Source organism: Genypterus blacodes, unplaced genomic scaffold, assembly GCF_046128005.1.
Source record: "Genypterus blacodes isolate CSIRO-AG114 ecotype Tasmania unplaced genomic scaffold, CSIRO-AGI_Gbla_v1 ptg000057l_1, whole genome shotgun sequence".
Taxonomy (NCBI): Eukaryota; Metazoa; Chordata; class Actinopteri; order Ophidiiformes; family Ophidiidae; genus Genypterus; species Genypterus blacodes.
Genome location: NW_027466869.1, coordinates 2,389,984 through 2,462,072, shown reverse-complemented (window position 1 = coordinate 2,462,072; position 72,089 = coordinate 2,389,984). Strand labels below are relative to the sequence as shown.

At 45.2% G+C, this 72,089-nt stretch overlaps 2 protein-coding genes across 3 annotated transcripts; both read right to left on the bottom strand.

The window, feature by feature from the left end:
• Positions 1-28,136: 28,136 nt before the first annotated feature.
• Positions 28,137-57,869, bottom strand: LOC143002539 (forkhead box protein O6-like). The gene is made up of 3 exons (XM_076152693.1): positions 56,925-57,869; positions 30,967-31,552; positions 28,137-30,894 (listed from the first exon to the last, which is right to left on the bottom strand). Exons 1-3 carry the CDS (start codon positions 57,414-57,416, stop codon positions 29,819-29,821), a joined length of 2,154 nt encoding a protein of 717 aa, XP_076008808.1. The 5' UTR covers positions 57,417-57,869; the 3' UTR covers positions 28,137-29,818.
• A 5,996-nt stretch (positions 57,870-63,865) lies between these two features.
• On the bottom strand, positions 63,866-65,878 carry med18 (mediator of RNA polymerase II transcription, subunit 18 homolog (yeast)). Of its 2 annotated transcripts, none has more exons than XM_076152775.1 (3): positions 65,509-65,878; positions 65,279-65,389; positions 63,866-64,856 (listed from the first exon to the last, which is right to left on the bottom strand). In XM_076152775.1, the coding sequence occupies exons 2-3, from the start codon at positions 65,349-65,351 to the stop codon at positions 64,300-64,302; spliced, it is 630 nt and encodes a 209-aa protein (XP_076008890.1). In that variant the 5' UTR covers positions 65,352-65,389; positions 65,509-65,878; the 3' UTR covers positions 63,866-64,299. The 2 variants fall into 2 exon arrangements, with proteins under 2 accessions (XP_076008890.1, XP_076008889.1); XM_076152774.1 differs by having other exon boundaries at positions 65,531-65,877.
• Between the last annotated feature and the right edge of the window lie 6,211 nt (positions 65,879-72,089).

The window sequence follows — 72,089 nt, the reverse complement described above, 5'->3', positions numbered from 1 at the left end:
CATAAGCTTCCTCTGTCAGTCTTTGGTATAGAAAAGAGCACTCGGAGATACACGCTCTCTACAAAAAGGCTCATTCATTGTACAAAACGCTAACGGAAGCCACCCCGGGCTCGCTCCTTTTCTACACCCACCAATACAACTCAGAGAGAAAGAACGTGGCTTGGAAAAAGGAAAGCTCTAGCCTTGGACCTGCTCCTCACCCACTCACTCAGCTCTTGGTGCAGCAAGGTCAACGCTGTAGATAGGACTTTACAGACCTACATTTGACACAGAGAACTACAACTGGAGGGTGTAGGTTGAACTTGGTGCGGTGTGACGTATTGGAAACATGGAAGGATAAAGCAGAAGGAGGCCCGTACAAAGCCGAAGTGTATAAAATGAGGAACGTGCGGACCCTTCTACTTTTATCCCGCTTCTTTGATGTCGTCGTGGGAGCATCTCCTTTAAAGATGCCCATTGGGAAAGCACAGTGACAAGCTACATTGGTAACATATGCACACACAGGCATACACACTCACACATTCACATTCCCCTCTCAGAGCTTGGCGTGCGCCCAGCGTTGCACTCCCCTTTTATGACCCTTGCTTTATGGTTTATTTAAAAAGTAACAGTCCCTTTATAGGTCATTAAAGCAGAAATAAAAGACAGCAGACGGCCTGCAGAGGATAGAGGAGTGAGCAGACGCCAGCCAGATTGGCTTGAAACGCACACACACACATATTCACACTCACACAAGCACACACACACACACAGACACGGAAAGCCGAGCGTGTGCAGAAGTGCATTCGAGGCCAAGGGTTGCGACCCTGACGGTAAGAGTAGGTGGCTGCACATCATTACTTTACACATCATTACCCAGGCTATACGTCGCGCCATGACAACGCATCGGGTCAAACAAGCAGCTGTGCCGCGACGCAGACGCAGAAATACGTCGAAACAAGTGCGCCTTTTTAGACGGATAGGCGTGATCGTACATGCAAATGCGCGGCGAACGCAAATACATGCATAGTCAAGAGGGTCCTCCAAGACATCCTGGGAGGCATACATGATTCACACGTAATTGCATCCGTCTCTCTCTCTCTCTCTCGCTCTCTCTCTCTCTATCCCCTCACACTCACCTCATTCACACACACTTTGACCTGCGCATGATGGCAAAATAGGCATGATTAACTATACAGAAATGTCAGCTGAGAATAATGACGGAAACGTAATTACGGAGCAAATGTGGTGGTCCATGGAGACTAAGATGGGGAGGGGAGAGAGAGAGAGAGAGAGAGAGAGAGAGAGAGAGAGAGAGAGAGAGAGAGAGAGAGAGAGAGAGAGAGAGAGAGAGAGAGAGAGAGAGAGGTGATGATGTGATGAAGACATAATACATCATTGCGTTCATTGAGCGTGCTGTGAGGTGTGTGTGTTTCTGAGTTTAGCTCTGGTTTATGTGCGACACGACATTACAACTACGTGAACATAAATAAAAAGCTGTGTGTGTTTGTGTGCGTGTGTGTGTTTTTCTGTGACCATGCGTTTCTGTGCCGCCGTTGCTTTTTCCGAAAACAAGCGGACACGCTGTACGTTGAGATGACTAACGGCGAAGGAAATCCATACATCCAATCAACGGAATGATTGATTGTGGTGCTGCGATGTCATCAGAGTTGCGTGTGTGTCTTTTGGGCCTCGTTAATCATAATGCATCTCTCCATTGAAATGCATATAGATAAATAGATTTGCTACATTTCTATTGTCATCATGAACTCTGGGATAACGACAAGTGTGAAGACTTGTGCGTTCAATTACACTGTAACCTGTATACCTGCAAGTGGTGTGTATCTGAGATCGGAGATAATTTGTCATCATAAATAAACCGTTTTGCTCATTTAGTTTGATGCTGCAGGATTGAAGCGTGAAGAATATCAGGATTGATTGTGTGTACCTGTGTGTTGTTGTGTTAGATGATTTGATGGGATGTGTGATTGTTTGCAATTTGTGTATTGGGCGGTACGTGTGCCCATGTGAGCCGCTTTAGACTGATTTGCGGTCGGGAGCGAGGCAGCAGTGGTCCTCCTTCCCTCAGCTCAGCTCTCTCATCCATCTGGCCACAGAGAGCGAGCGGCCCGTAGTCTTATTAGTGATAATGAGAGAGAGCCACTCCGCCAATTTACATCCATAATCTGATATTAGCTTTTGCCACCCATGCTAAGAGCACACATTTACACACACACACACACACACACACACACACACACACACACACACACACACACACACACACACACACACACACACACACACACACACACACACACACACACACACACACGCAGGCACTCACCCTCATTTGCAAGCAGACATATATGCACACACACACACGGGCAGATTTGAAATTTGTTTCTCGCAATCCAGGGAAAAAAAAGAGCACAAGCGCTTTTAGGATAAAATGTCAGCTCCCAAATGCCAATTTCAAGGCACTAATAAGAATAACCTGTACACACTTCTTTATGCATCCATTTGCCTTAACTGGAGTTTTGCACGAGTGTGAACTTGAGTAAATCCAGCCTCTGCTCCCATATTGGGATGTTAATGCTTTCAGGTCTCTCAGTTCTTACTCAATCCCACATGTTTCAATTAGATCCAAAGCAGCCAACCGTTAATTGTTGTGTGTGTGTTTGTGTGTGTGTGTGTGTGTGTGGCAGGAGCCAAACACCCACCCGTTGGCTAGAATGAAGGTTTTAGACTATGGGAGTGAGAGAACATTATGCAAGCTGGAGGGGGAACCTTTTAGCAGTGAGATCACTCGTGTTAACATGCTATCATGTGTAGCAGCTCTCGGAAAAAAACATCACTGCACTACAGGCTATGGTTAGACGTCTCCATATCTGCAGCGTTTTAGTGGGACTTTCATGGTTGTTTTGGTAAGAATGGCAGGTGAGGCGAAACTGCACATCATCTAATAACGTTGCAACTTTCTCTTATCTAATTTATGCCTCCTGCAAACTGTGCGATAACCGCAACCTTACGAATTCATTGCATGCGACGCAGTGCGAGACGGGTTTATTAAAGGTAACATGGGTCACACCGATCCATCAAGTCGCTCGGGTGCCGGTGGATCTCAGTACGCAGGTGGAAACACGTCATCGTCTTGTAATCCAACTGTGCTCAGTTTATAGACATGAATCATAGACACCAACACAGTTTTGTCACAGGCTTCTTGGTAGACGACCAAAGATCCAGATTCTCTCGAGACTGTTCGTTTTTTCGTGTGTGACAGCAGGTGTGTGAGCCTTTGGTCAGTCATCAAGCCTTGAAAAACTTTATCCTTCTCTATGGAAACCAACTAAAAATGACTTTGGCCATATTTCTGTTATTCAATGTGTTGATATTAAATGTAGAATTATACGAAACAGCTTTGAGTTTTTAACACAGACTTATTTTCACTATTTTCTTTTGGCCTTCTTCTTTGAATCCAGCATACAGGAGCTCATCAAATACAAGTACTTTACAATAAGCATTTACAATAATTAATTAATTTCCATTTCAAATTCTTCTGATTCCATCTTATTTCTTGTTTTTTTGTTATGGTCCTTATATTATTGACTTTCTCATCATGTTATTGTATGTTCTTCTTGTATATTGATCTTCATTGTATTCATGTTACTGTCCCATGTAAGATACCTATTTTCTTCTTTCATATAATAAATGTTTAAAGTGTTGTTCCTTGATTCTTCTACAAACAAGAACGAGACAATAACCAAACTGATCCAAACTATCAAAGCCTTTTCCTTTGCACATGCACGCCGTGTAGAGTGGGTACTTTCTGGCATATTCTCCCTGAGTGTGTACTATTGTATACTGGCATTTTGGTTTGTTTTCATGGAGAGCGCATGTGAGCCAAAACATGCATTTGTTCCTGTTCCAAATTGACGGGCCAGTGGACTGCGTTTGAATGTTTTCTCATAAAGAAGAGCTGCCATTTTCCGAGTGAAAATGTTTCCCAAACAAAACAGACCTGTACTTTCAACACCTTTTGTAGCATTTTTTAAAAAGTATCACTGTAATTATATCCTTTAAACAAATGTGTACACTGGAAACTCTTAATTTGCAGGGTGCCATTTCGTGGCGTTTGAAGAGAAGCCATCACGATAAAGTTTTTTTTCTGTAAAGCGATGCTGGATCGCCATGGATACGTCTTTATCCCGGTAACTACAGACACGATTCATCCAACGCTAACTTGACTGTTTTTTTTTTTATTCTCAAATCTAGGAAGAGTTCCAATCTATTCCCCCTTTCATCTCACCGTGTTCACTTTGGATCACATCTGAATGAGATAACGAAGAGGAAGATGGCTTCTCCTCTGTATGAACGCTGAGTCAGAGTCTGGTCCTTAAATAAGGCATCCATCACACATGAAAAATGAATCAATTAGATTGAAGACCAATATGCTGTAGGTTTGAAGTGTAATATTATGTTTAAGTGTGCAGATTTGACTGTAAATGAATCTTTCACAGATGACCTGAACATCTCTAATAATCAGACGTCCGTTCTCCCGCTTGCTTTCAGCGTCAGCCGACTTTAAAACGTCTTCACCTCTGACTGATATAGAATGGAAGAAAATACAGTCAGCTCCAGCCTGTGTGTGTGTGTGTGTGTGTGTGTGTGTGTGTGTGTGTGTGTGCGCGCTGTATTATCTGTTTGACTGAGAGTGACTTCCACTTCTCCCTCTCAATATTGCGTGTGCCGTCTCCTCTGCACACTGCCAATGCACTGTGCCACACACCCTTTCTCACCAATTACCTGTCTGTGTGCGTCCGTGTGTGTGTGTGTGTGACTGAGAGGATGAGAATGTAAGGATGCCTTTCTGTGTGTGTGTGTGTATGTGTGCGATTGCAAGGCGCGTGCACGTGAATGTGTGAGCGCGAGTGAACGTGTGCATATGTGTGTGTCCACGTCTCATTCGTCTGCCTCTGTTTCCCCTCCGGATCTCATGTATAATTTATGGCGCTCTCATGAATATGCTAATTAGCCAGCGTGCAGGGAGAGGTGAGAGGGCTTCCCCTGTTCTATTCTTACATCCGTCTGATGAGAGAGGGAAAGAGGGAGTGATGGAAAAGAGAGAGAAGGGGGCGACGGAGAGAGGGAGGAGGAGGAGAGACTGGGAAAGGGTGCACCGCTGTGGGTGCAGATGGAGGAGAGGGGGGAGAAAGGCGAGCGGAGGAGGGAAAACGCTGGAAGTGGAGAGTGTGGAAATACATTTATGAAATCCCTGCCGTTCGACAAATAAGCATTGTGGCAATATAGACTGTGGCGAGCCTGTGTTTGTGCTATATTGTGTTGGAGACAAATGAATCACCCATGCCGGGGGGGCGTGGAGAGGCGAGATTGGAATAGGTAGAGAGAGAAAGAGAGAGAGAGAGAGAGAGAAGTGGGAGTGGGAGAGATGAGAAGGGAAAATAGGAGAGGGAGAAATAGTTGTCATTGTTCCATCAGCGTCTCAGTCGTGTTTTTGAAAGGGTGAGACAGGCAGGCAAATATGACCATTATTCCAGTTTGAATTGCTTCTCCCATAAATAGATCATAGATGCCAACGTTTGTGAAGCAACACCGAAAAACACCCCTTTGAGTCTCTCAGACAAAGGCAAAACAGTGCGACACGCGCCTCACGCTAATCAGATAAATTGGAGTAGAGAGAGAGAGAGAGAGAGAGAGAGAGAGAGAGAGAGAGAGAGAAGAAGGTAGAAAGATCAACCCAACAGCTCAAAACTCCACATCAAAAGCTTCGGCTTCAAAGTTGCGTAACATGAAAAACCCTTAAAACCACATCAAAAACCCTCGCAGACAGCTGAGGGGAAGATCTCACTCTCCTTTCCTCTTTTTTCTCTCTCTCTCTCTCTCTCTCTCTCACTGTCTGTCAGTCTGTCTCTCTTTTGTCTCGCTCGCTCGCTCGCTCTCTCACTGCAGAGACGGCGACTGTCTCCCCCTCCGGAGTTCCGTCATGTGGGTGCTAAATAGTGCATGACACGCAATGTGTGTGTGGGCAAGTGTACATACATGCAGAAACATACACAGAGAATATTTGCACATGTACACTTGCTTGTGTGTGTGTGTGTGTGTGGTTGTGTGTGTGTGAGTGTGTGTGTGTCGGTCTCCTCCTGGCACCCTCTTGGTAGACGAAGTATTCCAGCGGGCAGATGATGATTCAGCATCTGTCGCCCTGCTTATGTAAGAGAGCAGACAGCCTGGATGAGTGAGTGAGTGAGTGAGTGAGTGAGTGAGTGAGTGAGTGAGCTAACTGATGGACAAACAGCGACCTTACAATACTACTAAGTCCACCCCGACCCGACACAGAGCAGAGAGTTTTGAGCAGCTCAACAGAATCCAGACCGTCAGACCCGAACCCGACCTGCAGGCAACCGGAGAAAACTCAACATTCTCACAACAGCGTCAGTTTCCTCCTAATCTGTAAACAAGATCAGTCTACCTCCAGTATTGACGTCTTAGTACTTCAACAGGTTTTTACTACTTTCAGACTGAACAAACCCAGCATGTTGGTTGTCTTCATTGCAAATTAGTTGCATATGTCAGATTTTCCTTTCGACTGCACCTTCGTTCGGATCTTTCCAGATTCGTTCGTTCCTGTTGGTGCTCCGCAAACAAACCTGCACCGCAGCTGCTGCTGCCAGCACAGAGGAGATCACAGCGGTTCAGCATTGAGAAATTGTAGGAGGACAAAACAATTTGGGGCCTAAAGCTCAGCTCACTTTCACTTGCTTGTGCGCATCTGACCGACCCGAATGCTGACTGCCTGACGAGCTGTCGACTTCAATCCTTAAATTATAACGAGGGTCCCCTTGACTCGGATTTCATCAGCTGCTCACGCCGGCAGCTTTCTGCACCTCACAGATTTTGAGACTGCGTGGACGTTTTTTTTTGTTGCACATTAGCACACCGACTGCATACGTCTGCTGTGGAAAGTGATGAAAATGTGCACGGCAGAAGTATCAGCAAGACAGATTGGTAAAGGCCATGGAAGAAGAAGCTGTAGCTGCACACTTTTTTTTTTTACTTTCTAAGCTTCTCTCTCTCGCAAACAGCAAACAAAGGAGCATTTTGAGGGAAGGTTAGGTGTTTTGTTTCAAAATGCACGTGTGGTTTGAGTCCACGCTTGCAGAAAACCTGCACGTCCACTTACTTTACTGACTACCTGGCTTACTTGCCGACAAACTGACTGGCGGGGGGCTGAGGCGGTTGGGGTGGGGGGTTGGAGGGGCTCGAGCCACAGTTCATTACAGTGTAAACTTTAGAGACGCGGCGCTGACAGGTTGAGAGAGAGAGCAGCGACGGGGAGAAATTGAGAGTGACACAAATACTTGGCGCCCCCATGCAAATAGATGCAGTTACCTCGATGGACTGCACCTAATACAGGCACAATAGGAAACAATCACACACACACAATGGAGAGTAGATGCAACACAAAGACACACAGACATATGCAAATACACACACACACACACACACTGCAGGCACATGTGTAGGTGCTGCGTAAGGCTTGTCCAGTGCAGCTGCTAAGGCTGAAGGTCGTCGCTGTCCGGGGGCGAAAAGGGACGGACCATCAAACACTCGGTGGCACTGGGAACATGAAAGGTGGCGGAGGGCACGGCTGTGTGTGTGTGTGAGTGTGTGGAGTGTGTGAGTGACAGGAAAGAAAAACAGAACAAATGATGAAAAGATGAACAGAAAAGGGATGAGAGAGGTACCGGAGGAGAGAGAGAGAGAGAGAGACATTCAGTGTGACCTTCAGTGTTCACCCACAGTCAAACACTGTGGGGAGGATCAACCTCTGTAAGACATGGGGAGTCCTGGCAAAGTCACTCCTTCTCGGGGTACACAGGGCACCAACGGGAAGGGGTCAAGCCACACACACACACAAACACACACACCCACACACACACACACACACACACACACACACACACACACACACACACACCACAGTCTGTAGCCAGCATGCAGTCAACAGACATGAGGTGCAAAAACACCCAAAGTGAGTGGGCTCCTCTCACCTTTTTCAATGCACACACACACACACACACACACAACACCTATACACTCTACACACTCCAATTCACACATCTCCCCTCAGCCGCCACCGACAGAAGGAGGAGGAGGCCTGAAAGAAAGGAATATAAGGAGAGGTTTGTGTGTGAGTGCGTGTGTGTATGTGTGTGACAGCGGGAGTGAGAGAGAAAGAGAGAGGTGTCGCCTCTCCTCGCTGATCCCTTATGCTAAGAGGGATTTGCATACATTTTTAATCAAAGTAAATTAGATCATAACCAAATTAAATCGCGCTTTCCAGCCGCCCCCTTCCCTGTCTGCCTCCTGTTACATCCGCCCACCTATTCCTCATCATTTAATTAGAGTCACTAATAGGTATGGTGAGACAAAAAAAACATATGCACAGATACGGAGCTAATCGACAGAAAAATGATGTGGAATGCATCTTTGTGACTCTTAAATGAAATAAAGCCACAGTGCCCGCGTCCTTCGTCACACACACAGGGAGCGATTAAGGATCAAACGGGGGAAACTTGATTTCGGCGTCGGCAAAACTAATTTTACAGCAGCTGCAGGTTTACATCTGCCTTGGCAGCATTTAGTGGCGTTGCTACTGTAACTGTCAGACATGTACAGACAAATACGTCGCAATATATCAACTTAAAAAAGCCACACACACAAACACGCATGCAAGCAAGTGCACATATTGGCTAACAGTGCAGTCACCCACCACAGAAAACAGTCACCTCCTCCCACATTCCTCTCCACACCCTACGCTGCTAAACAGATTGGTATCGGCCCCCATTGCTCGCTATTGCCCATTACACAATGACTTCCTACTGTTGTCCCATAACTCAATCACAACCCTATTACAGGCAATCATCATGAGGTCCACCTCTTCACTGGCCCAAACACACTTTGTCACAAATACAATTTGTCACAATTCCATCCCTCACGAAAAAAGAAATCCTGTACGGCCTTGTGCAGGCTTACACAAACACAATTGTACGTGCACGTGCCAGTACACACAAACACAAACATGCACAAACGCTGCTCTGTGTGTGTGTGTGTGTGTGTGTGTGTGTGTGTGTGTGTGTGTGTGTGTGTGTGTGTGTGTGTGTGTGTGTGTGTGTGTGTGTGTGTGTGTGTGTGTGTGTGTGTGTGTGTGTGTGTGTGTGTGTCCAAGTACATTCTGTTCCTCTCTATCTCTCATATTCAAACCTACACATGCACATGGGCACACAAAGGTGCCTGCAGGCCTATTTAAGATGCAGACTCTCATGTCCCAGTAAATGATATTAAAAGTCATATCATGAATAAATCAGCAGGCGGGGCCCTCGTGTCTACTGCATGACACATTCACATACAGTGTGGAATAGAGAGAGAGACAGACATACTGGCAGACAGACAGACATGCAGACAAACAGAGAAATGGACGTGGCAGACAGAGGAAGAAGAAGAATGCCATCACATTAAGCATACTGATACACTCATATTGTTACACATGGACAGATACATCCATGCAAACCCACTCACATACACTCACGCACGCACGCAAACACAAAAGAGTCACACTTTTAACATTATGCATGCAAAGTGTAATAGAATGCTGTATGAGGTCGTGATAGCAACATTCTTTAGAATTTTCCCCCTTGAATGTTTTGGGCTGCTATTTCCATTTCAAACCTGAATAAGTTCATTTGTACAGTACGTAAACGCTCTCGTCCTCTGAACAAAGCGGGAGAATTGATATGACACACACTATCTTATGGTGAGGTTTCATTTGAAGTCCAGAGAGAAGTTGCTGTATCTCGACACAGAAAACGTCTAAGCAAAGCTGCAAAATCTAAAAAGTTGTGTTTGTTTCAACCACAATTTTAACAGTTAACGCCTTAATAGAAATGATGTTTTTCAAAAGGAGACCCTGGTACAAAGCCGCACCTAGACAACAGCAGAAAAGGTAGACCAACAACATACAACACAGAGAAAGGTAATCGTGTTTCACCTGCACTCGAGATGGCAGAGTGAAGATTTCTGTGCACGTATTCCAATGGGCACTACTCCAATAGCAAACAAGCCTATTTACATCTAAACTGAGTAAAGCAAGGACGGCTCTTTGTTCAGGCTGCCACACGCTTCTTCATTAACAGGTTGAGATGAAGCAGAATTGAAGGCACTTTTGCTCTAATTTGGTTCTGACCTAAGGGAGAGATATGAGGAAAAATACATCTGGGGCCATAAAAGGTGATTTCCACGGGGATATAAAGGCTGTGTGTGTGTGTGTGTGTGTGTGTGTGTGTGAGTCTGTGTGCGTCTGTGTGTGTTAACTCTAAGCATACAAGCACAGACCCTAGCTGTAGACTTGTGGCTAGCATCCCCCCATGCATTTTCCAACACTTATCCGTCTACAGGTTGTTGCATTCCAACACACACAAGAAACGTGCTTGACTTACTGCCGAGAATATGGACTCAGCCCTCACATTGCTCATGTAAGGACTGGACGGCCGCCATTTTAGTTCAAAGCCTGATACCAGCTTGCTAAAGAACTTGGCAATAGGAACGTTTTACTAAACCCAAGAAACCTACGCAAGTCCACTGATGACCGAGATCACTTCAAAACAATCTAAGGTGCAATTTGTGCGTTTGTTAGTCATGACTTTACACAACAATCCCCTTCCAAGATGTAGTCATCAGTTGTGTGACGTGTATAGTGTTAAATATCCATAGTAACAAAGTAAACAATGACTGCAATGATATCAAAATGTGGTTTTACAACACGTGATGTCTGTACTGTAATGACACAGTGGCGTCCGTCATGTTTTCATTTCTTCCCTCTGCCCACACGTGCCAGGTGGTGTTTTCAACTTGCTGTAACTGTGCACGACCTGCGAGGTAAATGTTCTTATTCCAGTTTTTAATATCAAGTATATCTTATTTTTATTATGTATTACTGTCATAAAGGTGGCTGGCCAATTATCAAGTGACAAGAATGACACATTCTTTGCCAATTTGTGTGTGTAACAGTTACTGAATCTTGCAGCAAATATCTGCAAGGTTTTACAGTGATTTGAGGAAGGAGTGGAGAGGTCCATTGGGAAGTACGTGTACTGTATATGAAGGTGTGTGTGTCCTTGTGTGTGTGTGTGCGCTGCTTAGTGCTGAGAGCAGGGAGCCAGCTGATGGGCAAAGGCATACTGCCTGCAGGTTCAATCTACCCATGAGTCAGGCATCAAACTTTCACATCCACACATCAATTATTCAGCGGCCCGCATTGTCAGTGTGTTAGCACGGCACAGTGGCAGACGACAAACCTGGATGAGGAGAGAGAAAGAAATGGGAGGACAGGAAATGGTGGGAGCGAGACGGGGAGAAAGTGTTGGTTTGAGAGGAGGAGACGGCGATTGAAGTCATACGACAAAAGAAAAGAGAGGCGGGGGGGGGGGCGCAAAGAGGGAGATCCAGAAGTTAGAGAAGTGAAGAGCAAGTGGTGAGGAGTGGAGGATTTTGTGAGCTCATCACGAGTCCCCACAATGTATTTAAGTCATACCAATGCCAGCAACAGAACATACAATTAGTCATTTATTTTGCTGTGATGCATCAGCAGTTTGTCCCTCACTGCTGCTTGACTGTGTTTGGTTTCCTTGGTGAAAAAGCAGAAACTGATTGAAAAATGTTGACAAAAGTCATTTTGAGAATGGCCACCGGGGGCAGCAGATACAGTGAGCCAGTTACACGGAAGCACATTTCAGCAGGTCAAATGATTTGAGTCACACTATGCCAGCAGAACAGACAGATTTGAATGCACTTTCAAGGCAAAATCTGGACAACCACTTATTGCGCACATCACATGTATAGAGTCTGTCATGTCACCTCTTGATTGTTCAAGATCCCTTCTGCGTCTCACCTCACCACTCCTCAAAATGGGCCTGCACACTCGCAGTATTAGGCGAGTGCAGACTACGGTCCTCCTGCTAAGGTTCCGCCCAGAGCCTGTTAGGTTCAAATAGCTGCTGTAAAGTTAACAGCCTGTTTACCTGCATACCATTTGGTGTCAGCTGACTCAAGAATGATACTTTGAAGAAGGAGGGAGAGGAAGAGGGAATATTGGACTTTAAAGTTAGTCTGCTGTGCGCGTGTACATAAAGCATTCACGCACGTTAGTAAATTAATAGAAGAGGGAGGTGAATGGGGCAGAGAGGCGGAGAGAACGAGACAGAGACACAACAAAGAGGAGAAAATAACAGCTAATGGACACTAAGAAGGCACACACACAAAGAGCCTTTATGTGCGCAAAGACTCTTTTGTTCTCTTGCTCCTTTGTCTTTCTTTTGCCGTCTCCTGCTCCCGTGCCCCGACTTTCTCTTTGCTCGTCACATTGATTTTTTTTTTTCATGCTCACCTGTACAGAAAGGTACAGCTGATTTAGACTCTGGCAGATTATAATGTGACACTTGGTGGATAACACATTGCAGATGCTGATAAGGGAGATAATGAGATTTAAAGAGGCTTAACGCTGCTGGGGTGGACCGAAATGGCTTTCCATCGGTCTACAATAGACTGCATGAGTGACCGCAAAGTCAGCTTATGTCACTTATCATCTGCAAAAAGAAAAGGGAAATCTGAACGAAGGTATTTCACCGACACCCCCAATTCACGCACACGCACACACACACACACACACACACAGTGCAATATCCACTATTGTTCCAAAAAAATGACACCAGGCTTTTCAGCTGATCAGGCACAAACACACATGTGCTCCAACACTTGAGTTCATCTGCGCATGAGATCTCTCTCTCACTCACTCACTCACTCACTCACTCACTCACTCACTCACTCACTCACTCACTCACTCACTCACTCACTCACTCACTCACTCACTCACTCACTCACTCACTCACTCACACACACACACACACACACACACACACACACACACACACACACACACACACACACACACACACACACACACACACACACACACACACACACACACACACACACACACACACACACACACACACACACACACACACACACACACACACACACACACACACGCACACACGCACACACGCGCGCTCTCACACACAGACATGATTTCCCACTTGTGTGTGAGGCAGCCATCGGAGAGAACAGGGAGACAACTGACAGCCAAGGCAAAGTGCTGATGGTAAGCAACATTCTCCTGGAATTCTCTCAAGCTGGGACAGGAGGGAATGTATGTATGTATGTGTGTGTGTGTGTGTGTGTGGGGGGGGTAAGTGTGTTTGTGTGAGAGAAAGAGTCACTAGAGCACATCTTTGAATTATTATGGATATTTGACTTTTATATTAGCAGAATTTCTATCACGTGATGTTTTGTCGGTGTATCACTGCATCTGAATTAAACCAAATCAAAAATAATACAACAGGGAAAGACAAGTAAATATGAAGGTAGAGACATCAGAATGTGGGATATAGAAAGAAATAAAGGTTATAATTCCCCAGTGAATGTGGCTGTGGTGGTGGTGGTGGTGGTGGTGGGGGGGGGGGGGGGGGGGAGAGAGAGAGAGCTAGTGACCTTTCCATTCTAAGACTAACCTCCACCCACTCCACAGCACCACTAACTGCAAGGCCAAGTGGCCCCCAGAGGACAAGGTGGCCAATTTGGTCATCCCTTCATCCCTAAATGGGTTTTCAGAATCCACACATGGTGGTGGAGCCCCTCGCTGTCTACGCATCAGCCCTCATCTGGGACATCCCGATATCCATCACACACGCTGTACACGGGATTTTCCGAGCAGCTGAATGAGTTTAACTGTCACTCAGGTGAACACCGAGATTGGAATTACACAGTGTAATGCAAGATATCCTGAAATTTACATTCGGTGGATTCCCGCCCTGTGGCTGGCAGGGATGTGGCCAACTGCGGAATGAAATGTCTTCGCTCCTCATTTGGCTAATCAGGTGTGGGTGGAGTGGAGAGGGACGGGGGATATGCAGCGCTTGGGACATCACGACCAGAATTGGAAATTGCTGCTGTGGATATTATAGAATTTGAAGCATTTGCACAGGCAAAATGGAAGGTGTGCAACCAAAACAAAATGATTCATTTCTCTTCGCCTGCATTGGGAGGCTGTGCTGACTGAACCTGACAACTCTTTTGCTCACAGCTTTGTCTGCCAAAATCCAGTCACCAGAAATTGTTGAAATGTTGTGTGGTTTGGGTGAATTTTAGGTGTGACCCTGGGGCCACTTACAGTACATCTTCTCCACATCTACGCATCTCTTAATCCTCCATCTGGACGAGGTATTATTAAGCAAGCACATCCCAAGCGACGGTGATTAGACTGATTTTTGTCTGAACAACATTATTGAAGATTTGCAACATCTTTGGTTTAGTTTGTTCAATAAATTATAAAAACATTTCTTTGTAATGACTGCATTTCTCTCCACATTGCCCTTCACTCCGTGTCCATATATTTTTGTCATTAGAAAAATACACATGTAACAAACTGACACATTCCTTACACTCATACTTTTGTGTGTGGTTTTATTCCTCATATATGTAACCCCGTGCATTCACCTTTTCTCCCTCACTCTCTCTCTAAACACACACACCGAGTGACCAACCATGTCAATCTGACCATCCCGCATATACCTGGTGTTCAGCAGGCCATGCACATGCCAACACGGCGGCTGCATGCAATCCTGATCTCAAGTCACTCAAGCAGACAGACGGAGGACGCAAGGGATGGCAGAGCGGAGAGAGAGAGAGAGAGAGAGAAAAAGAGGTAAAGGGAGGCCACCACAGAGATCATCTATATTTCATAGACCTCTCAATTAGTGTCGGTGTTCACGGGAGGGAGGTAGGGGAGCATTCCCTGTCTGCTCGACCTGTTCGCCTGCTTGAGCTTGGCCTGTATCTCAGAGCCCCTTACCTTTCCCCTCCTCCCAAGGTCCCAGTGCACAATAGGAGGCCTGACTCAGCTTCATTTTGGGCCTTTCAAATCATAATGAACGACATTCCACAGGGAGTCTTGGCAGCAGCTTGATCTGATATCATTTCCAAAATGTGGTACAGGTGTTTTACTAAATGTAAAAACACGGAGGAGAAATGAAATCCCACAAGATGTCACATCCAAGCCAGAAGGTTGCATTCATCATGCCGCTGAAGTACAGATTATAATTCTGACACTCAAATAATATGAATCATAACAATCCCAGATTAGGGATGAGATCAGATTAGATTAGATGTCATTATCCAATTCAATCCAATTCAGATTGGTTTAAGAGCCCAATTTTGAGTTTTGTTGAAATTAAGAGTCAAAAAGAAAGAGAAGTGAATATTCTTACCTGATGTTGAGTTGATGCACAGTTCCTTATCTTCACACTTCCATTGTCAACATGCCATGATCCTGTCTTTATTTGTGTACATTTCCTGTTTTATTTTGTAATTGTCCCCCATTATGTTTCCTGTCACTTTACTTCCTGGCATTGTGTCTTGATTGTGACTCATTGGTTTCACCTGTTCATGTTTCCCTTGTTTGTCCAAGTATATTTATGCTCCTGCTGCTGTTTTATGTTGTTCCTTGCCAGTTTGTCGTCATCATGTTCATCGTCACTGTCATGTTTCTGTGTCATTCCTCCTGTTCCCTTGTTTCCTTGTGGTAATTCTCTTATGTTTCCTAGTTCTAGTTTGCTTCTGGTGTTTGTCGTTCCTGGTGTCTTCCTCATTTGTTTCTTCTGCTTGTTTCTCCCTATGTAGTTGATTTTTGCCGAGCTCTTTCCTTTTCTACTGGAGTTCCTTTTCTGTGTTATTCGGATTACAGCTTTCTCTTTACTTCTTTCCAGTTTGGCCTGCCCTTCACTCCTCCCCCTATGGTCTCCCCTGGTAATTCATGACACAACCTAAAGGGTTATAACTGCTTCTCATTGGCCCATTCATGGGTTTATCCAATTACACTATAACACTTCTAATTATCCGACTGGGTTTGATTGACAAACACTTGCAGTAGGTGTTGCAGCTTTAGGCAACAGTAGGATGTGAGCAGGTATCACTTGACTGACATTGTTTTGGTGCAATCTGTCCAAAACTTGTCTGCTCAAACTGGGTTCCTTGAATTTGGAGACTCTACAGCAATATGACGAAAATGAATACAACTTTGTGCAAGGTGTTGTTTACCTTGACTATGCATTGCAGGTTTGCTCAAAGATCCTGTCACCTGCAGCTCTTAATGTAATCAGTGGGCTGTGGCTGCATCTTTTGTTGTAATCATAACTCCCTGCAACTAATCTGCTGTCAAAACACAGAAAGACGTGTGCATTTTGATATACAGGGACACATTTTTAGCAACAAGGAGTGTTTCAAGCACATTGCATTTTTACATAATTGCCTGCCATGTTGAGCCAGTCAGTGGTGATGCAGCTTGAGTGAGGGCAGAGACCATGACTGCTTGGTACTGCTCCCAAGTGGCCCTGTAATGTGACGGGTTGGCGTGGTTACCCCCTGCTGCTGCTGGCCACAGTGGGAATGCATGTGGGATCATGGCTTGGCACGCTGCAGCTATTTCCCTTCTCCATCTTAAGCATCAAGTTGCGATACGTGAGAGGTAAAGAAGTGGGGAGGACGGCGAATAAGAAGTAACTGGAGAAGAACGACATAGACGGAGAGAAACAAAAAGATGACTTGTGAGCAGGAGAGAGCAGGAGGGTATATTTTTCCCACAGAGCACACATCTGATTTGGATGATTTGATGGAAGCTCCTCTCTCTCTCTCTCTCTCTCTCTCTCTCAGCGGGAAGCTCCAGCTGCTGGGTTATGGTTTGTCTTTTGCTCCCCTGGGGCTCATTTAACCAGGGAAGGAAGCAGAGGAGAGGAGTGAAGAGGAAGAGGTGGAAGGACAAGGGGAGGGGTTAGGGTGTAAGACAGAATGAAGGAGACAATGAGAGAATGACATTTTCTTTTTCTTTTTCTTTTCCGTCAACTATTTTCCATCTCTTTGGCAATAGAAATGTTTTTACGTGAATTGGGTAAAAAAAAAAGGAAATTGAAATTACATCAGGGAAGATTAATGTAATATCAAATAGCAAACCAATGAGAAGTACAAGCAAGGACAAAAGAGAGAGAGTGATGGAGAGAGAGAGAGAGAGAGAGAGAGAGAGAGAGAGAGAGAGAGAGAGAGAGCGAGGGCAGGTGGTCTCTGAAGTGAGAGGCAAACATTGTGAGAAGAGGAGCTCAGAGGATGCAAGTAAAACGGTCGTACTGTAAAAGAAGGTCTGCTCCGTGGCTCAATCGGTGGCTATCAGGGTCAAAAGTCAAACCTTAAGGCCAACAGTGATTGGTTCCCCTGAGGGTCACAATACTCACATAGCCTTGAGCTCAACCATGCATTTTCTCCCTCAGTCTCTTCTTCCACTCTCTCTCCCTGCACACGCACTGCGCATCGACCTTGAGAATGTCGGCTGAGTTTCTTTGCCCCCCCCCCCCACCCCCCCCCCCCCCCCCCCCCCCACCCCCCTCCCCTCCCCTCCCTCCCTCCACCACCACCACCATTCCTAACTCGCCGAACAATTACTTCCATAGAAATCTCAGAAATAAAGGAATCTCAATTACTGCCAAGGGAGGAAACCATGTGCTCTTGGGTATAAGTGTGTGTGGGATTGTGTGTGTGGGTTTGAGCGTAGGTGGTGGTAAACCTGAGGTCAGGGCCTCGTGCTATATTGTTGATGTTGTAGGTATCTTGCAGTAATGGCTTCAGTAAACGCTTGAGGGGGATGCTCTGGGCTAGGATTACCACAGGCCGGGAGACAGGGAGGAAGACAAAGGTCAAAGGGTGTGTGTATGCTTGCGTGTGTTAAAACACGGCCGAGGTACGCATGAAGTACGTTTGGTCCAAGGAAAGTGGGCGTTACAGACACAGCAATTATTTCATATTCGCAACCACTTTTGTTGTGCGAGATTCGCTTTATCGCCATTTTCTAAACGTTGGCTGCCTGTAATTTTCAGTTTTAAGCTCGGAGGGTTGGATAGTGGGCTTATTGCCGCGGCTCTCTGGTCTGCGTGTCAATATGTCTCATACCTGTAGACATTGTTCATCATAATCACTGCAGGGGAAAATATGTTTTTTGAGGCGAGACGGAGAGCACAAACTGAAGCAGAGGGTGATAAAGAGGAGGTCCAGATAGGTGCCACAACACGCTGCTGCTGACAGTCCTATTTGGGTCTGCCTGGGTCGGATCAGCTACACTTTCCCTCAGGTTCATTCCAGGTGTTTAAAACCTTATGCGTGTCAGTTTGTTGTAGTTTTTCCACTTCCACTTTCCACAGTTTTATGCAGATGTCTCTATGAGCAGCGGGATAGCAGCTTGTGCGATCGTTTGTAACAGTCACAAAACGCTTCGTGGTCATGGTGGAACGCGGCCATTTGACTTTGCTCCACACTAAAGAGAGCTTCAGCTGAATCCCTGTAAAGCCAACTGGACTGACAGAGCAGATAGCCTAACAGTGACTTGTACAAGTGTAAGTGATCTAAGTGTTACACTGCAGCTTATGGCAATGTCACTGTGTAGGCCAACTGTACCGTGAGCAGTGATTTGAAGTGCATACAGGGACGAGCTGCTGCTGCTGCTGCTGCTGCTGCTGCTGCTGCTGCTGCTGCTGCTGCTGCTGCTGCTGCTGCTGCTGCTGCTGCTGCTGCTGCTGCTGCTGCTGCTGTGGCAGCGCTGATCTGAGAACAGTCTCGGAGGCCAGCTGAGGAGAGCTGCAGCTCTGGGCTCTGGTGAGTAGTGGGAAATTAATTAAGAGTGAAACAGCAGCGGGAGGGAAGAGAGGCGGGAGGGAGGCAAGGAGAGAGAGAGAGCGAGAAAGAGAGTGAGAGAGAGCCTGTGGGAGCAGACCTCCTGGAGGATCAAGACTATTATTGCTATTATCATTGTCTAATTTTCCCTTCTTCACTCCCCCATGTCTCTTTGTGTCCCCCTCTCCTTCCTCTCCCCCCCCTTTGCTTCCTCAAATCCAATTTTTCCTTGTCTCTTGCTGCCTCTCTCTCTCACGCTTTCCTCTCCCCACCACCATCTTCCTCGATCCTTGCCCCTCTCTCTCTCCCTCTCTTCCTCGCTCTCCTCGGCCCTCAGAGTGAGGACAGGCTGCTAGCCGGCGGGTGTTGTAGAGGAGAGGAGAGGGAGAGAGAGAGAGAGAGAGAGTGAGAGAGAGAGAGAGAGAGAGCGAGAGAGCGAGAGAGCGAGAGCCTAATGAGATGTCTATCGCCTCCGTCTAGACTGGACTCCTCTTCTCAACAAAGAAGCACCACCGCCACACCACATTGCACTGTACTACACACTGTACCCTGTCTGCCTGCCTACTGCTGCTGCCGCTGCTGAGGGAGAAGAGAGAGGCGAGATATGTGCGTGTGGAGACGAGTGTGTGGGTGTGTGTGTTCATATCTGAGGGGTGTGTGCGTGTGTCGGAGCTGCGTGGAAACAGAATGTGTCTCTGAAATTGTAGGATTGGGCGAGTGTGTGTGGCGTGTGTGTGTGTGTATGTGTGTGTGGCTGAGGGGTACCCTGGCATAGCTGCGTTTTGGGGGAAGTGTGTGTATTGTGCACAAACATTTCTGAGTGACAGTGTGTGCTACTGTCAGTGCTATCTCTGTAATTCGTGTGTGAGAAACTGGCCCTTGGGCAGACAATATTATGATGGATGCCCTCACACACACCCTCCTTCGCCATGATTGCCTGTTTGGGCTCCTCTCTCCCTGGCTGACAGAAGAATCTGCCCTCCAAATCCTACCATCATACACTCTCTCTCACAGATGCCCCCTTATTTCCTGACAGGCAGGCCCACGGTGGAGCTCCACCACAGAGACCTCCGCTGCACCAGGGGGACTTATTTTGTGCTGCAGAGATGCTTTCCACTGGCAAAGTCACCAGCAGAGCTTAGTTACACGCTTTTCCCAGCAGCCATTGCCACTCTTCACAAACCTGATGGCAGCTTTGTCATTACGGTGACCAGCCCTTATAATGGCTAAAGCTACTGCAGGGGCCACTGTTAGTGAGCCAGTCCATTCCATATCACCTGTCAGCTCAGTTCCCTGTGGTGGTGAGTTTGTCTCACCACAAGAGACAATCTCTCTCTCTCTCTCCCTCTTTTTATCTATTTATCTGTCTCTCTCTCTCACACACACACACACACACACACACACACTCACGCTCATTCAGAAGCTCTTGTGAAGCATCCTCTATGGTAATCTGTGTGCATTAATGTGCCACTCTGGGGAGGATAAAGAAAGAGAGAGAGAGGGAGAGAGAAAGAAAGAGAGGGGTGGGAGAGGGGGACTCAGGTGGAGTGAGAAAAAGAGTGAGAGACAGACGGAGACAGTTAGAAAGAGAGAGACGGAACTAGTTAGCGGCCAAGCTGAAAGTCTGCTCCAATTATTTGGTTGAGTGAGAGGTGTCGTCTTTTTTATTATGAAGAAAACACACAAAAAACTCTTCCTCACTGTCTCTGTTTCCCCCCCCCCCCCCCCCTCTCTCTCTCTCTCTCTCGCCCTCCCTCTTAGAGGCCCATTGGTTCCAGGTGACAGGCTTACTGAGGGTCAAGCAAGACTGCACACTGGGTAACTCACCTCACTCACATGAAAACACACACGTTTAGTGCCTCTCCATCTCTCTTCCTCTCCCTTTCTCTCCCCCTCCCTCTCTCTCTCTCTCTCTCTCTCTCTCTCTCTCTCTCTCTCTCTCTCTCTCTCTCTCTCTCTCTCTCACACACACACCGTTCGCACATTGAGCCCTGACTGCAGGCCTCATTAGCTACACTACAGCTGCCCTGTTTTAGAGCCACTCCTCAGCATGCTCTCTCTCTCTATTTCTCTCTATCTCCCTCTTCCATAAGTATACACACACACACACGCACACATGAATAAGTTTCCTCTCTGTCAGAGCTATACACACACACACACACAGTTACCCCCCCCCCTCCAACTCTCTCTACATTCTAACATCAGTGTCTTGTCTCGCCCTTATTGACACAAAACTTCTTCTTCTATATAATTAATCTTGGTTAACACTCATTTTTTAAACTCTTACTGGATAGGATTTGTAGGAGTAAGAAAGTAAGGAGTAGGAGTAAGAAAGTGTATAGGAGAAGCAAAATAGTATCCCAAATACTCTGACTCGCTATCTCCTCTCCCCTCGCTCGCACACTACCAAGTGTTCACTTCACAGACTCCACTTTCTACCAACGTCAGCGTGTTTGAACCCAAAATTCGGCAGCAACGTTTGTCTGCACGTCATATATCCTTCATTAACTAACGTGTGTGTGTGTGTGTGTGTGTGTGTGTGTGTGTGTGTGTGGGTGTAAAATATCTGACGTGGTACACACCGCACTTGTTGGTGGGTGTGTTTTCCTGTATAAGTATGTATGTGATTACGTTGGAGGGCTTTCATGTCTATATTTGCGAGAGTGAACCCGCAAGGATTGAGATATGAGAGCAATCATCTCCACCATATGGGAAATAAAGTGATTGACGGTTTGAGTTATTGTAAATGATGATCCTGATTAAAAGGTTGTGGCATACGTAGAGACGACTTGATTTGATGATGCTGTGTTTCCACATAAAAGGCAGAAATATTTTTATTTGCTGTCCAATATTATGCTGGATGCAGGAGATGATACTTAGACGTTTGCCAAAATTGAGTCTGATCCAATTTTGCACATTCCGTATCTATACTCAGCAGATCTTCCTCATTGCAGACCGGCTTATCACACACAGGTGAATTAAGGATTAACATCAATTCTGGCTGCATTCCCTTTCGGTGAACCCACGGTGCTGAGCGAGCGATGGTGCTACATGCTACCAGAGGTGAACCTGTCCTCGTTTAAGAAAGAAAGAAAGGAAAGGAGATTTAACCAGAATTCACCGCGGCAGTCTCTTAATAATATCAAATGCACCGTGTGTGTGTGTGTGTGTGTGTCTGCGCCGGTCCCATGGGGTCCCGCATGGCGTCGGCACAAACAGCTCTTATCTTCAGCGATCGAGTCTGACGCTCCAAAGCTGCTGCCATCAGCCACAAACTCATTAATTACTCTTTAGTATCAAGCCGTAATTAGAGACACCAATCAGGCCCCTGCTCAGCTACCTCCCCCCAACCCCCCTCCACCCCACACACCCCACACACCCCCAGCCCCTATTAGCGCTCCACACCGTACGCTGTGTGCTACCGAGCTCAGATAGTTTGCCGCGCACTAGCACAACACAGAGATGAGTTCCCCCATGTGTGAGATTAGGCCGAGTGCAGCGAGGAAAAGGCGCTGGAGAGGAGGGAGGTAGCGAGGGGGGGAGGCTTGTTGGGTTGTGAAGACGAGTGCGTGCGTGCGTGCGTGCGTGCGTGCGTGCGTGCGTGCGTGCGTGCGTGCGTGCGTGCGTGCGTGCGTGCGTGTGTGTCTGTCTGTTTGTGTGTGTACGTGTGTGTCGCAGGGGCTGGAGGGAGGAAGAGAGGAGGAAAAGGCAGGGGTGGTGAGGTGATGGTGGGGAGACATTAAGGAGGGAGGTGAGGTGATGTGGGAGCTCAGGAGCATTAATTTGACATTAATTGTGTCATCGGCAATTGAGACCCCTCCCCCCTCCCTGCCATACATACACACAGACACACACACACACACAGACACATGCGCACACCTCTCCTGTTGAGTGGATCAGTGGCAGAGGAAAGGAGAGAAGATCTGATTAGATCTGTCTTGTCTGTCTGCTCATAAAGAGGGTGAAACAGGGACAAGAGGCAGGAAGCAGAGGGGGTGGGGGGGGGAGCAGGAGGGAGGTGGGGACCGGAGTCATTAAGGACAGTGATTGGTTTAATAATGTGGGGAGGACAGCGGCACAAAGGAGGGTGTCCTTGTTAGGTCATTTCATTTTAACCTGGTAGACCTGAATACACCAGGGAGGCGTGTGTTGATTATGTAATCCTCCTTTTCAAATGAAATGACTGCGTATGAAATAAGGAATAATAAAGAAATAACTTAATGAGGACGGTGGCCTTAAAGAGCCTTCATTAATTTTTCTTGCCTACCTTTAAACTGCTTGGGTGTGAACTGTTGATTACATCTAAACTATATAGAATTTGTATGGCTGCACAAGCGTGGCTGCAGATCATGGAGACAAGAACTCTGTGTCTTCATTCAAGATCGTTCTAAATTAAAGGAATTAATAGTATCTAATTAAAACCAAAATGTGTTGCATCTATGTGTATTTCTATTAACATGTGTTGCGTTGATGTGTTTCCTAATTAACTTACCGTCTCCGTAAAGCTGCAGCTGATCCCAATCACAACCTTGGGATCAGGTGAGACGTGAGGATCCACCTGTTCATTTTTCAGTGTTTTCCAATGTGTGTGTGTGTGTGTGTATGTGTGTCTTTTTTCTGTCTTGTCTCTCTTCTGTTCATGTGTGTGTGAGAGAGGAGAGTCTTCTTCTGGGGTCAAACGGCGCCTCAAACCAGTAGCACATACATACATTTCTTCTGCGCACGGTAGTGATGTAGCTTTGTGTACTGTAAAGAATTTGTTGTTCTACTTGTTGTTCACAGAAAATAAGCCAAGGGCACAGAGTTTCAGGTTGACACAAAAAACACAGAGAGATTTATGTAATCATTTTCTATTTAGTTTTCTTTCTTCCTTCGCAGCGGCTTTGCGTCTGATTATTAACTATCTTCGGCGCTATATTTAGTCCATAGCAGTTGATTCATTGCAATTAATGTTGCATTCAAAGAAATGCACAGATCTGTCCACGAGGCCAGTTTCTAAATAAAGGATATTGGCCAATTTTAACAAACGCTGTTGTTCGTTTCAAGAAAGAAAAATCCCTGCAAGTTAATATAAAATAAACTCTTGACTCACCCATTAAGAGAATACAGAGGAACTGAATGGAGCGGCGCTGAGCTACTACATCATGACAGACTTAATAAGCACAGACTTCCAAACAACTGAACATATTGTGAAATAACTGTTGTTGATTCAAATGCTGACCACATCTCACACTCACCAGACGGACGCTTTTCCTGGCAAGTGTGACAAATTTCATATATATTTTACATCCACGTTGTCTCTAGATTGTAATCTCCAGCAGACGTTTATCTGGACTCATATTTGCTGCTGATGGGGACTTTATATTCTGCTGCTGCCTCGCCTGACATCTTTCTCCTGTTCCCTGCGTGTTGCCATGCTCACATTTCTATAAAAGTGATTGAGTTTATCTTGTTTAGTAATTCTATCCTCAGAGATAAATCTCACAGCATTGAAGTCTATATTGTAGATGGACTCTTCATGGAAGAAATCAAGTCTCAGCTGCCTGAAAAATGCAGGATCGTCTCCACACTGTCGCTTAGAATAGTTTCAGTCTGATCATGCAGCGGCTTCTCTCCTGCGAGTGAGTATTGGTTTTGAGTAGCAGCAGATGCAGCAGAATGCTTTTAAATCTAAGCATGGCCTTAAATCCTTTTCCAGTCTGAGATGGAGCGTTAGTCTACGACGGCGTTGCCTCGGCCCCCTGCTGTGGCCCCACGTCAGCCCCATCTTCAGCACCTCAGCCAACACAATCCCCTCCTGGTGGTCCATTATTGTCCACATGGACTCGACTGAATCGGAAGTTCAAAGGCCAGTGACACCTCAGCTTTTTGGTCACCTCACCTTCAATTCTCAGAAAGATTCAGTGCTGGGTTTCATTCTATTTATTCGATTTCTGAGCAAAAATCAGAAAACGAAAAACAGCCTCTCCATAATAGAATTTCACGTTGTTTTTCCTCTCAGAGTATTTTTGACATAGCCAGTCAAATGCAAAAATCCAATATCCATCTGTACAACATGAAAAATTGGGACTATTTCCATAAAAACGGAGGATGCGTGCACACGACGTGTATGTGCTTTTTTTGGTAATTGACAGCAGGGCAAACCGTGCCTACAAGGCCTCTCTCAGCCCTGCAGAGATCTTGTTGTCTTGTTTATGTTGTGATACATCATTTACATTTCAAGGTGATGATGTCGTCCTCATGTATCAGGACATAGTCAGTAGATAGTCCACTGCCAATGATAGTTTAGATCCTGCTACTACCAGCTGACTTCATGGTTTCTAAACAAAAACCGTAAAAAAAAGGAAAAGGTAATTCAGAATAAAAAATATAGAAACTCAAATCCCATTTCAACAACCCACTTTCATATGAGTGCTAAAATTATCTTCAAAAATAACTTGTGAAATCCACTGACAGATTTTTGTTTCAGAATCAGACATCTAATTAACAGCACATGGACCGCACTGACCTGCCTTTCTACTGGAGACTGATTTGAAAATAGAAAATAGAAAATGTGCTGTAAATAAATAAATTGGTCAAATAATTACACAGTTTTTGCGCTGAAAGATTCCATAACCTGACTTAGATCACTGCAGATATCTGAGAACCAGGGTGATACTGTACAATTTACCGTAAAATGTAAATACTTCTCACTTCCCTCTTATCTTATCTTGTCTTATCTTATCTTATCTTACAGAAGGGAATCAGACAATTCAACATAAACAAACACCAGCACAAAATAATGCAGATGGTGGCACAGGACGTCAAATCTACTTCTGATCATGTATTCTTAGAACATCAATATTTTAAGCCTTAATGTGCAAGTTAAGACACTTGTGAAGTCTTATTTCTTTCCATTAAGAAGATATTTCCACAATTAAACGTTTTTATCCTCCACTGGTCTGGAAAACGTGATTAATGTTTTAATCCCTCTTTGTCTAAATTACTGTAACTGATTCTTGCCACAGTCCAAAACCCAAACATCCATACATTTACCTTTATATGCGATTGCGATTTAAATAATCAAGCAAAACAATGACTTAGTCCATCTGATGGTATTTATTATATCATCTTTGACCTCTGTTTGTTATATTCTCCCTCATTTTTGCCGTACATTTCCTTGCTACTCCACTAAAATTCTAAATCCCAAATTTGTTCACTTTATCTGGAGGAACCAGCCTCCCAAAAAAAAGGTGAATTACGGAGGAGTAGCAGCATCGCCACAAAGTGAGAACTGCTGAATCCTACTAAGCACTCAAGGACATGTGCCCCCTGGAGCCATGCCTGGGTGGGTCTGTCTGTTAGCAGCTAGCAGCTAGCAATGTCCCCAGCCAGCCTTTAGCTCCAAGGGCGGTCTCCACGGTGATATCACCAGGCTGAGTTAAGGAAGAAGCTGCTCCCAGATGCTTGAGTGGATGAATAATGGCACTGTAACATGGCTCCCCTCTCTCTCTCTGATAATGAGGAACAGAAGAGCAGACCCTCCCCGAGGCACAGCACCTGGACTGGACTGCCTCTCTCTCTCTCTCTCTCTCTCTCTCTCTCTCTCTCTCTCAGTAGAAACAAGAGAGAGACAGAGAGGAAGAGAGAGAGGGGGATATTGGGCCAATGCCAGACTCTTAGTTTCAATTACACTCAGTCACTCTCAGTTTGGTGTGTTTGTCCATGACCATGTTTGGAATAAATTATTTAATAAGAGCCCAAAGCGTTACATCGTCAAGCCTCTTTTGGTTCTCATGCACTCGGCTCACTCGCCCTCATCCCTCCACACCTTTACATTCCTCTTTCCATCTTTCCAAGTGAAGTCAATTAATTTGTACATCGCACTGAGAAATGTCTGTTTAGTGTGTCTGTGTGTGTGTGTGTGCACACTTATAGATCTATAACTGCTGCGTTGTGTAAACGTGTGATTTTAAACACGCATATGTGTATATGTGTGTGAGTGAGTGTAGAGGCGGGGGCTCCCATGGGACCTGACAGTACGGCGCTCTACTGCTGCACACTCCTCCTGTGACAACGCCTCCGATGGGACTGGGACAGCTGTGGCCGACCTGTACTGATTTGCGCCATAACAAGCCTTACTACACGCACACGCGCATGCACACGCTCAGACACACACTTACACTTACACGCGCACACACGCGCGCACACACACACACACACACACACACACACACACCTATTATTCAAATCTGCCAACACCGTCTGGTTGTCTGGATGCCTGTTTTGTCTGTTTGTCAGCACTATCTCTCTCTCTTTCTCCCTCACACACTCACGCAAGCACGCACACACACATTGACTGTGTGTCTCTTTTCGCTTCCTTATTCAGTCTGGAGCACAAACGACGCTTCCCAACATACAGTATGTGAAGGCATCGTTTTTCCCATTCTTACAACCCACACACCTACTTGATGTCTTGGTCAAACACAACTGCCAACAGTTTGTTTGAATGTGTGAAAGGAGTTCTATGCATCTTGGAACAGAAGCAAACTAGGGAGGGAAGAAATAAACTTAACGTGCAACACATTCATCCATCGTGTCCCTATCAGTGTGTGAGAAAAAACACTTCACAAGCACGTGTAAGCTCAGGAAAATCCGCTTTAGAGTTTCTGTAAGGAAAATGTCACGTCTCGTTTCCATGAGAAACTCATCTTCATGCTCAAAGTCACACACACACCCAGAAACAGACAATCTTTGCTTTTAATTTCTTTTATTTAACAGTCACCAGATGATGAGATACATTCTCTTAAAAAAGAAATTGACAACAAAACTGATATTCTTTTAAGATTTTAAAAACTATTATACAATATTCTTAATATATAGATTTTGTACAAAATAAAAGTCAGTAAAGGGGGGCAAAGGGAGAGTGACATCTTAAAAAACAGAGAAAAAAGATAGGAGGGGAGAGGAGTTGACTCAAACAGCTACCACATTAAGGAGAGACAAAGACCAATCTCTTTCATAAATAAATAGAGGCAAATTAGATATCGTATATAGCTCTGTGTCCAGTATCAAGGCTCTGCTAAATGTGTGTAGCATAGGCTAGAACGTAACTGCGTGAGGCCCATTTGCTGACAAAATTCTGCACATTTTCCACATGGAGATTAACTGGAACCGGCGTGGCTAAAAGCCTTGAAATAAAGGTATTTACCTCAATAATGGGTCTGATAGTCTGTGCCGTGCTTGACCTTTGGCTAGAACAATAACCTACACCCCCACCCTCACCGCCACCCGACCCCCCCCCCGTTTTTTTCCCTTTGTGTCGTACTTGGTACAGACATGAGTCTCCTTGAGGGAGCTGGAGAATAGGGGTGTCTTATTTTTTTGTCTCCCCCAAGGCCAGTGAGAAACGAGCTTCAGACCCCCCCTCTCCCCACAAACACAGACAGGGTGCACATTATTAGAGCAAAGGAAGGCCACACTGCACTACCGACACCTTTTCACCGTAGAATTCCATCTGTATCCTACGCCTGTTTTAGTGCTATCCTTGTTGGTCTTCAGAATTTCAACAATACAACAACAACTACAAGACAACAGAATTAACACACAAAAGTGGATGTGGATTGCCGCGGGGCATTGCAACCCTGTTTGACATAGACGCACGCCACTCAGATTGGCTGATTGTTTTCTCCTTAATTCTCTAATTCTCTTACGCTCAGGGTATAAGCGATGAAAACATGGAAACAAGGTAGCGTGAAATAAAGATAACGCAATGATTTACAACACAAATACACCACCTGTCTTCGGAAACACACACCTAACATTGTGGGAAACTGAGGCGGATGATCTGACCAGAACAACAGAGTTTTGCTCGCTCCTTGTCACCATCTTTTCCATTTGTACCCTATGTGAGCAGTCAAGTGGACAGTGTCATTGGCCTCCTCAGAGCAGGACAGCAGGCAGAGTTACTTGGTGTTAATCACAGCTTTGTCTCACTCTCTTGGCACGTTAAGTTAGAGAGGCAAGTGGCTGCTGGACGGTTGGGGTGAAAGATGGGAGGACAACGCGCTAGATTCTCAATAATGACGCATTGCTACTGCATCACTTTGGAGATTAAAAGCAAGATGCTGAATTTCAATCAAGCCCCATTAATGGCTTTGTGTGAGAAATGGTCACTTTGTCTCCACTGGCAGGCACAGAGGGCGGGAGAGAGAGAGAGAGAAACTGGCACCAGAAGGCCAGGTGAGACAAGGTGATACCGTCTTTTAATTCACCAAATTGCATTCTAGCCACTGAAGGAATCAATTTAATGATGTAGAGGCTATATTCTCTAATCAATGGCAAAAGGGCGTTTAACGTTACAAACAAGGTAAGTCAAAGGTCAAAGTCAGGGTTTGACTAAATGTATGACGCTCAAGGTAAATTTCAGATTAAAGTTCTTTTTCAGATGACTTGATTGGATATACGTTGCGATGTTTGATTTGCTGAGTGATGACACACTGGCCATTCACTGTCTGGGCCAAACAAAATCATCAATTCCAAAAAAAAGGGCAAGGAAATGAGCCCCATTTTAATTTGCCACGATCTGACATTTTCTCTGTGGAGCTTGCAATTTCCCAATTTGTTCCTGTCAAATAGTGCCTCCACTTTACAAAACATGCCAAAGCTCTGCCTGAGTTGCTCTGTGAATGCAATACTGTGAGATGTAACCCACTTGCATTAAAGTGCATTGAGAGTTCAGTTCTCCTGCTTAGATGAGAAGCAATGTTGGACACAAGCGCAGCTGAGAGATTGTCATCACAGTATAGCTGATGTAAGGAAAACAAAACGAATGTGACACAAATTCGATCTCTTGGGGGTAAGGGAATCAAAAGACAGGAATGACAGGGAATTGCCGGGACAACAAGGAGAGATGGGAGTATTGGTCCTATAGTCTCTGTGTCAAGTCAGGAATGTCACAGTGCTTTATGGGCAGTGTAGTTCTTTGTGAGGGTACAATACATTGTCTTAGACCTCAGCCAGGCACCCAGCTCTGGTTGTTGTGGGCTTGCTGTGGACCAGCCAGCCCACTCATTCCCATCCCCATGCCCATGGTCACACCCATGCCCATACCCATTCCAATGCCAACCCCCTGGGCTAGAGAGCAATCGAAGTTAAAGTCCATCTCCTCCCCAGAGTCCATAATATCATGGAGGAGGATCGACTCAACATCACAGTCCAAGCTACCGTGAAACATGTCGATGTCCAGGTCGGCAGGTAGTCTCTCATGGGGGTGAGGTTGGTGATAGCTGTGGTAGTTGCTACCGCCGCTGCCACCCCCCATCCCCTGCCCATGGTGGTATGACCCATTAACCATGACTTGGTGTTGTGGATCAGGGTAATGATTGTGACGGGGATGTGGATGTGGAGCTGCAGCCACGTGGCAGGAATCCTGGGGCATACCTAACATCCCGGCAGGATTGGGGGGTAGGGTGGTAGAAGCAGGGAGGTGTGCGTGCGATGGGGGACTGTACAGGTAGGGAACTTTATGGTTGTAGGGCTGCAGTTGGCTGCTGCTGCCACGAGGAGCGAGAGCTGGATTGCGAGGCGGCGTATGGTTATGGCTCTGTGAGAGGCTATGGCCATTGTGAGCGAGGCTATGGCTATGAGGTGAGCTGTGGTTGCTTACATTGCTGTGATTATGACTTGAAGTATGGCTGTGAGTTCTGTTATGGCTATGAGCTGAGCTATGACTATGAGGTCCACTGTGTCTGTGGCTGTGGCCATTGTGGTGGCCAGCAAGGTGGCTGTGATGGTTGGAGGTTACTCCATTACTAGCCTGGCCCATCATGGGGTGGCTTTCCCGCTCCTGCCCCAGCATCATGTCCTTTGAGCAGTATTGCTGCCCATTTGGCCCTCCTGTTAGCAAACTCTGCAGTGCATTAGTGCTGGAGTATGCCTGCATGCTTCCAGAGAAACTAGCTGGCTTGTTCTCCTGAATGGTCTGCATTGGTGAGTGATGGTGCAGCATCCCTATACCTGTTGATCCATAGGCACCGGTACCATAGGTGTTCTGCCCCTTCACTCCAGAGCTATAATGGTAGACCGGGGCTTGGTGCTTGTGTCTGCCCACAGTAGGATGCTGCTGGCGTTGCTGCTGCTGAGAGTGATGGTGATGATAACCATCCTCCATCAGCTGATCATCGAGACTGATGGCACCTGTCAGGTTAGCCAGCTGAGGCAGCTGCTCCAGGGGAGGACAGCGATTCCCTGCACCCATAGATGGAGAGCGAGCACTGGTTGGTGAGGGGTAGAGGTGAGGGGATGTAGAACAGGATAGTCCTCCCTCCTCTGGTTCCTCTGGTTCACCCTCAGCCAGAATGGGTGACAAACGCCCACTCAGGGTGGAGGCTGAGGAACTAGCCCTGGAGTGGAGGTCTGTCCAGGCATCAAACTCTCCTTCTGTCCCAGACACACCTCCTGCTCTAGGGAGGCCTTTCCGTGTTGGGCTTCCATGGTCCGGGGAGACCTGCAGCCCCACCACAGCAGCCCCAGCTCCTATTCCAGGGCGACCAACCCTCTTGCCCCTGATGCGGCCTTTGCTCTTCAGATATTTGGTGCTATTGTCCATGGAGACTGCTCTTCGGCGTGGGGACTTGCCCATCTTCCCTCCGTCTGGGTTCAGCATCCACCAGGAGCTCTTGCCCGTCCCCTCATTCTGCACCCGGATAAAACGGGTGTGGAGGGACAGGTTGTGTCGGATGGAGTTCTGCAGACACATGAGAGGAAAGACATTATGAGAGAGGTCATTCACACTATCCACTAGTATCATGCATACATACATAGTATAATCGTTATTTTCACAAACAAGCTAAATCTGCATATGATGCATATAAAACTGAATTTTAAAGATTTAACAAGGAGCAATTATGCCAAAGTGGGCTGCTACTGTATCTATTAGTATCCATAGCAAACACGAGGTGGTTCAAATAGACACTCAGCTCTCTGAACCAAAGAGAACCAGTACATTTGGGAGCACATTCAAAAACCCAACATGTTTGAAGAACAGCTGCAGCTGGCATGGAGCAAGAACCTGTCAGCCTCAACCAACCTGCGAAGACCTTGAACTCAGGATCGAGACATTATTCTTATGTACATCATCCCACTTTCTTTTCCATCAATCCATCTGTCCTCCTCTATGTCTTTTTTTCCAGGCAGGCTGATGTAAGTTGGTGTGATTGGGCGTATGTTTGAAGTCAGTGCCAGCCTGGCTTCATGCCAGCCCTGTCTGTTTCTCTCTCCCAGCCTGAATGGGGGGATGCATCGCAAGACTGAGCTGGGAGCAAGAAAGGCTAATGGATGTATCTCACCCTCCTACATCTACCTTCATTGCCTATCTCCCTTCCCTTCCCCTCCCTCTCTCTCTCTTTATCACAATCCCTCCTGTATTTTGTGGGAGTGCTACATATTTCCGACTTGATTTTCAATTTTCACACACTTATTTCACACACTTCTGTGCTCACTCCACTACTGCTTTCTATTTCTATGTCGTCAATTATACAGCGTGTCACCAATTATTTTCCCATTATCCTGCATGCCAGCATGTATAGTGACTGATTCGGTAATTCATAGGATATACTTCTTTGTTCTCATTTACAATTTAAGGGTTTCTGAATGGTGAAGATTCTTGATGTGCAACAGAGTCTGTTTCTGCAATTGTGCTCTTTGTTGCGTGAGGCATTTTGACGCTCAAGCAGGAAAATATCAAATCGAAAGCACCTCCTGCGGTTGAAGAATATACTGGTACAATAGATTGTTTCAGATTGAGGGGTACGAACACTTCCACCATCTCCATTATGTTACAGATTATTTGTATTCACAAAGAATGCACAGCAGGGACACAAATAAATCAAATTGTGGTGGGGAACACATAAATGGGAGGCAAACTGAATTCAGGTGATCTGTGAATGCCTCCTTGGGTTGTCTCGCTGTGACACCTCCGGCACTGGGTAACCATGGCAACCGGGTAAACGTGCACCGGCAGAACTATATCATATTGTGGTGAGAGTCGAGAGAGTGAGCAGAAGAGAAAGAGAGAAAGAGCTCGATGGAGGGAGAGTGGGGGATGGGGGAAGGGATGCAAAAGGAGGCAGTTGTTTGATGCTTCTGTTCCAACACTAAACAGCCTTTAATCTCGACAGTACCTGCTTCCAACGGCCTCCGTACGTGCTGAATGCCTGTATGATGGTGGCTGTATCATTCACTTATCATACAACTCCAAATCCTGCCCTTCAAATCTTGGGCCTGAATAAAGTGTGTAAGCTACTCCACTGTTGACTTGTTGTAAATGGGACATCTATCTAAGAGCCAGACCACTTTATGCTGCAATTCTGTGTGACCTGTCTAATTCAAAACTCAATTTGGGCCAGTGTGAGGGAAGAGCTGGCCCATTCGTCTTGGAGGGATTTGTCATCGTCCCGAACCCTCTTTATCTGATGAATCCTCCTGCTAGAGAGATTTGAGAGATGTTTGATGGTGGCCACCCGTGACATCATTATCACGAGCTGCTGACTTCCTGTTGCGTAGTGTTCCACCAAATGTTTGTCACTGTCATCATGACTGTGTGTGTGTGTATGTGTGTGTGTGGTTTAGAATCTAAGAATAGCTTGGGTTGCAGGTGGCTCCAGTGTGGGTGTGGTTCAGCCCACTTCCCGCTCCCTGAGTCTGAGTCAGGGGCAATTTGGCCAAACTATGGCCCTCACGCCCCCGAAACAGGCAGTCACTGCTAATCCCCCTCAATCCCTAAGTAATCCCAGACAATCCTGGGCTAATCCCAAGTAGATTCAGGGGCACTCCCAGATGGGTGTCTCACACAGGGCCATGTCAGGATACAGCGGGCAGTCCAGATGAGATATGATCCTTTAGTAACAGATTATCAAACAAAAGGGGAATTCAAAATGTGGGAAATGCACATACTGCATAAACCTATGCTGGAGAAATGTTTATGCATGTTGCAATGCAGTACTATATTTGGTTTTGTTAAACTCTTTTTCAAAAAATGTGTTGACGTCACCCATACTTTTTGATGCCTCCATCAAGTCAACTACCTTTCCTCTGTGCTCTGTCCTTGAGGGGCGGCTTTGCCACATTCTATCCCTGCGGGTTGAATAGAATAAAATTGAAAACTTTATTATATATTAAATATTCATAAAATGGAAATTCTCTTTCACCCTCCTGGCTTGCTGAGGCAGCCTACAGAAACATACAGTGACAGAGAGGACCACACACATCACACGCCTGGGTCCAAGAAGCTACTTCCTATTCAAATCATCCCCCTTTAATACAATGGGCCTAGTAGAGACTCTAAATAATGAATGAGCCAGTGGCTGGTCGTATGCAGAGAGATGCACCGCCTGCTTTCACCATGCTAAAGTACAGACAGAATCGTTTTGTATAGTGAGTTATTTGTTTTGTTGTTAGGAAGCCTTATCAACCTGCAAAAACAAAATTAAAAAACACAAAATCAAATTGAAAGAGGTTAATTTCACCTTAGAAAATGGAACTATCAACCCAAAGGTTACTGGAAGGTGGTCATCTTTAGGACAGTGCTCATTAAGGCCTAAAATCCTGATACCTAGCTGATGTTTAGGCAATCAATACCAAGCCATACCATAACCTTCTTTGCCCTTAGATTAAAATCTAAAGCTTTTTTTAGATGGGTTTTTTTCTAGAATACACGGGAGGCCTAGTAACAAAAAGGTCAAGGGAAAATTGAAGTGTTCAACAAAAAAGTACAAACACAGAAATGTGTTGTGTGAACTTGTCTGGAGTTGCAGCTGAGCAGAATCACTTTCCTTCTTTTTGTAAATTATTATTTCTTTCAGAACCATTTGGCCCTTCAGTTAACAATAATCTACTGTTTCTTCTTCCTTCTTCTATGCAAACCCAGTGGGAATTTAATTCACAGGCCGAAGAGACTTATTTCAGTCAGAGAATCAATTAAGTTTAGTGGTTGCTCAGATTTTGCTCAAATCAAGGTCTGACTAGCCGCACAATCTACCTGCATTATGGGACCAATGCTAGTGTTACAGCCACCGTATCCTTATAGCTCACACAGCAGTGCGTCCAAGCCAGAAATGTTGCTTAGTGAGTTAAGTGACATCGTTGCCTTGATGGATTTGGGATTTGGATTCTAACACAACTCTCCGTTGTCACTTGCAACATGTCAGTCAGCCGTTACAACTGGGAATACATGCGGTATGGGGGTAGGGCCCAATGTTCCATCTGGGATATCCTGACTATAGCTGGCATGGGGGCAGTTGGTCTTGGGGTACAGCAGCAGGGCGTGGGGGGCTTGGTTTAGGGGTGGGAATGTAGGAGTAGAGCAAGGGGCCCCTCCAAGCCACACAATGGGGTGCCCTCAAAATGCCCCACATTTACCCCTGCCCCCTCTGAGAGCCCCCTACCAGAACCCCCTCAAGGTTTTCCCGCTCACACACGGAGGGGCAAGGAAACAGGTCAAACAGTTTATAGGGCCCATCTTGTGGTGAATGTGCACTCATTGAAACAGAACTGAGTGAGGAACTAAGGACTGAGTGGGGTCTGGGAACCGGCAAAAAGAAACCACTCACCCGATTCAAACAACCTCAAGGGTGAGGCAGTGTGGTGCGCTTGCCCAGCTAAGAACACAGCAGCTGTTCTTGTAGTGGCACCGGGTAAAGCCGTTTGCCACACTCGACTGGTATTACCAAACCATTTCATGCAGAATGGAGCTATTATGTATTGTCAAAGGGTATTCCGCTATAGTGCTCATTCATTTGATAAGCCCAAATCAAGGGGGAGTAACAGAAGTGCTAACTGTGTTTATTGTGATGCTGCTTTTGCCCGTGCAGGAGGCAGGAGGGATTGGGGGGAGGGGAGCTTACTACACAGTTCTGTTCAGCAAAGGAATGAGTTTTGTCAGCTAAGCCTGTCTCCAGGCTATTGGTGGAAATTAGCGTCGGCTAAATATTCGCTTTCCCTGATTGATGTCATGCCTCGCGTTGTCCCTTTGAAGGGACATAAAGAATTTAGAGATTTGTGGATTAATAGGGACAAGGGTAGGTGCATTCTCTGTGTCTGAAGGGGACTTGAAGAAGGACTAAAGACTAAAGGGCTTAATGGTTGCGCAGATATGGTACAGTTGAAATGAGACAATAAGGTGTATCATAGTGACTGAGAGACAGAGAGAGTGTGAGAAAATACGTGAGGCCACAACAATGAGCACAAGAAAGAAAATTGGAAAGTGTATGTGTGTGTATGTGAATGAGCATGAGATATAGAGAGGAAAGAGAGGAAAGAGAGAGAATGAGAGAGAGAGAGAGAGAGAGAGAGAGAGAGAGAGAGAGAGAGAGAGAGAGAGAGAGAGAGAGAGAGAGAGAGAGAGAGAGAGAGAAAGATGTAGCAATTTGCCTGAGAAGAGTCAGATGATTAAAATCCCTTTAGGAGGCTTCTTTAAGAGAGACAGATGGGCAGACGGGCCTGTTTTTGGAATGCAATCAAATTGAAAAGATTAAAAAGGAGTCTCTTTTATTGGGAGGCGAGAAACAGTTACTTCTCTGCAACATGTCATCATCGCCTCCACAGCAGTGGTCACGACTGCATTGGCATGCAAAGCACATTACAGCCCTTGTTGGGGAAGAAATAAACGTGGGATTAGGAATTGTATCTATCTCAGTCTATTGGTGCAGAGTCTCTGAGGACCAGCAGCAATTATCCCTCCTTTTTGAATAATACCTTCTACACTGCAAAGGTCAAAGACAACAGCAGTTAATTTCTTATAGAATTAATACAGAAATCTTAAGTGAACCTCAGTAACTTTACCGCCAATAGGTGCCCTATTACAGATAGAACTTTCACTTAATCTCAATGCCAAGTCTGATCAGGTATAATTCAAATGTGCATTCCCTAGCCTGCTACTTGTACTTGAATTGACTGAGTTTGCACAGCAGAGTGATTCAAGCACTGTGAAAGGTGCTCTATATCCGACCCCATTATTCCACAACACTGCAGGAGTGCCATTTATAAAAAGGCTTAAAATGGAATGCAAGTGTGTGGTACTGTGTCTGGTAGCCTCAGATCAGGAAGTGGCTGTGGAGAGGAGTGTAATGGAGTTGGTAGGGGATTCCTGCCTGACTGTGCACTAACCACAGCCAATGGCTGACAACTTATCACCCGTGCTCACCCTGGTATCAAGGGAAGGGTTGGCAATAGGGTGAAAGGGTAGAGGACAGAGCCAGGCTGCCACAGCTTTGGTGGGTAAAAATAGATGCTGACAGATTAAAAGAGCATCTGAGACCTGGTAAGGGGTTCGGAAAATCCGCCCGCCTGATGCCAGGGACAGCTGAGTGTTTCCGGCGGGCACAAAGGGCACACAATCTGAGCATCACGTCTGATGCCCACGCACAGAATAGGGGAGCCTGTGCCAGTTAAAAAGAGTGGAGGTGGACACATGGATGAAAACGTGCCATAGTATCGCATGGGTGTGGTTTTTCCACTGAGACAAGGAGGTAGGTTGAGCTCACGCTCTACCAGTGAGGATTCACACAACAGGTGTTTGGGCTAGGCCACCTGTGGGGCCGGCCGCCTGCTCGCACTTCACACCTCGTCTAGGGAGCAAACTAACATTTTCCACTGGGCTTGCCATGCTTTTGTTAAAGACCAACACGTTTCTGGAGAAGCTTTTACAGCTCTTTTTACAAGATATGTTTGTGTGTGTGCGTGTGCATGTGTGTGCGCGTTTGTGCGCATGCAAAGGCTCTCTGCATACATATGAACGTCTGTGTGTCTATATTTGTGTAGCAGTCCATTTAATAGCCAACCGGCACAGTGTGGATTTGATTATACTGAAACCTCCCTCTGCTATATACAAAGACACTGTTGGCCAACAATGGAATCAATGCAGGGCCACAGCTTTTTTCACACTCGGCCTGCACATAATCTCATTCATAACAATGAGAATCTCATTTCCCACATTCTAAAGGTCAGTGCACACCTCTGATCACACTTTAATAAACATCATTTTCAGCGTTTAATTTAATTTCAGCAAAGCAGGAAACTCATAGGCAGCCATGCACATGGCATGCAAAATTCATCCGATCGTCCCTTTAATTGCTTCAATTTCACAGTACAGGGAAGAATGACCATAGAGAAGAAAGAATGCAGAGACACACTAAACGCAGTCCACACACCACACAACCACACTCTGAAACACCCCTGAAAATGATAAGTCATTCATTTGTAGTCACATTTTCATGTAAAATATTTGGGTCAACCAGTACCAGGTTGGGCTTGCACATCTCTTTGTCACCACGCATCACATTTTAACTCTCACCTTCATTGGCAGACTGTATCAAACACAAACAGGAGATGCGCACAAACACAATCTCACCACACTTGTACGAATACGAACACAACCCATACACACTTGCTCTTACACATACAACACACATGCCAACATGACACAAAGCCTGGCACACCGGGCACACTCATTACTGCAATGCCAAGCTACCAGTTGCTAAGGAGACCTGTGGGAGAGGGAGGGTTCCTTGTTGTTGCCATAGCAGCCAGTTCGCTCCCTGCCAACTCTCTCCCTCAGGGAGAAACAAGGCAAGAGGTGGGGGGTGAAGTGGGCAAAGGTAGGGGGCAGCAGTTTAATAGGACTATGAGGTGCAGAGGAACTTCATTAGCCATTAGTGTGCACCGCACCAACCACTGCTCTTCATGAATGCCTACCCTCATACAACACTTCAGCATTCAGACTTCCACTTACTCACGCACAGCCAATAGACTTCCACTTATTCGCACACCTATATGCAGACGAAGAAAATGGCATGCTTGGAATCAAAAGCAGGGAGATGGGGGTGTTGAGTGCAGCTATGGAGGAGGGGGTCGGTGAGGAAGATGAGGATGGGGAACAAAAGGCTCCAGTTGCAACACAGATTATGTGGCACCGCTTCCCTCTGAAACTATCTCCAAAAAACTAACAAACCTTGACCTTCAGCTACAGCCTCTGTCCTCTCAGCAGTGGAAAAGTACAGACCACATGAGAGAAGCAGTGAGAAACCACTTCCAAAACTGGATAATATGTCACATGGAAATCACAGTTTCTCATCCACACTGCAAAATAACACCAGTAAATTGAGATTCATCCATGTCTCAAAAAGCCTTTTTTTGTGTTTTTGTGGTTGAAACAGCTGTTTTAGTGTTGATAGAATGCCTGACAAAGAGACAAAAAGATGCATTGTTAAGTATTAGCGCACACATGGCCTTGGCAATGTCAATGAAATTAAGGGGAGAGGTGCTCGACTACTGTGCGGGGTCAATGGGTGTTTTTCTATATTCATGGTCAGCGCTCAGAATATCAACTGGCTGATAACCCGCCATAACCCCGACTGCTTCAAATTCTCATATTTCAAGTGCCAGTGTATGAATGAGAAGGTATTGATTTGGTCTGAAGGAACTTCTTGTGTATATTCCTATGTTCCTAGGTATTAAGCATGTGTGTGTGTGTGTGTGTATGTGTGTGTGTGTGTGTGTGTGTGTGTGTCGAGGTGAGAGATAGGAGCGTCGAAGCATATACATACATACACCCACTCTCCCCTTCACCATTACCTCCTGTCCCATCCCTCCATCCCTGTCTCCCCCATGCAAAATAATGAGAGGACGAGAGAGAGACTTCAGTCAATCAAGTGATGTGTGTGTGGGGGGGATGCATGAAAGAAAGACCCCCCTTAACCCCGCCCCTTCTCTCTCTCTGTTTCCTAAGACAAAAAGGGCCCAATTAAGTCAGTGTGCATTAGTGTGGCCTTGTGTGTGTGTGTGTGTGTGTGTGTGTGTGTGTGTGTCTGTCTGTCTGTCTGTTTGCGTATGGGGGTAAAAATGTGTATCCAAATTGTATATGTATGGAGCAGAGAGATATGGGGGTGGGTAAGTACTGGAGTGTCTGAGAGGGGCAGCGGGGTAGAAGGGGGAGGAGGAGCAGTCAGCGTGGGCGCGGAAAGGTGGGGTGAAGCTAGCTCGCTCGCTCTCTCTCTCGCTCTCTTGCTCGCTCTCTATCGTTCTATCTATCTCCCCCCCCCTCTCTCTCTCTGTCTCTCTCTCTCTCTCCAGCCTAAGAGGGCCAGACTCGCTCTCAGCTCCTCAACAGGAGACGCTGAAATATTAATCGCCACGCTCCAGCCACAGACTACTGAACACAATCGCTTCAAACTCCCACCCTAATGAGTGTGTTCATGAATGGCTAATGGGCACAGATGGGGGGCTGATGACTGGATAGATCGCAATGGGGAGGTGAGGAAGGGAGGGTGGGAGGAGGGCGGGGAAGGAGGGGGAAAGTGAAATTTCGGCGGGGCGTGATGATGGTGGCGGGAGGGGGGGTGGGGGAGGAGGGGTACATGCCATGACCTTTTAAGAGCCTCCTGAAAACTTAATTAAGGCTATCCCTGTGCTCCCACACAACCACTCTCACTAATGCCCACACACACTCTCTCTCACACACACGCACACACACCCTCTCTTATCCTCTCTTTGCCCAGTGCAGAGAGACTGTTTACCCCCCCGACACACACACACACACACACACACACACACACACACACACACACACACACACACACACACACACACAGGCACACACACACACACAGGCACACACACACACACACACACACACACACCTATTTCTGAGGATACTTCAGGATAAAACATCAAAAACAACTCATGTAGGCATTCACGCATATATTTTGCATCGCTGTTAACATGAAAATAACATTATAATGGCAGAAGCCCGTTTGTTTCCCTGCGCCCCCTACGTGCAAACATCTCAGGATGAAAACGGAACAGGCCTACAGGGCTCGGGCGAGCAAGGTGAAGGGTTCCATCACCTTAGTTGCCATTTACTTTCACATGAAGTTTGAATGACCTCTCCCTGATGGGCTGAATCCTGACTGAAGAGCCGCTCGCCAGGTCCGCTCACCCCCACAGTCCCCTCTCAGCCGGAGCATGTTCTTGGGGAATGTTAATGTTTCACATGCATCTTTTATGACTGAATCTGACCTGTCCTCCCAACCCTGGGATACACCGGTGTTCGCCTCAAAATACCTCCATCTTCATCGCCTGAACTCCTTACCCTGCTCTGCATCTGACCTTATATGTGCTTACATGACATAAGGTGCATGTGAGGAACATGTGGAGGGAAGCATAAATGAGGGTGAACGCGTCTCTCCAGGACTCCCAATTACCATAGATGGCGCTTATGGATTAAGAGCACACACACATACATTTACGGCATCTAATTAGAGGAGTGAAATGCTATGACCTAATTCCTAACCCCTCCTCAGCAGTCTTGGGACCCGGCTGGGATGGGCTGGATTAGGGCGGGAAAATGGAAGCTGTCACACAATGATAAGTATGGGAACATGAAGGGAGGGACTGAAGTGATGCAAAGCTACAGTTTATATTAAGATTGATATTTATACAGAGTAATATTGGCAAGTTTAGCTTTTCCATATCTTCATTTTTTGTAACAGGAAGCTTACTAATAATATAGTTTCCTTTACGGTATGGAGAAGAGATTTGGAACACATAGGCAGCATCATCTGGATGAAACTGTATTCCATATTCCAAATAATTTCATTTAATGCATGAAATCACTCAAAAATCAATGCCCTGCTATATGTATCATCCTTTCACCTCTTCTTATATATTTTACACATAATCCATCATCACTGACTTTGAATTAAAGTCATGTGCAAGGGGAATTTGGTTGGGTCACGCTTGTGAAATGTGGGAAAAACAGGAAGCGTTTAAGGCTTCCATCACCCTCAGTGAAAGTCTGAACCCGAGTTCAAAATCTGGGAAACATTTCTTGCAACACCAGGCTACTTCACCAGACTTGGGAGGGATGATCCTACTTTGCCGGATGCCGTATCTGCTGTAGTCAGGCTCGTATCCATACGCAGAAAAAAGTGACTGTTGTTAAACATTACTGACAGGAAATGAATGGCTTAGCGCTACGCATTACAAACTCTAAGCTCGTTATATCAAATCCTACCTTAAGGTGACCAGATGGAAAGTGAGGAAAACATAAAGCCTCACTTCCTCACAATAGCATTCCATAAACGTGAACAATAGTAATGTAGCCTTCCAATATGCAACATGTTTACACATTCCTGTACATAACTCGATTAAAGGTTTGGGAGACGTTTGGCGATGTGTGACATGGTTTAGGGTCAAAATCCTTGTTTTAATTTTTGAGGTTTGAGCATTACTCAGCAACACAAAACACAACAAACAAACCCAAAAACATATTTTCAACGTGGCGTCACTATGATGAGTTTCAACGTGAAGAAAGACAGAATATTGTCATTCCTCTGTTCTTGGGTAAAGTCACATTTTCCTCTCCTCTATACTAATAACAACATGCAGATTGATTTTAAAAGTCAAGATTTAGGACCGTGTTCATTTGAGGGGGTGGGATAAGAGTTGGGATGCCGTTCCTTTGCAAATTCCCTTAAATTGAGCCCCGTTCCTCATTCTCACAGGCCAAAATAGAGACCGTTGGCATTCATGAGCAATCGGTATCCATGAATACCTACATAGATGGCCTATTTTCCATCCATAACAGTAACAGATAAAAAAATTCCATAGATTCCTGCTGGCAGATGCAGCTGGATGGAAAGCGTATTTGGAGTGTGTGTGATTGTGTGAGCACTATGGAAGGCCTTTATGTGTGCATAGAGGACGAGCGATGGTCACACATTGGCACACAAATAAATATACATCTGTCAGCAGCTTTGCATGAGCTGATACATGTATGCGAGAAAGCGACACACCTCCATTTGTGTGTGTGTGTGTGTGTGTGTGTGTGTGTGTGTGTGTGTGTGTGTGTGTGTGTGTGTGTGTGTGTGTGTGTGTGTGTCAGTCACAGCAATCCTGGAAGGGAGGGAGTGGGTTGGGGGTGGGGGGGGGAGGTGGGGGCTGCAGTGTTTCCGCCTGAGTGCGACTGTCAGTGGGCATCACTCAGCCCGGCAGTGTGGTAGGACGCAAGGATCATTAGTGGAGACGGAGGGAGCGCGAGAGGGAGCAGAATGGATGAGAGTAAAGGAGAAAAGGAGAGAGAGAGGGGGGCACTGACTGTGTGAGTCGGGCAGTGTGTCTTAATATCCGTCTTGAGAGCATTACACACACGACAGTGCACTTTCCTCTCAGTCACGCAATCACCCCACTGCAAAGACCCAAGCACACACCCCCCCTTCCCCGCACTGTCATTTTCTCTCCTCTGTCACTCTCTCTGCCTCCATCCATCTTACCCCTCTTTTGCCCTCCATCTTTTATTGACCCCGTCTGTCCCTGCCCATTTCTCTTACGTCGCGGCCTCACTTTAACCGTGATGCGTGCTGCCTTTTATTTCCCTAGCTCCAGATTTATCCATCCTGCTTCCTTCTCTTCACTTACATCTTTTCATTTCGGCCCATTGCTCCCATTTTCACCCACTCTACATCACATCTTCTCCTTGCACAGAGCATCATTGCTACTTGACCTACTCTTAAACACAGCAAGGTGAAACAACTGTTCCACATCCAACACATGTGAGACACTTTTCACTTCATCCCCTGAGTCGTGCTGGGGTTTTTTTTCTTTCCACCATCGCAACATTTTCGTGTGAGCCCTTCTCTCCGTCTCCTATCAGTGTATTCACTTGTGCGTTCACCCTTTATTCATGTGACACTTATGACAGCATGTGCCATGTCATTTGTGAACCACTGCTCCCTCCATTTCTCCCTCTCTCGTTTCCTTCACTCACTCCCTCTGTCTCAAGTCAGAGCAATCCCTCTGATCTCCCTCAGTCCCTCCCTCCGGGTCTGTGACCTGGGCTGAGATGCCCTATGCTGGGTATCAGACTCAACATGGCTGACATTTAACAAGCATAATGGTAAACACTAGTGTGCATCCCTGTACAAAGCTAGCTTTGGAAGCCTAAGTGCTAATTCTGCCCTGTTGGATAGTTTGCTCACTCACTGGGTTTCCAGGTTAAATATTTTCTCAGGATCCATCTGTTTGCTTTGTTGTTGTTGCAAATTCACACAAACAGATTAGACCTATCCCTTGATACAGTCGTCCAAGTGGAACATTTGTGTGAGAGTTTAGCTTTGGCACTTTCTCTTGTTGTCGTTTAGCACTGTAGCCCTGCTGATGACTAAAGTACAGCGGTATTGCGAGGTCAAGCGATGCAGTCTGCCATCTGACAGTTCTGCTTCGGCACGGAAAGTTTGTGATGTAGTCATAAACGAAATTGGCATGAAAACATCTGTATAAGCAACACGTGACTGACCAGGTGCAGTGCAGGGCTGCTGACAGCAAACCTGCCACTGAGGCATGTACAGTGTGTGTGTGTGTGTGTGTGTGTATGTGTGTGTGTTTCCCTATAACAAAAATAGAGGATGAATTTTCAATGAAATTTTAAACTCATATATTCAATTCTTCATTCCAGGTCAAATCAAATAAATGTTACTACTATAGTTTTTTCTCTTCCATTCTAACACCCCCTCCTTACTTGCTGTTACACGCCCGGCAATCAACTCCCCTCTCCTGCGTCTATACACTTGTCACCACTGTAGCCGAGTAAGCGTCGCAAAGTTCAAGGTTTCTTTGTTGATATCATCGAGTTAATTTGTGTTGCAGACAAGAGCTGCATTGGGCGCCGTGGAAACGTACGAACGCAGCCTTGAGATCGGCTATACACCCCGCGCACTTTCTTATCACTCTTCTAGATTTCTCCTCTGTCGGTTTGTTTTTGGCCTGGATCACTTGTAAGGATTTGAGAAAAGACTTCGCTAAGCTGATTGCAGGGGGGGGCGAACAAATTACTGTAGCACTTAAAAAAGCCCTACTTGGGTCCTGATTTGCCTTATGTAATAGAGTGTGTGTGTGTGTGTGTGTGTGTGTGTGTGTGTGTGTGTGTGTGTGTGTGTGTGTGTGTGTGTGTGTGTTCCCGAAATATCACTCCCACCCACAGCCTCTACCCCATGCCATTTACCCATTTTGCACTAATTGAGGGATCTTTTTTCAGAAGCTGTTATTGCATGCATTTAATTATTTATTTTGACGGGAAGCAATCTGGTGGCTAGTGAAGAGACTCTGTGTGTGTGTCTGCGTGTCTGCGTGTGTGCGTGTGTGTGTGTGAGAGAGAGAGAGAGAGAGAGAGAGAGCGAGAGAGAGAGAGAGACAGAGAGAGAGAGAGAGAGAGAGCGAGAGATGGAAGGAGAAGGAGCGAGTAAGACAAGGTCACCGTGTGTGCGAGAGGGCAGATCCGCTGAGCTGCGTGTCTGGGGCTCTCTGTGTATGAACAGTGAATAAGAAATTTACCATGTGTGTTTTTGTGTAGGCGTACGTGCATGTGCATGTGTGCAGCATCTAGGAGTGTATGGCTTTCTGAGCGCAACGGGAGTGCACTAATGGACGCACACTTGAGCTGAAGTGTGCAGAGTGTAGCTGAAGTGCAGCCAAGTCTGGCTTCCAGTCCTGCTTGGAAGCCCTAATCTACTCTCTACTATTCTCGCGTCTTACTCTCTCTGGCTCTTCAGTTTCCCCACTTTCCTCTTCTTGGTGTTCTATCTCTGTCTCTCTATTAATTTAATATTTTCTTCACTCTAGCCCTTCTGCATTGACTCTGCTGCCCCAGTCTTCCCATTAAATCTCTTTATCCTAGTTCTCAGAATAGAGACACTGGACTTGGCTTTCGTCTTGATCCCCCCTGCTGTGCACTGGAGAGAATGAAATAAGAGAAGACGACATACGCAGCCACCAGTAGTCTTGACCTTTATAAACCTTCAGTGCCTGAGGCGGTGTGAATGAGACATTAAGAAAATGACTGGGCGTTATTAACCCATACTCACTTACACACACGCATACACACACCTACTCAGGCCTAAAGAGCGTGTCCCTTTTCCTTAACTGGCTCTATTCGCACAGCTTGGGACAAGTAAAAGGCAAACTATCAACCTGGGAATAACACAGATTCACTTTAGCGTCACTTTGGACGAAAGAGAAGAGAGGGAACACCGGCCTGCCAACATGGATTGTTCAAAAGTGTTTGCTCCTGTGTCTTATTCCTGCTTACTGCCAATGCCAAGTCCAACTGAGAGTTGATGCTTCGTCATAAAGCAGCCAGCAAAATCCAAATGATGCATCAGCCTCTAAGAAAATGTTGAACCTGTAAGGGCCAGACGCTCGGCCCCCCAATTGTATTCTAATGATGGATAGGGATCCATCATTAGAATACAATTGGGGCCTCTCTTCTTGTTCTCTCTTTCTGCTTGTATGTATGTGTGTGCTACTCGTGCATGTGCATGTGCATGTGTGGCCTTCCCTCTACGCCAGTCAATCAATGAGCAGAGACAATTCCCCGAGTGACATTTACAGAGAAGAAAGAGAGCCATTTATCACTTTAGTTTTGGGATCATAAAAGAATGTCTGAATGAGCCAGTATGTGTGTGTGTGTGTGTGTGCGTGAGAGAGAGAGTGAGAGACAGCAAGCGAGAGAGAAAAAGAGAGAGTGATAGATGAAAAGGGGATTTCAAAAGCACATGAAAGGAGCAGGAGAAACGAGCGACGGGAGAGGGAAATGGGTGATAAAAAGGCTACTTTGTGGGGAGGACTGAGAGTGTGAAATAGAACAAGTGAGCGGAGAAGAGAACGCCATGAGTGACTGACAGTAAAAAAAAAAAAAAAAAAAAAAAAAGAGAGAGAGAAAGCACGGGGCAGAAGCGTAAAAAATAAAAGCCTGGGGTATGGAAAGAAAAAAGGCAAAGAGACAGAAGAGAGGGGATAGAAGAAAGCTCTCGCTGCAAGAGAAAAACAGGAGGGGGAAAAGGGGGGGGGGGGACTGGGATGAAGAAAACTGGGTCCAAGAGACGGAGAGAGAGAAAAGGGAGAAGAGACAGTTGGAGACAGACAGACAGACAGACAGAGGGAGAGAGAGAGAGAGAGAGAGAGAGGCAGACATGCTGGGTTCATTCAGGGCTATGAGCAGACTAGGAGTTCAGACCTCACATGGTCAGCATACTAAACACTGCGCTCAGTGTCCTGACCTAGATTCGTCCCCGTGACATACAACTCCTACAGGCGAGGGACGGATTTCACCCCACACATCATCGCCACACCTCCCTCCAAAGGAAACACACACACGTGCGTACGTACATGCAAAAATCCTGCAAAAAAACCCTAAAGACCCAGCTGTGGTTCGCCGTCACCTCGTAACCCCACGACCTCGCCCCGATCCGGTAACCTCGCCCGCACATATGCTGGCTCCCACACAGATTTGCTCGCACGTGGTCAAATACAAATGTACACTCCCGGTCACACACACACACACACACACACACACACACACACACACACACACACACACACACACACACACACACACACACACACACACACACACACACACACACACACACAGGCACAGGCACAGGCACAGGCACACACACAGGCACGCCCCCACTCGTGTAGTGTTCCGAGTGATTTCATCCCGAGGTCAGTTTCCTCTTTTTGGCTCACGCTACATCTCAGCGGGGGGGGGGGTCCTGACAGGCCCTCTGCCCGACGTGACCTCCGCCGCTCCATCCATCAGCCACAGGTGCTCGGTACAAGCGCGGCATTTCCACCGGCTATTAGCATAACAAGCGTCTCTCTTGAGCATAACTCTTTACTCCTCCCCTCCGCCGCCTTCGCCTTTTCTTTCCATCTGCTCCAATAAGTCAAAGTTAACTACATTTCCCTTTGTGAGGCGCCTCCTTCCATCACCCGCCGAGACCGCCATGCTCAGGTAAACTGACAGACAGCCCTTACACGCTGTCCTCTCCCCTCCCACAGTCCTTTGGCTTATGACAGCGGCTTGATGGACAGGCAGAGCGACCCGACACGTGGCTGCACAGAGACGGAGCGCGGTGAAATACACCGCTTAGCCCGGCATGCATCATCTCTTTCTCAGGGACGTACACCTCGATGTGCGGGCGGCGCAAACACACATGAAAAGCAGAGTCACATTTAACACGCGTGCACACGCACACAACCATCAATCGCTTGCATACGGGAAGAGATTTCCGCCGAAGAGAAAAATTGAATTAGGATATATAGGCATCATGATTTGTGGGGAGGGTTGAGATGTGCGGCCCAGAGAAATACGGCTGGGAGAGCGATTCATCTTATAGCCGGAGCAAAGAGGAAGAAGTGTCATTGTTGTTGATCTAAAACCCCCATCTTGCAACAATGGCTTTATTTGAAATATTCATATACATGTATGACAAGATCAGGCCCATTATGTTGCTCTCTCAGTGGGGCTTCACTGAATGGACTGAATGGAAACCCATCAGTCAGTGTAAATTATGAAGACAAGCTACATTACATAAGCCTATAGATGGGCATAAAGAGGAGTATTATTGTAGTCTGATATCAATCATGGCAACACCCATTCGTACGTACAGTGTCATCAGTATAATAATATGCCATAGGCTACTCCAAGGATAAAACCACCATTGTAATATTTCACAAAGCGTGTAACCAAAGGAAAACACATTAGGCTCTATGTGTTGTATATCATAAGGCATTATGTGACTTATGTTGTAGAAGGATGTGATTTCTCAATTCACCAAGAACCCTGTTGTTCTTAATACTCTACTCACTAATGATTTGGTACCAATTCAGGAAACACTTTAAATTCGTAAATGCCTCCCTCCTGGGTCCAGTACGCAACAACCACCTGTTCCCACCTTCATTCTTGGACTCTTCCTTCTCAGCATGGCACCACCAAGGCAAACAATGTTTCCTTGACCTGTACTCCGATGGCAGTTTCAACAGCTTCTCCAATCTGTCAACTCAACACAGACTACCTGCTAACCAATTATTTAAGTACTTCCAAATCAGACACTTTGCTTGCAGCAAATTCCAAAACTTCCCTTCCCCTCAACTCATGTAGGAAGACCTGCTATCGCTCAGGACTCTGCCAAGTGGGACCATCCCTGAGATTTACAGCCGTATTCTGGACCTTCGGGACCTATCTAGGTGGGATGATCTCTCTTTTTCTCTCCGTTTCTCTCCTCTCTCTCTATAACAACCTATGATGCCATTTGTACAAGCCTACCTTGCTGTTTGACATCATCCTGTAAGTTCTGTTTGTACCCTATGACATCACTGCAAATCCAATCTACTTGTACTCAACCTCAGGGTCTATGTATAAAGTTCAACAACAATGGTAGGGATAATACAGCCTTCCTTCCTTCTCTCTATCTCCTCTTTCTATATAAAAAAAAATATCTCCAAAATATCCTATAACTGTATGCACAATGTCATTTACAATGTTTGCCTCAATAAAAACAAATTGCGGAAAAAAAAAAAAAAAATGTAGAAGGATGTGAGTGTACAGGTGATACTGGTGTGACCTACAGCCAGGATGAAATTAAGATTGCGTGCGTGTGTGTGTGTGTGTGTGTGTAAAGTATGTGTTGCATGTTGGGAAAATCATATTTTTTAATAAAACCTGCTGTAGCTGTGGTGAAATAGCTTGTGGTAGTGAATCCGAAATATATGAGGCATGTCTTTTAGTATAAATAAAAATAGCGAGCTCTTGGTAGGATGCAGATGTAAGGTATATACTAATATGGAGTTCCCTGGGGCCATCTCGCTGTGATAGGGGTGAGTACTGGAGATGGAGCAGAACAGAGCAGAGCCGAGCGGGGCCCTGTGATGGGAGAGAGAGGGAGAGAAGGGAGAGGGGGGAGAGAGAGAGAGCCGACCCAGCGTGACTACCGCCTGCCTGAGTGGAGCAGCCTGCCTGCAATTAAGGTGGAATCAGGGAGAAATCTGCGCTGCCTTGATAATGAGCCTCGTCTGAATTATTAACGAGAGCTGTTCCCCCGGGACCCAGGCTCCCACTGAGCCCATCAACCCCCCCTAACACACACACACACACACACACACACACACACACACACACACACACACACACACACACACACACACACACACACACACACACACACACACACACACACACACACACACACACACACAGGGAGACAGGAAAGAAATACACACATTATATTCAGAGACATCCATGCGCACACACATACACACACAAGAACACAATTGCATATGGTATTACGCACATCGACACAGATGAGCAGCAAACATGCCGCTACACATACAGACCGAACACCGCAGCAGGTAAATGGCTCAAAGATCTTATCCACACTCTCACGCGTCTATCAGAGATAATTTAGACTACAAACATATCACACGGACCAAACAACTTCACCCATCACCATAAGACTGGAATGGGACGTGTCCTGATATTAAACTGAGCTTCTTCAACACCACACAACTCAAACATCCACACACTTCAAATCCTCCTGATGTTTGAATCGTGCCTATTCAACTAAATCTACCCTACAAACATGTATAACAATATAAAGTATCTGTGCTTAGCCACGTTATGTACATTAGTAATAAGTCAGTTAGGAGTTGATGAATCATTCAGGGCCCGATTCAGAGTTGGACACTTAAGTGAGACTGTTTAAGCCAAAAGATCCACAGGGGAAGTTACACGTATTCAGACGCTTAACTCCATTTCAGCACATTCAGATTATTTAAATCCATCCACAGGTGTTGCCGGCTGTCCAGCTTTCTCGGAATGAGAGTTTAGAACGTCTCCTGTCCCTTCCTTTAAAACAAGCACCTGTCTGTAATTCCAGTCTGTAAGTCGTCAATTTGTAACATGCAAAATGTTGTCGCTGTTAATATAACGAAAGGAGGGCTTCCGAAATGGTGTGATACACAAATAAAGTGCTCCAAATAATCCTGTGTGATTTTGTTTTGTAAATTCGATATTAAGGATGCAAAGTAATGAGTGTTTGTCGGTGGGCTCATGTGTGCTGTCATTTGCACCGATTACATTTGGGGAAAAACCAGCATCAGGCAATAAAAAAAGTGTTTCCCCGGCTCATATCAGTGCCGGGGTTACTGCAGCTCTGTGTGGAGAGGATCAGACGCAGCTGAAAACTTCAGATTCAAGTCCAGAGTCTGAGTGTTGGATAGCATGCACATCCTTCTCTTTCAGGGGAAACTCCACCCTGATAGCGTCACTCACCTAAGAGGTGCTTGACTCATCCGCTGAGTGAAATCTCAAAACGGAAGAGCGTGATATTGGTACAAAATCCCACTTAAACGCGTATTTCTCACCTCTGAATGCGGCCCTTATTACATATCAGCCTTTTGTAAAACATTTTTTTGTCAAGAGGGAGAAATGCCTCATTCTAAGAAATGATAATACTACTTGAAAAAGCCCTGTGAACCCTCTAGCACTGCTTTACCAAACTCTCCTAGGCGACAAGGACAAATACAAACAGTGAATACATGGACCTTTTTATTAGTTTGACTACAAGTCACAGGGATAAACTGCATCTTGTTTTTCCTGATGTCAGTGGTATATTGCTGGAGGGTAACTGTGCTGAATCACAGTGACTCTCACTCCCATTTTATTGGAATGTGGGTATTGTGGATATATGCCTAGAAATCACTGTGTGTCCAGCAGCACTAGCATGATGTATCCACTCCCACAGAAGAAGAAGACCTCTCTCTGTTCGCCCTGCTCCCGAATTTCATAACCCTTTCTTGGAAATAATGAAGATATTGTGTACCAGTGATCCAGCACTGGTGTAACACTGAAAGCTGCCCTCCCTTTCCCATCAAATCTCCATGGTATCAAACTTATAAACCCCCTGAGAAACACATCACAATCTGTCCCTGCAGCTGTAAAAGGCTTTTGCCAAAATTCATAGGCGCTTACCAAAACGGGGCCACGCCCTTCACAGGAGCCAATCCCTGCGAGTCGGACAGATTTCAAACCAATCCCATGGCAAAATAGCACCACAGAAAGTCACTTCCGCTCCCATTCTGTCCCCCCCCCGCCCCCCCTCCCCTCCTCCCACCCCCTTTTCCAAAAATGGTTCACCCCACCCAAGAACAGAGTGTTCCTCCATGGGAGGTTTGAGGAGGCACAAGTGTGTTTGTGTGTTTGTGTGTTTATTTGCGTGTGACTCAGCCATCACCCTAAACACGAAGATTGGAGAAGAATGACAATGTTTCATGATGCTTCTTTATTTTAGGGAGAATGTGTAATAGTCCTAGACCAAATGTCACCAAATGGCTGCAGAAAGCAAAGCCGTGGGGTGATGGGCATGGTAAGAAATGCTAGAACAGCTGAACAGCACAGTTCAGCTGAGAGGAACATCCAAAGTAGTTCAACCCTGTCCGATCGGGAACTTTATGTTCTCATCCTCTTGCATTCTGCTCCAAAAGAAGCAGTAGCTGCGAGGAGTGGTGCAGGGGGAAAATCCAGCATTGTTATCCCATTATCTCTGAGATAATGCGAGATATGAGATTTCTTTTAGATAAGAGGAGGCGCAACGCTTAAGGCAGTCAGGATCACTGGCAGGAGACTCCTAAAGCTCTAAATCCTGACGCCATTGCACCCTTGAGAAAGACTCCTCACCTCAATTGGCCCTTGTGCTAAAAACCACTGAGACAGAAAGAATGTATAGAATGTCTAATGGAAAGGCAGATGTACAGAGAAGAAATAGAAAGACCGAGAGAGGAAAAAAAGAAGGGAGACGCGGCTCATCTGTTAGATGGAGTGATAGCCAGACTAAAGTAATATCAAAGACAAAATTATATTGTTTGTTTTTTTCATTATACTGTCTCCTAATCGCTGTCTCCCGTATTTGAATGCATGCCCATGCTTTGGTAATTTGCATGTACATTAATCATTTTCAGTGAGAAATGAACTGCCACGGCTGCCTGAAGCCTGCAGGGGAAAGACAGGCAGTGAGAACAGGCTTCTTGGCATCAGATACCCAGCTCAACCTGAATATACTGCTTGAACCCACACCGGCTCCGGGTGCAGGAGCCAAGGGGGGATGTAAGGTGCTCATAATCCTACACCGTAAATCTGTCCGGCGTGCATCATATGTTCCCATTTTGTGAGCTTGTGAGCGTGTGAGCGTGTGTGTGTGTGTGTGTGTGTGTTTGTGTGTACTTGTGTGTACTTGTGTGTCTGTGTCTCACTCTCAAATTACTCTGCTCCCATGAGCCAAGGCAGAGGATAAAATATGAATCAGCTGAAGTCTAGGATAGTTTCCAGTCGCTCCAGATTCTCCAGGCTCTCCGACCATCACCAGTGCGTATGAACACACACACACACACACACACACGCACACACAAACAAACAAGCACACACAAACAAGCACACGGCAGACATATGCACACAATACAGCACACTCCCCAAAAAGTTTCAAGACTCTCCACTTCATGCTAAGCTTCTGTCAAACACACACTCTGCTGCAAATTTGACATTCATATTGCTCATATTTGCCAAGCGTCTCTCCACTGCAGCTGCTGAATCTTGTGCACTGTGACAGGATTATGAGAGTCCATCTGTCTCTTTACCTATAAATCAATTAGATAAAGTGATATGATCCAGCCCGGTTATTAACATTACTGCCAGTGAAGACAGAGGTTATGTGCCTTTAAAGAGAATGGGACTAAGCCTCCATCAGGCAGCTTTCAGTTCTCCTCTCTTCCAATTCTCCCAAATACAGTTTACAGTCTTTCTCCAATCTTTTCATCTCTCTTTTTATTTTATATTTCCCTCATTCCTTTATGAGCCCAATCAGACTGCTGACTGCTAAAGACAGATTGTAAAGTCCAATTGCTTTGGATTAGAGTGACTGCCTGGCACCGCACACCTGCCAACCCGCAGACACACACGCGAAAACAGCAACTCTACGTGCAGGCATCTCACACGGACGCCTTAAATTTGCAACTGTACACACGGATAAAGTCATGTGATGATATTTTACATGCACGGATCGCATGTAGGTATTCAGACATGTCGGCAATGCAAAATCAGTTGCTACCGCTTTCTCTCAGCTGCTCATCAAGGCTGTATTTACCTTCAAATCTCTCAACTACACACGCGGACATGCAGCGTATAACATAGCACATCCACATTTCAAGAGAAAGCCGTTATCTAACTCCTTCACGTAAACAAACTTCTGCGTGCCTACAGGGTAATAATCCCCACACCAATTTCCCTTTCAGCCCCACCAATAGAAACATTAGGAAGTCAAGAGCTAGACTGCACAGCATTCTCTGCAGTGACATGCTGTCAGACCAATCAGTGGGCCCAAACACACACGCCTATAGGACTAGACAGCCCCTCCCCCTGCTTTCGCCTCAATAAAGACACACACAGAGCACTACCCACCCTGATGCTTTGTTGCTATTGACATGTGTTTCTCCCACGCACGCACGCAGCCACGCAGGCCCGCTTTCGCACATCTAAGCCGCACGCATACGTCCACTCATTTACACCTGGACATAAATCGTAAACGCGGCACACATCTGCCACATTTGTTTTGTGTTTTTGTTTTGTTTGTTTAGAGAATCTAGTAACGGTTCTACGCTGCAGCTGGGACCGGTATCACAGTGGAAAGTGGTACAAGGTTCCCAATGCTAAATTCCACATAGCCTCCCTCCAGTAAAGCGGGTAAGGAGGTGATTAAAAAGCCATGACCTCAGAATACTGCAGCCTTCCTAGAAGTCAGAAGCCATTAGGTATTTATAGGAGCTTAATGGTACTATAGAGGAGTACTGACCGTCTAGCACCCATCATCAAGCCAGCATCAAATCCTTGCCAATAGGACTGCTGGCAGATTAATATACACTATCTGCTTTTAGAGATTACTATCCTATAACTGTCACATACAGACCAATTTTGATTACTGTCTAAAGCTGGGACTGTTTCTTTGAGTTGTTGCCCGAAACAAACCCCAACTCACGCCCCCCCCCCCCCCAACCCCCCTTCCCCTCCCGCCCCTCGACACAGACTTCCAAGCCGTACCATTTCATTTCATTTCATCAGCGGCTTACCAACAAATTTGTCTTTTATCTTTTTTTTCTCAACCTTCCCCTTCACGGCAGAAATAGCCAGACTGCTTTGCATCAAATGCTTTGGCGGCGCGCGATATCATTGCTTGAGATGGAAATGCTGTGGATGATGCAAGCAGTGTTTTCCAACTTACAAATGCAGTTATCAAAAGTAATTGCCTGATATGAGCCAAAAATTACATGTATGAGACGGCGTATCTGTTTTGTTTGGGACATGGGCTGATAGACTAGAATCTGAAAATGTTGCTTGGTACTAATCTAAAACAACATGGTCTTACAAACTGATTCTGCCCCAGGCCTCCAATATATACATGAAAAATAGAATTAATAGAAATCATTTGCATGGGAATGTCTTGCCACATAAGACACAAACATTCCAATGACTAATAATGATTTCCTCATCCTGCTGAGCACGTTTCCCTCAGCTGTACATATGGTGGAGGCAAACCATGTGACTTCTAAGTGTATGTTTACGTTACCACTCTGACTGACTAAAACCAGGTCAGCCCTGTTACTGACATTACGGCTGCCTGTTTTAAACGACGCACCTAATCCCCTTCATTACCTGGAACGGGCCCCATGTCTCGCCTGTGGCCTGAAATAGCCTCGGACCTCAGATTCCCACTGACAAACCCCCTAATTTGCCGTTTCATAAATAGCAGACTGTGACTTTGGTGTGCTGAAGACAAAGTGGGCCTGCGGGCTGAACAGCTATACCTCTTGGTGTTGCTCTGAGCGAGTGGTGCAAGTGCTGGGCAAACTAAATCCGCTCGGAGACACACCTTAGATCGGTTTAATGGCAAAGGCTTAAGGTGTCAGTCAAGTGCTTGCAATAAGGCTGAGGCCAATAGAGGAGACTGAACAGTAACCTGAGGTGGAGTCTGTGTTGCGCAACAACAATCCCAACAAGTTGAGTAAATTCACACGTTTAGGTCTGAGTGATTTGGAAGCATGTGACACCACCAAATCAATATCCCTCCTCTAAGTATTTAATGGGATTAAATTTCCAATCAGCCTGTCATTGCCTGCTCAATTATGAAGCGACGCTGTGGCTAGCCAATGTGAAATCATCTCTCCATGATGAAGTCATGACTCTTTTTGGAATAGGCCCTGTTTAGCGGTCTCGCTTTATTAAAAGCCAGAGATCCCCAGATGTGATGCAATATGTTTCCAAGTCCACATAGTGTGGAGATAAATTGAAGTCTGACAATGCCTCCGCAAAGTACTGATCGTACTCTAATGCCTCTCTGCTGCTGCTGCAACATAAAGACTTCACCTCTTTGGATGAAGTCTCCTGAGCTCAGCTTGGAAGTGTGCGAGATCAAGGCGCGCACTGCTGCCTTGCTGATTTCCCTGCCCCTGATCGCTACCCTGAGATGGCCATAATGAATAGGAACATGATGAGGAGAAGAGCAGAGGCTGATAACATGGGCAGACGTCCAGGAGGTTACTCTAGGCTCACAGCCAGACAGGCAGCGGTGGTGGAGTGTGGTCAGTTGTGAACCCCCCTCTGAATATTTATCTTGTGGACAGCTGACCTGTGATTACCTACAAGTATCTCAGTGGTGCTTTTTACATTTGTTTTAAATAGATAGTAGAAGACAATATGCAAAGTCTATTTGCATGGAAATGCATGGTACACCCTTGTCTATTTATCAGCCAAATCCACTTGCAGCAGAGATAATGACAACCATTGTGTTGCCATGTGTACCTATTCGTGGGGCTTTCATACACTCCTGTGAGGCTGTTGCACACCATAAACTGTGTCGCTGTGTACTCTGCAGCTGGGATGATGCACAGCCTTGTTCCATATAGGCAGCAAGTGACTCCACTCAAGTCTATTACATTGTGCCATCAATGATCTATTAGAATGACTGACGGTGGTAATGAACTAAGACAAGATAACGCCTGGCACCCTCCGTGCGTAACCGCGCAGGATCACACACTGACGTGTGTGACATGAGGGCTTCAAGAATCTGAATATCATATTGACCAAAAATGGGATTCAATAGTATCAATATCATAAACACAGTGTGATTAACACGTCAATGCCGGCTCAGATTGGCCCGTGTGGGGTTTGTCAAGAGTCTTACCTTCCACCCAGCTGAGCTATTACTGTCGCCCTTATCCTTGAAATAGGGCACATAACGGACCATCCAGTCGTATATCTGTGACAGCGTGAGTCTCTTCTCCGGGGTGCTCTCGATGGCGCGGGTGATCAGGTCCGCGTAGGACTGGTTACCCCACGCGTTCCGCCGGGAGGATTTGGCTTTGCGCAACGGTCCGGCAACATCGAGAGCCGCGCCAGCCAGGCATGGGTGCGTCGCGCCTGTGGGTGCCGGGGCGCCGGCTGGATGCTTCAGCTCCCCCGGCGTTCCACCCCCGAGCCCCGCTCTGGTACAAGCCGGTATGTCCTCCGGTTCCACCTTGATGTTGGCCAGTGGAAGAGCCCCGCTGACCTCGTGTCCGCCGGGGAAATCCTCCGGGCAAGGCAGCGGCCAGGTGCATGAGCGAGGCCGGCTTTGCGGCTCGAAATCCGAATCAACCTGATGAGCCTCTAATTCGTCGTCCTCCATCATCAACATTTACCCTTCAGTTGAAATGGAATAAATCAAAATGAAGAGGAAGGGAGGGAAATACCTCCACGATTCCCGTATATCCTTCTTGTCTTTACTCTCACCTCACACTGAAATTCGCCTTGAAACAGGGATATTAAGCTCACAGTCTGATTCAATAAGAAGCAATTCAACAGAGTAGATAGATCATTGTGAATACCAGCGAGATTACAGCTTCACGTGTAAAGATAAGAGAAGTAATAAAAGTAATAATAATTTCTCGTCCATTTTACCCGGAGTGACAATCTATGGGATGAATTAAAAGCTTATTCTTTTCATTTAAGAGTCCGTATCACCTCAAGACAATCTGGAATTCATGCCACAGCCAGTCACACGGGAGCTTTCCAATCCCAGTTGCAGCAACAGATGATATTTCAGATAAGGAATAGGTTTGCAAGCGGTCGTCGATAAATTCCTCCAGAAGACAAGAAACGAGGGGGGAAATCACCCGGGCTGAGCAGAGAGCATCCAGCGAGGCGATAATGCGTGATTACCGTGAATTATTAAATCTTCCAGTCTGCACGGATTAAGCTGGCAGAGGCACATTCAAGTCCATTCAGCCTGAACAGCACCCAACTGTCTGCAATTATAATGAAGAGGCGTGCGCATGTGACGAATCGATACAAATCCCAGTCTGGAGGAGCGAGAGAGAGCGAGAGCGAGAGAGGGGAGAGGGAGAGAGGGAGAGAGATTTCAAAAAATAAAATAAAATAAAAACAAAAATAGTCCCCCGGAATCAAATCTGGTATCCACTTGTCAGGTTGATCATATCGCCCTTCATCACGCCTCCCTGCTGCCTTTTCTTACTCTCACATCTCCACACATGTTCTCATTTGCTTACAACTCGTTCCGTCGATGTGAACCGAGGATGACGCGCCGGCGCTGTAGTGGAGATGCTGCCAATTGGAGTGCGCTCACGAAATCAATACTCCCCCGAACACGATTGCTCTCTCTCTCTCTCTCTCTCTCTCTCTCTCTCTCCCTCCCTCCTCTCTCTCTCCTCTCCTATCACTGCATGTGTGGAATGGAAGGAGCCAAAAATCCCAATTATTGATCAAAACTCCCGTCTATTGATCTTTCTGGCTGAGCGTCTCACGGCGCTTTGTGGTGCGGTGCCCGGATCCAGGTCTTATCGTGGGAGTCTGATAACTATATAGGGGCGTTTGCTTCATCTTCAATCAGATGATTGAGTAATTCATCGGGTTCACTCTTCTGTATAAACGCGACATTATGGTTGTAACTTTTTGCTCGTTTTCATGGCGTAATTGGTGTAAATAGTTGCGATGGCATCACTGTTTGTTGTAGTCTATACATTAGTTTGGATGGCATCACTTTCGATATAATTTGGTTAAGCAGCTGTCGAGTCAGAGTCAGACACTGCTGTAAAGCGACACAGGAAGCATTGCAACACAGCTTTGCGCCGTCACGCAGTCGAACGTTAACTTTGTAATTTGGTGTTTTATGAATAAACAAAGAGATGTTATAGTCTGATAAACGCTTTTTAACAGATTTACCTAATAAGTGACACATCTACGCCGAAGAAGAGGCATCGACGAGCCGCTACATCACAATCACTAAAGGGGTGGTCTTTGCCAGAGACTGTGTGTCTGATCTGCTGTATACATTGTCCCGTTCATTGTGTCCACGTGTCTTCAGGGAGCCCTCACGGTGCGCAAGGGGGGTTTCACCTCTGCTGATTTCATGCAAGCTTCACTACTCTGAGTGTAATTTTCTATGCCGATTAGACAGATTTAGTTCAGATTAAGAGAGATTAGGTAACCCTCGACTCTAATCCGGAGAGCAGTGAGGTGAAATGGGGTTTCTTTCGGATGACAGGGATGAGAAATCGTCTCTGTTCCACTCCGACCAGAGCCAAAAATATCCCACTATGGTACATTTTCATCTCAAAGCGCCTTTTTTTCCACACGGCCAGAGAAGCTGCAGCGGAGGGATCTGCGTCTGGCAGATGCAGTCCTTGTCTGACCATGTGCGTAATTCAGCAGAGTGCTACGACCGAGGGGATTCCACCCGTTTACCCCAGCGCGCCAAATCTGACAGCTGGGCGGGCGCGCGGGCCCAGGTGCTCTCATCTGATTGGCTGTTTATTCCCCATATAAGTGCTACCTGATTTTATAAATACAAAAAATTACAGCAACAGTTACAGCTATACACATTCACACCTGTTACCTTCTAAAGCCTCATTACTCATCTGTTGACTTAGTTTACACTCAACACACACACACACACACACACACACACACACACACACACACTGACCCAGTTCTTTCTTTTTTTTAAGAGAAATGTTCTGAAAAAAACAAATTGTGCAAACACTGCAGTACTTAAAAGCTAACAAAGGGGATATGTGTAAATTATGACTATTATTAGTTTGTTTTACAGGGGGAAAATGTTCATTATTCAACAAACCCCCTAAATGTGCCTGGGTTAGCCGAGGAGGCACATTTTTATCTGTTGTCCCTAACGGAGGATCCCTAAATGAAATGTATTAAGTAAAAATAAGAGTAAGAGTAAGTGTGATTACTGACTATGAACATTACTGACTATAAACATGCCAACATATACGTTTCCCCATTTTTTTATACTATAACTGGTGATTCTACTACTAATGACAATGTCAACAAAGGGTTAATAGTTGACAGAGAGGGAGAGAGGGAGTGTGGGGGAGGCGGGGGGAGAGATCTGGTAATGGTTGTAATCTAGCTATTCAAAGTACCTAATTTTCATCGAGCATCCATTTTAGCCTCCAATGGGCAATCAGTATTCCCCATTATGTGATGATGTTGGAATGACTGCACTGGTATCAATACATTTTACAACTGGTCTGTTTCCTCTGTAGCAGACGTGCCCTTTTTAAGAATGTTGTGAAAAAAGTGAGGATTCTATGCGATATATAGACTTTTGTTTGTTCCAGACTGTAGTGTTACATTAAAAATAACACACCACTCATATCTTTTGAGTGACAGGCTGATATGCAGCACAGTGGCTGAGGTGATTGCCTGGAGGACCCCACCCTCTCAATGGCGTGTGTGTACACAGACTGAATTAAAAGTTGTATAACATGGTCACTGTTGCGCACTCAGTCGTGACTGAGTATCACGTGGGGCGATCTGTGTCAAAAATAGCTCGGTTTTGAATGTGGGAAGATGTGTCAGACTGTAGAATGAACATCAGTATGATCACACACACATATAAAGACATTTCGTTAAGGGTAGATTTCTGAGAATTCGTTTCATTTTCCTCATGTACACCACTCACCACTCACCACTTCAATGGCTGGAGAGGGAGACAGGTATGTCACAAGCAGCCCGTGATGATGAACTTCTTTCTGACATTCTTATACCTTTTTATGTGCTTGCCAGTCGATCCAAGTGTCAAATAAAGATCTATGTCTCTGCTGTGTTCACCAGTATGACAACATAAGATTTAAGTGATTGCTAGTGTTTGACTCTGTATTGTAGGACCTGCCTGTCAATCAATTCAATCGTATGTTTAGATTGTAGCTTATGCGGTGACCATTTGCTTCAGATTACACCTTTCACACCGGAGTGGAGCTTTCATGACAACCCTGAGTTCCTGCGTCCTGATATTTGCATAATGTGTCTTGATTACACTTAGAGAAGGAAAAGTAATGAGCTGACTCGCAAGCCAGAGGTTCATTCAAGGACTGCATCTCAAGGAGGAAGAGAAGTAGAGTAAAATAATAAACAGACAGACGAGAGGAAGAACCAGGCATCACACATTTGCAGACTGTGTTGGGTCCCTTCCGGGCAGACTGCTACGCTGTCCCCATACCAGACATTCCAGAGGCAGCGGGGCTGGCTTCAGGCTCTCTGTGGCTGATCCTGGAACAGCATGTTCTGCACAGCAGTAATCACCTCAGTGAGCCACAAGCGAGGCAGAGCACCACAGCAACAACAAGGCCGAGCTTTGGGCCTGTCAATTTGCATCCTGAGAAAGCATGCCGAAATTTTATTCAAATAATGAAAGAAACTCGTTTTATCTGCCTTGTTTCTTCAAGATCCAACCTCATTTCCTCCACCCGGCCTCTTGAACTCTCCCCCTGCTATGTCGTGATCCTGTGAACGTTATCCCTGTGCCCCATGCTGCCCACTGGGACTGGCATAAGGGTGAAAGCTGGAGACGCCACAAGAACACCCTTGGGATATTGACGCCTGTCTAGGAAAACACCTCCCTCCTTAATCTGCTACCCTCCCAGCAAACAAGTCACACTCGCTAACAAGCATATGGGCCCAGTGACACAGGAAGAAGGGAGAGAGCACAAATCCAAGTATTGGGAATGTTCCTGAGTAGGCGAGGCCGGATTTCACCCCTCCGTGGCATTGGCCCAATTTAGGCTGACTTAAAGACTTCCTGCCCCAGGCAAGAGGCAGCTAATTGTGGCACAGATCTTGGCACCAGTTCTGCCGACTATGAGCATTATGTTCAGCAGCAGCAAAGACAATCGGTGCCAAGAGTTTTAATTAAGACTGTGTTGTGGAATGGAAAGTAAAGGCATTGTGCAGGTAATGGCTTCTCTACCCATTTTGCCGGTCTTAATAAAATATGAGTAACTAACACTCTATGCCATAGGCTATTAATTATATTTAACAACTAAAGACCCACAATAATGAAATGGCCCAAAGAGTGTTGCTCTCGTTGCCAAAATGCAGCAAAGGCGAATACATTGTGAGAAATTAAAACATCTTTAAAGTTTGAATAGGCACAGCTGACCTCAGCCTTTGTACTGTAATGGCAGCAGAGCTCGACACACACAAGCACATGATTTACCACAAACTGCCACAATGTGATGAAAGGTTACTTCAATGATCATCTGCTTAGTACGACTTCCCCTTTGAGATGCATTCACTTTGCAGTTTGTTTGTTTTTTGGAAAGGGTGAGGGGGGGGCATATCCCTTTGCTACCAGGGATGAGATAAATCACACGCTTGTGAACACTATTGGTTGGCTCCATCCACAATAGAGTAGGCCTGATGCCAAGACACTGATTAGCCTAGCTATGCCTCCGTTCTCCAGGCAGTGCAGAGTAGAAGTGCAGTGGGAGTCCAGCTCATCACCAAAGAGCACTGTGCTAAACACAAGTTTAAGTGGAAGAAAGCCAGCAGACTGTAGTGTATCCATGCTGGACACATAAAGCCGTGGGCAAGGAGGCATCTGGCTCTTTAATACATAATTCACTCAGAGCAGAAGCATCATCCTCCACTCCTAAGGGCCAGCAGTCTGCTTCTGGTTGTTAGAACATAAAAACTGTCTCCATCTGATAATCTGTTCTCATTGACGGTCAATTTAGCATATTTAGTGAGGGGGTACGATTAAGTTTGATCTGAGCACAGATTGGACTTCAAAGGCAGCATCTAAATGAATGCAATGTAATGTACAAAGGATGTTTCACACGGTAGACTTACTGAATGTTGGAAGTACTGTCACCACACGGTTCCACCTCGGTGAGCGACTCTTCCTCAGCCACGACACGCCAGAAGGTCAACATGTAGCGACAGCCATCTGCCCTCTGCCCTCCCTACAGACACGTGCCGTCACTTACAATGCAAAGCCCTGCAGATGCATCTTCCTGTAGGGGCTATTATTAGAAGCACTCACAACTTATTGTCCATGTTATTATCATAACTGACAGGATGTGCATTAGATAGTTACCTCAGTCTACGCAGCATGTTGGCCTTCATGTTGACACACAAGTACAAAGGCCATTTTCGAGTTCAGCTTGACGAGTGAACAACCTGAAGCAGCTGTAGTGCTTTCATGTGTAATAGTCCCAGCTCAGGTTCCAGTGAAAGAGGTACTAATGGGTTAATAGTAGAAATGAGAGGGGAAGAGAGTGAAAATCAATGCTTTTGTTGAGGGGAAGAAAGGAAGGCTTTCACAGGTCTATGTATCATTAAGCAATTGAGAAAGCTAATTAGAGTGGGGGGAAAGATGTGCAGATCTCACAGCTAATTATTTCCATGGCAACCACAGCTTGTGTAGATGATCTCTGGGGTTGTAATTCAACTGGCTCCAACCAGGTACTTACATGAAGAGCAAGAGAGACCCCTAGTGGAGAATAAGGATTATTAAGCACAACCTTAAATACATAGCAACTACATATAAAAATGAATACATATGAAGTAAAAATGTATTTCAGTAGGAAATGAGCACACCCTCATAGATGATATGACACTGCTGTTGTGTTGCTTCCCTCAGAGCTTCATGGTGTTTAGGATATAGTTAACCCTAATCATTATGGCATTCTGAATTCAGATACTGTGTGTGAGCTACAATTAAATGTATGCATGCATGTATGGTGCTGTGTGTAAATGTGGGTTGCAGAGTAATCTAGCCATGAACTAAGCTCATAAGAAGGCAGCAAACACACCGGATTCCCACAAATGCTCCTCTCCGTTTATTCTATACTCACTCACTCACTCAGCCTGTTAAGCGATGCAGCTTTAGTCAGGAAACAAAGAAAGTGTGGGCTTTTACTGCAAATATAAACATTTTAATGGAAGTTGATACGTGCTGCAGACTATTAATTGTGACAGAACAGCAGAACCAGATCAGACTTACTCAGATCAGACAGGATTACTACATCAAAACGTCTATGGCTCTGCTTTGGTGGAAATGGAGCAAAGCAGCGATTCCAGTAAACCTAACAAATAAACAAGTGTAGAAAGTGTAAACAGGACTATTCATGACTGTTTCATGAGAACATATCATGACTCACTTGCTTCAGGTCAGGGCAGAGTCAGACTTTAAAAATTACAAATAAAGGATCATAATTGTCCGTGTTGGTCAAGTGACTCAACCTAAAGAAAGTTACTCAGTGTCTTTGTTTGCTTGGGTCGATCTTCTCCAGGTGAACCAGAGGTTTGAGCTGCTCAGCAAAGCTGCGCATATCCTCCGACACCGTGTCCTGGCCGGCGGGAGCCAACACACTCAGCTCCACCAGGTAGGACAGTGACAAACGTTCAGTGTTGTCCGTGTTGCCAGGCACCAGGACGCGTGACAGTTTGCTTACCACAACTTTCATTGCACATTTACGGAAAATGTGCCCATTGGCTACAAACTCATGGTCCATACGAAACCCCATCTCATTGAGGAACTCTGGCAGGCTGTGGGAAGCTGCCACGTCCACACAGTTGCGCACCAGGGCATGGCGACTCTTGTCTCCCACCTCAGGTTGACCCAAGTAGCGCAGGTGCCATGGAGCCTTGGGGTGGGAGAGAGAGCGGCGGGCACGAAGGATGAAAGGGTTTCCCTGCTGGCCTTTTAGGAGGTAAACCAGCTCGTGATCTGTGAAGGTCTCGGGTTCCATGTTGTCACACAGACCTCGGAGGCGTTGCAAGAGGCTGTCCAGTGCCTGATCCAACACACTGCCTGAGATGATAAAGGGGAGACAACCACATACGAAAGGTGAATTTAGAATATGCAGATTGATATAAACATTACAGATATTATGACAAGAGTTAACCAAGACACATCTCATCTGTAAAGCCTAATTAGGAGATTCTAAATGAACGAAAATGATGAAATTGAAACACATAGTGATTAAAAACAAGAAAGCATGCAGGGCAGTAATTCTGTACCCAACTAATTCAAACATTACACAACCTGTGCAAGCAAAGTAACAGCAAGTCAAGTGATGTTAGCAAAATTACAGCATCACAGAAGAATTTATATGCTGTTGCTTGTATTTGCATTAACAGCTTAACGAATATCATAAAAATCTTTATATTTTAGATGCAATCCTTGTTTTGTACAATCTAATAGCGCCATCGTATGGACCTTTGTTGACTTACCTTGCAACAGATATTCCATCATATTAATTGTGCCCCCGGTGACAGGCATTACAGTGACAGGAGGCGCCTCCATCTTTACAATCACACACTTGAATGAATTACAATCTGGGTCTGGAAGAAGAAAAATAATCAGAATCAGTACTCGGATTTTAAAACAGTGAAACCAAACCATGCAAAGTCTGCATTGTTTGTGAACAACTGGTGTTTAACGTGTTTAACTTCTGCCTCACTGTATGGCGGTGGCTTCCTTACTTCAAGTAGCCGGTCGATAGACGCTGTCCTGTCTCTGCTGCAGCTCCACACTCTAGACCGAGGATCTGAAGGCCTCACCGAGCTGCTCGCCACCTGGCATATACCGAAAGTAAACTAACTTGGATACTCGGGTAGCGGTGGTTGACCTCTACGAATTTGAAAAACAGTGTGCGGCTAATGTACAAATGTTCATGTGAAACAACAAAACCGCTAAACGTAGTTAAGTGATAGTAAACATAGCTAGAGAGGCTACAATCTGAATGAGCGCCTTCTTCTTCCTCGATTTAGTAGTTTGATGGTGGCATTGGTGCATTACCGCCACCTACTGTTAAAGGAGTTCAACCCCGGTATGGCCAAAATAAAATTAAATAAAAGTTTGGGAAGACCTTTATTTATAAAACCAAATATTACAATATAATCAAAGTTTGGGAAGACGTTTAATTACATAACCAAATATTACATATACAATATCTCAAAGGGTTTTACAGGCCCACACAACAAATGATTCCAGACCCAGGTCATAGTACTCTAATAAGACAAAGTAAAAATCTATTTAAAAAATCCACAACATAAAATGAGAATAATAGGGAATATTGCAGATTATAAATTTACAGTTTGATGTTTGGTCCATAACAAACTTAATATCCATTACATCCATACCAGTCAAATCCATACACAAGTGGCTCTCGTTTTGATTGTATATCTTATTTATCATGACACACAAACTATGTCAATAAATGCTGTGCATGTTCTCTATACAGTAACTTCACTGTACACACAGTCATCCCTGTACGTGATGTTTCTGTTTGTGGTCTTGTCAAGTCTCCTGATGACAACTGACGAATAAACCACAGCAGACTCATCTTCCACCTGCAGTGAAACATGAGAAATGATATTACATGAATTAAACAAGTGCCATTTCTTAGTTGCATGTTTTTTTTCATCATCATTGTCACTATCCACATCTCAGGACACTCACCATGCTATCATCGCCACAATGACAACGTCGAGAAAAGGCTTTGGAGAGATAGAAACAGAGAGAGACTCAGTATCATTGTGCAATCAGACTGTGGCGAACAGTAACCAACAAGCAATAAACAGGAAGTCTCAGAAAAGGAAATGTTTAGTGTCTCGTACTTGCACACAGTTGTGGTCTGCAGTGGAAAATTAAAAGTGCCACTAAAATGAAACATGCGAGGGCAGCAAACGTTCCATAAAAACCTTCAGCCAGATGCCACTTTGTATGTGTACCTATAAAGCAAAAAGTCAGAATAGTTTATTGACATTCCTTTGATTCAGTTCATAAACTGTTAAGAGATGAGCCTTATCGGGCAAACAGATATTAAATACCAACCTGTGGTTTGGTTTGAGGCATTTGTTGGTCCATATGTGCTGTTTATTGTTCCGTAGTCATCAAATCTCCTCTTGACATTGCATTTAAATGACTTAAATCGATCGACAAACACTGATATAGTCCATGTGTCAGTTTCAACCTTAGATGTGTAGTTTGGTTTCAGATTACTGACACTGAAGTCACACATCACAGCACATAAAACAGATGAATCCTCACGTTGCTGTAAAACTGCCATGGAACAATAATCTATTAGTTAAATCATTTAAAACTGTAGAAGAAAATGGAAAATATGGCTTCATATCATACCTTTGATTACACACAAGTTGAGGGTAACAAGCTTCTGTCTGTGATTGTCACATCTATTAATCCAGCAGGTATATGTCCCAGCATCAGCTTGTTTGACACTTCTGAGATGGATTGAGTTGCGATGGCTCACAGTGATATGTTCCGCTCCAGCACTGTCACTGGCCTCAAAGGTCCATTCTAATTTGGTAAATTCACCTGGACATGTAGGCATAAAAGGGCTGCCTGCAGTAATGAAGACTGTCTTTTCATTTTTTATATCTGAAAAATACAAACAAGATCAACAACTACTAAATACTTTGACAAACAGTAAGAATTAGTATCTGAAAAATGATTTTGTAATTGAACAAATTAGAGCAAGTTCTGACCTGTGTCCACATGGACAGATGTGACTATGTCGCTCCCGCACTTGCTTGGGGAACAGTATTCACACCAGTACAGACCTTGATCATCCTTTGTTAAAGAAGCGATGCCCAAGGAACCACTGTGATCTATACTGATTTTTGGCCGAAAGACTTCGTAATAACGTGCCACTTGTTGATTTTCTTTTACATATATTTTGATGGGGTTTGTAAATTCATCTTTCCTGTAAAGCCATTGGAAAGAACTCCAATCATATCCATAATGGCATGGTATCACAGCTGGACATCCCAATAAGAGTCGAAGGTCGCGTGTGGCTGCTGAAATATAAACATTTTTCTTATAAAGCTACAATGACCTTGAGATTGATGTCAAATATGAACAATGCTGAGCATAACATTTTATAGACTTAATTTTAATACAGATACATAAAGTACATATTAGAATTAAAAAAATATTTTACTTACTATTTCCAGAGGCAAAAGCAGGTGAGCTGCAGAAAATCAGAAGTAAAATGAAGGCCTTTAACATTATGGCAAAGGCTGTTCTAGCTCTGTAAAGGCAACTGTACAGTGATACAGAAGCAGCGCGTCTTTATCGTATGACTGCTAGCGAAGACAGATCAGAGACTATGCGCCATCAGAAGCTTCAGCATAATTAAAAAGTTCACAGCAACATATCGGAAATGGCCAAAGCCAGTGCAGAGGAAATTTAGGGCAGCTCTCACCCACGTGTTTGTTCTGATTGGTGTATCGTTTGACTTTTATTTTGCAGCAAGTATTGTCACACGTTTGCTAAATGAATCAACATCAAACAACAGACATCAAGTGTTTATGGTTGTGAAGGTGTTGATTCTCCGTTGTTAATAGTCCCAATGTTCTTGAAGCATTATTTAAAAAGAAATGTTATCTTTAATACATTTCCCTGATCTGTTCTTAACCTATATATTAAACATTAACATTGTGTACACGGCAAACAGTTCTCATAGCATGTTCCCAGTGCATCCAGGTACAATAAATACATAATAATACAATAATACAGCCTAAGTACAGTGGACATTTAGTTCCCTGTTCTCGAGTGGTGTAAAATTTGCCATTAAAAACATACACTAGAATTATGAAACCACTTTATTGACTTGTTGCAGAGGTCAAGTGGGGGAATATCCGTACATGAAGTGAGCATTTGATACAGAGGTTGTTGGGCAGATTCTCCTTAAAATCATAGATCAAAGTTCTACCGCCAAAATAGAAGGTTATGGTTTAAAAACTGATTGGGCGCCTCTATTTTAACCGGCGCTGCTTTTGTGGTCTTTACGGTCGTGGTTTAGCGGATGAGAAAACGCTCAGACCAATTGCATGCGAGTTAAGCGATCCCACGTGATACTACTCAGCCAATCCAGTCTGTGTCAGTGTTGCCAATTTGGCGACTTTCCAAATCTTCTTGGCGACTTTTTTTGTTGTCAAAAGCGACTAGCGACGAATACAGCGACTTTTTCTGGTGTTCTGCAGTTACTTAAAAATGTATTCATTAAACTAAACCAAACTTAAGAAAACCACAAAAAAATAATAATAATTTGGATGTAGGGCTCGAAAGGTATATATTACACTACAAAGTTAGACATGATTTTCCGAACCTTTGCTTCAAGAAATGTTCTCTAACTGGACCTCTTTAAATTTTCGTTGAATGCCGTCGTAGATGATAGCGTATCTCCACGTAACGAGGCGCGACTCACAATACCGCTGCCAATGCGCTCTCATCTGATGCGTGACTTATATACTGTATTGATTACCAATGAGCTCAACACGACCCGAGATGGAGCCGCTGAGGTGGATGATGCCAACCGCAGACATTAACGTCAATAACGTAAACGAGCAAAAAATAAGCTGATCTGTAGTAAATATCTAACAATTACGTCGCTCAATACACTTAATGGATGGCGATAGAATGTTTTGTTTTCCCTATTAACACACAGCTGCATGTTGACAAAAAACACATTGACATCTGAAGTCATTTGTTGAAATGAAAATTTATTGTTTTACATTTGAGACATCATGAACGTCTTTTTATGATGTAAAATCACTCAATAAAGCTTTGAAATCACAAAGCAACTGGTATACAATCTGTATTGGAGGGAAATACCTATAAACATTATCCAGACGGAGCAATAGAATCTGTGACACATTTTAATGGTCCGGTCTTTCAAACTGTACAGTAATATTCTGCCTCCTAAGTTTGACAAAATATTAGAACTATTTTTCATTCAGTATCAGTCAATTTGCACTAAAACACCAAGACACATCACCGAAATAAACAAAACAAAACAGTGCCGCCAGTTTTATCCACTAGATGGCACTAGTTGCAATGCAATTTTTGTATGCATTTTTTACTGACAATCAAAACATCGATCACCCGATAAATTGCCCCTAAATTAAGTAAAAAACTGATAACATACAAACAACAGTAACTTCACCAGAGTGTCTCCTTGGGAAACCAAATAGGATGATGTGACATTGTGTAATCATTGTCCTAAACAAAACTCGACCACCTGAAATAAGTTTGTTTCTCTACACAAAACATTAAAGATTGAACTTTATTTAACCTGCTGAGATCCAGTACCTAGAATCATGCATGTTATGAGGAATGTGGGAGGGAACGGGAGAGGATTAGTAGAAAATACAACACGTTCCAGATACAACAGTGTTGTGTGGCACTAATGCAGTCCAGGCATGTCCTTGAAGTAAGCATTCATTGTCATTAAAGCAGCTTCACGAGCACAGTTGCAGCCAAACAAGGCAGTGAGTGAGTTCTTGACAGCTTCAAATTTGAAGACTGAACTTTTTTTTGAAGGCTGCAGGTGTCTCATGAAATTATTGACAATTTTGTCAGAGTTCATGTCGTTTAAAGCCATTACCATTTGTCCCCTCTCTGCGTAAGTGCACTCTTTCTGCAGGTCTCTGAAAATAGACATGTGGATTTCTTGAAACTCAGATCTTTTCGGAATGTCTGTGCAAATGATTGCTTTCCGTAGCTTGTCTGTCAGATATGTGATGGCTTTCCTACACATTGCGTCTTTCCATGCAGGGTAGAAGTACCGTTTGATATGCACAACAACCATTGTGACCAGGAACAACACATCACATCGGCTGTTCTGTTCTTTGTGCAAAACTGATGAAAACAAATTCTCAATGTCTTTAAGTGACAAAGACACCAGGTCAGTATGTTTGGAAGCTTTGAATTCCCAAATTCTCAACCAGACAAACAAATGCTGCAGGAAACACCTGACTTCGTCCTTTAATACGGTGTGAACATCTACGTTCCGAGGAATAAGAGGTCTGTAGCATGACTGACAGCTTTCCTCTGTCATTTCCATCTGAGACCCCCCAGAGGAGTGATGCTGAGACGTTTCCCCCGCATCTGTCATGGGATAGTAAATTGCATCTGTGAGCTCCATTACAAGCCTGTCTTCACAGCTGATGATAACACTCTCCAGCTTTTGGAAGGCACTTATTTGACAGACACCTTTCACTGGTTTGAATTCTATGTCCTGAAATTTCTCCTTGAGCAGATCAGCAACACGGTCAGTCACATCCAGCATGATATTTGTTGCCTGAGTTGCCTTTGTGTCATGTTCATATCTCTTTTGCAATGATTTCTTTCTTTTGAGTATGAAACTAATAATTTGGGAATCTATCCTGTAAGGTTTACTATGGATCAAGGGTTTGGCTTCATCAGCATCGGCATTAGCATCAGCGTCATCATCAGCATCAGGCTCTGGGCCAGAATTAGAATGAGAATCAAGTCCAGATGTCGATTGTACTTCAGAATGACATTCTGACCCGGATGGCTGTTTGAAAGTGGCATATAGTTTGGCCAGCAAGCGGCTGATGTATTCTCTGACAAAGTGCATCACGAAAAACGTTGTCAACCTCGATTTCAGTTTAGATGAATGGAAATGGGATTTAGCTTCTGACACAGTATATCTGACTCTGAAAAGCTGCAGGTCTTCAACAATTACTTTGACAATATCACTGGCTTCCGCATCAACCCTCAGATTGGTCTTCGTTGGCAGCAGAGAATATTTTGAAATGTCACCACCCAGAGTCATTTGACTGGTCTGCTGTTTAAGGAGATCCCTGACAGCCTCAGTGACTTTACTGATAACACAGGCTGATGATAAGAATTTCTCCAATTGCTCCAATGGCATGAGAGGAAATCGCACCTGAGGGGACTTCTTCCTTTCTTTTCTGTGTATGTTACCTAGAAAGAACGATTCTTTCACGTTGTTCTTTATCGCGCGCCATCGTTTACTCGTTTTTAAACACCCTGAAAATCCTCTGATCTTCACGTTAATGCACAATGTCTCTAATATATTGTACATGCATTTCACTATATCAGGTAGAGTGCTGATATCAATTACGGACCTGCTGATGTAAATATTGGTAATTGCTGATTCTACACTAGGCAATGACAAGAATTGATCATGCCAAGGGAACGTTTTCTGCTTTAACTGACATACTATCAGATTGCAGAATTCCTCAAGGA

Coding starts and splice junctions, on each gene's coding strand:
- LOC143002539 (XM_076152693.1), bottom strand. CDS start 57,416: ATGTTGATGATGGAGGACGACGAATTAGAGGCTCATCAGGTTGATTCG. Junction 31,553..56,924: donor ATAGCTCAGCTGGGTGGAAG/GTAAGACTCTTG, acceptor ATGTGTCTGCAG/AACTCCATCCGACACAACCT. Junction 30,895..30,966: donor TGATCAGCTGATGGAGGATG/GTTATCATCACC, acceptor ACAAGCACCAAG/CCCCGGTCTACCATTATAGC.
- med18 (XM_076152775.1), bottom strand. CDS start 65,351: ATGGAGGCGCCTCCTGTCACTGTAATGCCTGTCACCGGGGGCACAATT. Junction 64,857..65,278: donor GATGGAATATCTGTTGCAAG/GTAAGTCAACAA, acceptor TTATCATCTCAG/GCAGTGTGTTGGATCAGGCA.